This window comes from Apostichopus japonicus, chromosome 11, assembly GCF_037975245.1.
Source record: "Apostichopus japonicus isolate 1M-3 chromosome 11, ASM3797524v1, whole genome shotgun sequence".
NCBI lineage: Eukaryota > Metazoa > Echinodermata > Holothuroidea > Aspidochirotida > Stichopodidae > Apostichopus > Apostichopus japonicus.
The window spans coordinates 21,108,193-21,180,281 of NC_092571.1; the positions used below are offsets into that span (position 1 = coordinate 21,108,193).

Consider the following 72,089-nt stretch of genomic DNA (forward strand, 5'->3'; position numbering starts at 1 on the left):
CAGTGGTATAGAGATTTCTTTATACTGTTACACCTAACCTACACAATACATTCGCCCTTTTAAAGGAATTTCCTCTCCTGCATGGATCATTTGCATATTAATATAAAGTACACCAAAATACGTCATGGCGCTACTGTACATCACTTCTCAACGAGAACCATAGCAAATTCGCTATAAGATGGGTTACAAAGGGAATCTGTGCAAAAAGAATTGAGATCTCAATTCATGGAATTCGGTCGAAGACACACTTGATCCTTTGTTGATATTTTTTTAAGTACCTAATTGTTGTACGAATTGCTGATACTGATGCACACAGGTAGCTAGGTGTGTCGACTGTATGTTGTACCTACGAATAAAGACGCAGTTTACAGCCTAACGAATTGTAGCATTCCGGTTAAACTGATTTCGGTACCTGGAAATGAGGACTGAACTGAAACAGGCTTAGTTTTAAAATTATAGACCTCTTTTACTCTGCCTTTGATTTCTTTGTGCAAATTTCAGGAGAAACTTGAAAATCCAAATATGCTACAAAAACGTGCTCTTCGATGGATAATGGAATACCCCGTCGAGAAGAACATCGGAGGCATTGCTATACACGCAAATTTGGTGAACAGAATTTGCCGTCAAGTCCGTTCCAAAAGATTATACGGGTTTTTCTTGGTTTTAACAGCTCTGTGTTTAGTTTCACTGCAGTGTTCGAAACACAGACACCTTCCTGGGTATGTTGCAGAGGTAAAGACTTCTAGGTAAGTTGCCTACAAACATTAGCCTACATGAAGTAATGCCACTCAACTATACTCTCCTAAATATGTTGGTGTTAGAGATTTTGTATAAAACTCTGATTTTGAATATGAAAATGTCGCTGACATGTTTGACTCTTATAGGCGATATAAGTTATAGAATTTTGGCCAGTGGGGGGGGGGGGGTGATGGGGAGCCCTATCCTACATTTGTTTGTTATCATCAGTTACAACCCCAAAACGAGTTCATTTTTAGATTTTCCAATATCACCCGTAAGTGATGGTTCAAATCTTTTCCGGCTGAACTGAGAAATCTGACTAAGATATTTCCCCTGACTGACGATCGGAGGGTGGGTGGGGGGGGGGAGGGGTGGCCTTCCGCCCTACTGCTAAAGTATGCAAGAAATAACAACATTGATCAATATTTTGACTTTTAAACGTAAAGACTGAGATACAATAGTCGGATAGAAAGTCGTTGATATAGGCGTACGGATCTGATCGTATACAGAACCCGTGATAGATAGAATTTTAAATTTTTAACGGAAAATCGTTGAATCAGGCTTGACTAATTGTTCTTACCTTTAAACTGATTTGCATTTAAACTGATTTGCATTTTATAATGATTTGCATTTAACATAACAAATTTAATAGGATTAAGACCGTTATCAGTTAAATTAAAAAATGATAGATTTACAGTAATCTCATTATCTGACTGCAGAAGGAGAATTGTTTAACATTTTTGCGAAATAAAGCGCCCTCTATTATATTATGAAACTCTCGCGCCTTGATTGAAAATTTTCTAATAATGTGCGTGGTTCTCGCGGCTTACACGGTGGCTCAGTTCTCATGTCTCAGAGGATACAAAAACACCGGCACCATAGCATCCTGCAATGGCTTTTAGGGGTGAATTTGTTATTGACATAAAGTTTCAAAGAAAAGAATATTGTATTGTACATCTCAGAAACGAAAAAGCTACGCAAATGGTAGCCTTTGTTAATCTTTTGTAAACTAAAAACCAAAAGAAGAAATTGCATTTTTTTGGCTTCACAGATTTCTCAATGATGTTGATGATGATGAAGCAAGCATTAATCAGCAACAGAAGGCAATGATTGGTCCAGATTTTGCCAAGATAATTCACGGAGGTAACTCCTTGCCTAATTACTTCCTGACTTCTGGACTAGATGATTCAGTATACAAAAATACTAGCCTCAGTTTTGTACATTATCCTAAAGGAGGTGGAACGACAATCAAAGATTGCGTTCGTAAAATGAACCAAAAATACGGCAAAGCAAAACCGTTCACCGTCTTTGCTAAAAACGCGGGAGAAACGAAAGAGAAGCTGTTAAACGGTGGCTTTGACGATGTAGATTTCTTCATGGGGACTTACGGGTTCAGTCTGTGTGAGTACTTAACACCGAGACGATGTGCATACTTTACCGTATTGAGGGATCCATATGACAGAATGGTATCTCACTATTTCTTCTGTAAATATGGTGGAGGATCGAATGCACCGTGCAACCAACCGATTGAGGAATTTGCACTTTTAGTTCGAAGTGTCTTCTTCCACCAGTTGACTTCCCTTCACAAATGTCAAAAAGGCACCGCACCAGAAGAAGGAGGGGGATGGATGTGTGACAGGGAGCAGTTAGAGGTTGGGAAATTTGTCAATGGAACAGACATTGAGATGGTTCTAAATTACGCAGAGCAACAAATGGAAGAAATGTTTGCAGTGGTTGGTATTCTGGAAGAACTGGACACTACCCTGTTACTCCTGCAAGAAGCTCTGGGTTTACCGTTTCATGATGAATGTCAAAATTATCATTCTAACGCAAAACCCAAAGAAAGTGACGAACGGAAGCAGGAGAGAATTCAAGCGAAGAAATTGTTGATGGAGAATAAAGATGTTGAGAGGGCTCTAGGAGCAGATGTCAGACTATACCAGAGGGCGAAGAAAATATTTGAGAAACAAAAGGAGAGATCTCTGGACTTTAATAGGTCATTTGACAAAAAGTAACATAATTTATGAAATGTCAAAACATTTTACCAAGTTCAGCTGACGCATCTGTCATAACTATAAATGAATACAAAAACAGTGTTCTCAAAGTAATATGATTATACTATCGACGTTACTTATGTTATGTTAAATTTATATTTCTTTTTACATTTTGTTATGTTTATATTTATTTTTACATTATTTAAGTTCAGATGAAGTATTTCTCACTAGTCCAGTTCTTTGTGTCATTATAGTCGAACTAATACATTGACAACAACGCAAGATCCAAACTAGATTGTCGAGGCGAATCCAGCTGGGAAGATTTTCATAAATGGACAATAAATGGACAATAAAAACAATAATATTTTTTTCTATAGAAAATATATGTTGATCAAGGGCAAAGGAGATAATTAGAAACAAACAGAAATTTAAGTCACTTGAGAATAAGAAATTACTTTATAAAGTTTCGAAGAATGTAAACGCATATGATATTGTTTGTTCTGTTTTTCCCCGAATGGTTAGGATAGCGAAAGAATTTTCAACAAAATGAAAATAAAACTAAAATCTTGTCATGTTTCGTATCTCTTTATTAACTTGTTCCCAGTGGATCGACTATTCAATCTTCCATAATTTATCTGCCATATAGAACTCAAGCTCTGCCTCTTTCCACTATATCATCTCCACCCCCCCTCCCCGCCCCTCTCCCCGTCTTTTTTTCAAACACTACTGTATTTTTTCATCTCACTGAATGAGGGTGTGAATGTTTGTGTATAGTTTTCTGGAAGGCTGGGAGAAAGATGTTTGATCCTCATATACCAGAAGAGGTTTTGAAGGAGTTGCTCTCCACCCACAACCTGTTTATTCGTATAGTATATTCGCTAAAAATCATCCTGTAACGAAGTCAAGTTCACAGCAAATATATATACGCACACGAATAGAGGTTACGAATACAGGTTACGAGTAGTGACTGTCCTGTTCCATGTTGCAATTGGTACGTATTGCTCGAAACGGGCGGCGATTTGCTTCTAATATTGGGGGGGGGGGGACATTTGCTTGGGTGCAGGCGCGTAGCAACTTTCATCCCCAAAATTGTTCGCGCGCTTCGTTATATTTTGTATATCTATAAACATAAATATATATATATATATATATATATATATATATATATATATATATATATATATATATATATATATGGTTGCTACAGCCCTTTTCCTTTTTCCTTTTTTATCGGCGGTCCGTCTAGCAAATTCATTCTAAAAACTACTTTCGGTGAAAGTCTGTGACGTTTTTTGGTGATATATTAGTAGCAAATTGTGACACGGTTAGACAGGCGCGGTGCGAGAAGTTTGCCAAGGGAGGGGCGAAGCTTGTAGGCAAACTATCTAAGCGTAGCGCCACCAAAAGTTGGCGCGAAGCGCACAAGAAAATTTTGGCCGAAAATGCCTCCCAGATCGCTGGAAATGGCACTTCCCATGCCTTGTAGGTTGCATCTAAGCATTTTCTATTTTGAAATCACTAGCGATATCATAAAAACATATATATCCCCCACATAAAATATTGGGGGGGGGACATGACCGTCCCCCCATGATCGCCGCCCATGGCTCGAAATGCTATATAACTGAGCATGATAAAACTAATGGAATTGAATTGCTTACATCGAATGATAGGAGGAACTACTCATAACAGTGAAATGACTTTTCTGTGAATGTAGGTGCATAAGGACGCCTGCAGATCATGTAATACTCACTGCCAACACATGCAAGCAATGCCATATCGTAACAATCGCTGCTTCTAGTACTATCTGTACAATCAGACACTCAACACTGGTTTGCATTTATCACCAGCAGTAATTTTATTTAGAGACTCTCATGAAGATGGACCCATCCTGATGCTCTACCAAGTACAAGCCCTGCCACTGCAAAGAGTACAATCCCTGCCAGTCCCCCTTCAAATTCACCCTCCTGAAATTATATATGGGATTGCTATATAGTAATCAGCCTATGGAGCCTTGATGGTATCTAGACAGGGGACTTTGTACTGGGTATATTTTCAAGCACAACTAGTTTTGTGGAAACATGCAGATTATACAACAGGCAATTATATAAGACACATGAGAGGGCATGTTGGCTTAAAAATGGCCAGACAAACATCTAGTTCACCCACTGAAAAGAGAGTGGTTGCCACTCTGACACCACGATGAGGTCAGCTTTGAGGGACTTTTGGTCAGAGAACTTTTTTTTTTTAAGAATGACAACACATTTTTTATAATTTTTTTGGTCACTTTATTCCTCGTCCATATTACATAAAACTTTTTAAAAACACTATGAAGAAACTTGAGGTAGAGCAGTAGGACTGCAAGTCCAGGATTGGCAGAAAAATTGGTCGAACAGTTGAGGTATATGAATACAATAATATATCACCCTATATATGACATTAGTATATATGATATAAATATATATGATATTAATATATATGATATATGATAAATATGTATGATATAAATATATTACCCTATATATGATATAAGTAACAATTTATATATGCTCCCAGCAAAAAAGTGTACCTTAGTCTCACAGCGGTAAACTATGGTTAAATTGGGGGTAAAACATGGTAAATTTGCCACAGTAGCCCTTTAGAATAAAATTATGGTACATACATATTCTACTTTACAGAAACTATATTCTGTAAACCTTTTTAACCGTTATATTGTTGTCATGCTTGTTTTGACTGCAGCATGTTGACCAAATATGTTACATATAAAAGAGTATGCCATAATATACATACGACATCATGACATACAGTATGAGTTGCTTTGTCGTAGGTTTCAACTAGGCCAATTATGATACAATCCACCAATGGGTGAAATATAAGGTAATTTGTGGTGTACTGATTATAATTAAGACAAGTAGGGAAACTGTTGTGCAATTGGGATACGACTCTGGTAACTTTAGGTTAAAACTGTAGTACAATTAAGGTAAAACCATGGTACAATTAAGGTAAAACTAATTGGCACAGCTTTAGGGTAAAATTGTGGTTAATTAGGGTAGAACTATGGTAATGCCATAGTCCACAGAGTAAAATTTGTAAATAGTGAAGATCAAATAGAAAGTGATAAATGGAAACTATGGTACTATGGAAAAAACTGTGGTAAACCTCATCCATAGGACCAAAATACCCGTCAAATTTTGGTATTGTACCACAGATTACCATGGAATAATGGTGGTATTTTGCTGTGGTTAGTGTGAGGTAGTTTTTTCCCTATGCTACACTTCATCTTCAGAGCTTGCATACTGTGTTGAAAGAAGATGAGCATTTTCTGCTCCTATATTTCAGGGCTATAGTAAAATAAAATTGTGGTTAATTAGGGTAGAACTATGGTAATGCCATAGTCCACATAGAGTAAATTTGAGATAAAACCATGGTGAAGATGAAATAGAAAGTGATAAATGGAAACTATGGTACTATGGAAAAAACTGTGGTAAACCTTATCCATAGTGCCAGAATACCCGTCAAATTTTGGTATTGCACCACAGATTACCATGGAAAAGTGGTGGTATTTTGCTGTGGTTAGTGTGAGGTAGTTTTTTCCTAGGCTACACTTCATCTTCAGAGCTTGCATACTGTGTTGAAAGAAGATGAGCATTTTCTGCTCCTATATTTCAGGGCTAGTCTATCATAAAATAATGACTATTAAGTATGAGTTGTGTACACTATAGTATGACATGAGCGTTTGTCACAAACTAAAAGCAATGTACACCATTACGTGTACACGAAGAGCCAATACAAAGTCCTAACATCTGTATTACATAGCGCTGTGTTTTGCCGTAAGTTTATACGATGATTATTGACAAGACTAGGACATTTCCAATCTCGAATTTGGTATCAATGCAAAGAGCATAGTCTAATCTAGCAAATTTTGCCATAAATGTGCATTTTGCTCCTGTAATGAAGTCAAGTTCACAGCAAGTTTAACAGCACTTTTTGGAACCATGAAAAAAGGCGCCAAAAAAAAAAAAAAAAAACCTCCACCTCCCCCTTGCTGTATCAGATCCCCCTTCCATTCAGATCCCCCTTCCATTCTTAAATGTGAACAAGGCTCAGAGAGTCGAGGCCTTCACATCTTTGTCAATCTGTGATGGCGATGAATCCTCCGGAATAAAGGGTGTCTACGGTTTTGCCTCCGTCTCCACGAGAAAGGTCCCGGATATCGCATCTCGTGAGCCAAGCATGGTCCGTTGGGTTCCTTTCCAAAATCCACCAAGAAGCTCCGGTTGAGGGTCATTCCTCCTTTATCTGTGTCGATATCGATTTGTAGCATGACTGAGCCAGTTCTATTTGACAAAAGAAAAGAGAGAGACATAAAACAAAAGGAAGTTGTATGAACGACAGAAAAAGCGTTAAGAAAATAGAACAACACACAGAGATGGATTCAGAGAATTCAGAAAGAGTACCATGTGCTTAAAGCAGGTTCCTAATGATGGACTGAAGTATTTAGTTCTCTTTTTTAAACAGATTTCAAATATCATATGCACCAAAAAACCTGCATGTTTCCCTAGTGTGGCAAAATAAACATTTCATGAGGGAAAGAGTTAACTGCCATGAGTAACTTCCCCAAAACAGCTCAGTTTTAGAAGAATCTTATTCCAATTGGGATCAGATCAGATCAGAAATGTAATTTGTCTATGCACATGCAAGATTTCAGTCTTGATCAAGGCTAAATATATGTCATCATCCAGCCAAATGTATTTCATGTTTTTTAAGTATGTTTTTCTTCCCATTTTTCTATTTCAACGTTCAATAGTTTATAATAGAGATGGGGTTTACAAACTACATTATCGAAAATAATGACGTGCGTCTCAGGGGTCAGACCTGTTGACATTCCACCTTGAAAACAGGAAGAAAAAAAAACAAAGAGGAAGTAAAAGGTATCAGATCCCTGCAGTGGCACTATGACATCACAGATATAAAGATAATTATTATAAAGATTATTATTATATAAAGATTATAAGGAGTGTTAGCTCAGTGGTTAACGCCGGTACCTTCCAATCATAAGGTGGCGAGTTCGAGTCACTCCAAGATTAATGTATGTTGTCCAGTTACAGAGATGTTGACAATTCATAATCATGGACGTTAAATATGAATCTAAGAGACTGACTTCGGTCAGCTTGCGGCTTTGATAAGCCAATGAGGCTTCTTCGCGAGTTCCTGCTTGCAGGAGGATCTAAAATACATACATACATACATATATAATAAAAAAGGCCTATATACCTCATGTACATGACTATTACAGTACGATATCTCCCAAACGGAGCAAGCTTCTTTTCAGCTATTTTAGGGTGGGGGAGAAGGGGGGGTTGGGTGGGGACCTCTGTTGTACAGCTAAAAAAGGATGGTTGGGTCTGTGTCCCATTCAAAAGTGGTTCCAGTGATCTTACTTGATCATATTCGGATAGAATTGTTTGTCCCATGCACTGAAGAGGGATGTCGTAACGTAAAGCCTCTTGCCGTCTAGACTCAGCTGCAACATCTGTGGACCACCGGTCACCTCGCGAGCTTTGACATGCACAGACGGCGGCTGTTCTTGTAGTTCCTCGTCATGGGTGACCTTCACAGGTCCGTCAGCAGTGATTGATCCACCCAGAAATAACTGTGGGGAATCAGAATTGAAGATGACATAAACCAATTCAAGGTTGAATGGTTTTGTTTTGTTTACATACTTGTCATCTATCTCAGTAAAACCAAAGAATTTACATTCACTTCTACCTAAAGCATCCTCCTCTACCTACCCAACCTCCTCTGCTAAAACTTCTCTGACAGAATCCACATCTACCTATCAAATATCCACTCTAAGACTTACCTCTACCTACCCAACCTCCTCTACTAAAACTTCTCTGACAGAATCCACATCTACCTATCAAATATCCACTCTAAACTTACCTCTACCTTCCCAACCTCCTATACTAAAACTTCTCTGACAGAATCCACATCTATCTATCAAATATCCACTCTCAAACTTACCTCTACCTACCCAACCTCCTCTACTAAAACTTCTCTGACAGAATCCACATCTACCTATCAAATATCCACTCTCAAACTTACCTCTACCTACCCAACCTCCTCTACTAAAACTTCTCTGACAGAATCCACATCTACCTATCAAATATCCACTCTAAACTTACCTCTACCTTCCCAACCTCCTCTACTAAAACTTCTCTGACAGAATCCACATCTATCTATCAAATATCCACTCTCAAACTTACCTCTACCTACCCAACCTCCTCTTCTAAACCTTCTCTGACAGAATCCACATCTACCTATCAAATATCCACTCTCAAACTTACCTCTACCTACCCAACCTCCTCTACTAAAACTTCTCTGACAGAATCCACATCTACCTATCAAATATCCACTCTCAAACTTACCTCTACCTACCCAACCTCCTCTACTAAAACTTCTCTGACAGAATCCACATCTATCTATCAAATATCCACTCTCAAACTTACCTCTACCTACCCAACATCCTCTACTAAAACTTCTCTGACAGAATCCACATCTATCTATCAAATATCTACTCTCAAACTTACCTCTACCTACCCAACATCCTCTACTAAAACTTCTCTGACAGAATCCACATCTACCTATCAAGTATCCACTCTAAAACTTACCTCTACCTACCCAACCTCCTCCACTAAAACTTCTCTGACAGAATCCACATCTATCTATCAAGTATCCACTCTCAAACTTACCTCTACCTATCCAACCTCCTCCACTAAAACTTCTCTGACAGAATCCACATCTATCTATCAAATATCCACTCTCAAACTTACCTCTACCTATCCAGCCTCCTCCACTAAAACTTCTCTGACAGAATCCACATCTACCTATCAAGTATCCACTCTCAAACTTACCTCTACCTACCCAGCCTCCTCCACTAAAACTTCTCTGACAGAATCCACATCTACCTATCAAGTATCCACTCTCAAACTTACCTCTACCTACCCAGCCTCCTCCACTAAAACTTCTCTGACAGAATCCACATCTACCTATCAAGTATCCACTCTCAAACTTACCTCTACCTACCCAGCCTCCTCCACTAAAACTTCTCTGACAGAATCCACATCTACCTATCAAGTATCCACTCTCAAACTTACCACTACCTACCCAGCCTCCTCCACTAAAACTTCTCTGACAGAATCCACATCTACCTATCAAGTATCCACTCTCAAACTTACCACTACCTACCCAGCCTCCTCCACTAAAACTTCTCTGACAGAATCCACATCTACCTATCAAATATCCACTCTAAAGCTTACCTCTACCTATCCAACCTCCTCCACTAAAACTTCTCTGACAGAATCCACATCTATCTATCAAATATCCACTCTAAAGCTTACCTCTACCTATCCAACCTCCTCCACTAAAACTTCTCTGACAGAATCCACATCTATCTATCAAATATCCACTCTAAAACTTACCTCTACCTATCCAACCTCCTCTACTTAAAAATCTTCTGACATAATCCACATCTACCTATCAGGTGTCCACTCTAAAGCTTACCTCTACCTACTGTACCCACCCTCCTCTATTAGGACTTCTCTGACAAAATCCAATCTACCGTCTCCTCTTCCCAATCATTTTCTGATATAAATACAATTTAAGACAGTTCTACCTACACTTACTCCTATAACTACCTTAACTTCCTCTACCCGACCATCTCTAATAACTACACATTTACATCCACCTCTACCTTCTTATTCCCTTTTACCAGAGCTTCTCTGAAAAACCCAAAAACTACGAGCAGCTCTTTAATACTACACATCCTCCTTCTCTCTCTGTGTACTGTATACCACTTAAAGGAGCATTCCCAGACATCTCATTTTAGTGGTGAACTTCCTTAACTATAAAGAATCATTGCTAGTCGACGCTTCGCCTCAATTGTAAGATCATTAGCATATCGACAATAAAGTTCTGCGGCCTAATGTCATGTTAGTGTTGTTATTTCTGAGTGCTTGACTCAAGTTTGTACTGAGCTGATATGATGATGGTCGTTAAGAAATTTTTACTATCGTGAAGAACATCATCGAGTTGCATAATTTCTATTATGGAAATACTGAACATAGTGACTTAGTTACTTAGTGGGTTACTTTCATTTGCATAAAAGTTTTATGTGGAGTTATTAAAAGATGATTCATACTTGTCCAACTAGCTTTGGGCTTCTTGTGTCCGACACGTCGTACTGCCTGATGTCTCCGTGAAGCCAGTTACTGAATTAGAGGAAACGGTCGTCCATATAGAGCAAGATGTCCGTGATTATCCCTGAAAAATTAATGACGGAATAATCAGTATCAAACTACGGACGGAACGATCATTCGTGGGCAGTAATCTTTACATCTTTAGGAGTGTTAGCTCAGTGGTTAACGCCGGTGCCTTCCAATCATAAGGTCCCAGTTCGAGTCACTCCAAGATTAATGTATGTTGTCCAGTTACAGAGTTGTTGACAATTCATAATCATGGACGTTAAATATGAATGTAAGAGACTGACTTTGGTCAGCTTGCGGCTTTGATAAGCCAATGAGGCTTCTTTACGAGTTCCTGCTTGCAGGAGGATCTAAAATACATACATACATACATAGTCAGACCGGTTAACCAAAAACAAAACCCCTTTCTAATACTTGAAATACTCATGAGATCAGTGGTGTCCCCCGACGGTCTGTGAGGAACAAGACCGGCAGCTGCGTAAAATAGGCCCTCCCGCCGCGCCTAGGAGGCAGTAATCTGCTTAACACGGAGCAGCCACACACTACATATATGTGCATGTGGGAGACGTGTACGTAAAACATGTACACATGCAGTTTAAAGGTGTACCCTTTCGTGAAAACCAATATAGATATTAAACAAATGACTCGCACACAGAATGTTCTATTTTGTGAAGTATACTGTCATATATAACAAACTTCAAATTTGAGCCTCTAATTTCGTGATCATTTCAGTCTGGTAACCAGCGACAGAGACGCATTCTCCTCACTGAAAGAAAATGCCTACGTCATGCCAAGAACTGCTGAATCATCAAAGATAACTTGATCAGTCTTCAGCACATGAATGTGGCATGTATAATGCAAAGAATAAATATGACATGCAATTTTCTGTTTCTCTGACATACAACAAATAGAGGAAAATTTTGGCTGAAAATGCCTCCCAGATCACTGGAAATGGCACTTCCCAGGACCATGGGTTGGCGTGAAGCGTACAAGAAAATTTTGGCCGAAAATGCCTCCCAGATTGCTGGATATGACACTTCTCATGCCTTGATGTAACATGATGTAACATGAATTTTTTGCATCTAAGCATTTTCTATTTTGAAATTACTAGCGATATTAAAAAAAAAAAAAAATGCTCAAGGGGGGGGGGGGAGTGGTCGCCCCCTTCGCCCCGCCCCTTGGCTACGCGCCTGGATAGCAATTGCAGGAACGAAGGTTTCAGGTAAACACGATTGTACAACAATCAAGGGAAAATGACTGATACAAACAGGATGAAGTAAACTTTGTTAACATTTGTACAGTTGGCAAGATTGATCACTCCTGGGAAACACACAAATGATCAGTGGGAAGAACGCATACAATCTAACAGATTAAAGCTGCTTATTGCAACGATGGGCGATTATCGACAGAATTGGATTTCCACAGCTGCATTCTAAGCATATTCTTTAAAATTCACTGCCACCACTTCTGACAATTTCCAGTTCTATAATGGTTAAAACAAAGTTCTGTACCTGGCATATCCCCTGGTAGAGCCCAGCCATCGACTTTCTTTGGTGGGACCTGAATGACCTTTTCGGCTTCCCATGAACCGTTCTGATAACAAAGGAATGTGAAAGAAGCAAATTTCATAGCAGGAAGGTTTCCAAAATTGTGGTCTGGATACTCACAAAGTTAATTTAATGTGATGATGTTATGTGATTAAACAATCTACTGTGAGATGTCTACTGCTACAATAACACCAGTGCATCAGTGTTACACCTCATTCAAAACTAGGTCAGATAACCGGCATTAGACGTTTCTTTTTGCGCAAGTCTTCACACCCTTTAGGGAAAACACTCAGTCAAAAACCCTCAATTGGTCAGAAATGGATCAAACTGCAGAAGGGGATATTACGATGTGCGACACATTCTCTTCATTGTGTCTCCTTCTCATTTGGTTTCTTTAAAGGGTGTGAAGACTCGCGCAAAAAGAAACGTCTAATGCCGGTAATCTGACCTAGTTTCGAATGAGATGTAACAGAAGTGTTGGACACCACCATGCATCGATCCCAAAAAACACACATACAAAGCTTGCTACCATCGGTAATTAGACACTAGTGTACAGTCAGTACATCTGTGGTCAATACCCACAGCACAGTGTACAAACAATACAGCGATGGACATCTCAGGTCCAGCTAAAGATAACAAAGTATCACGTTCATTACTGTACTGTATGCATTTTGTAGCGACACGAACAAAACGTCACTTGCAAGCAACAAAAAGTTAACTTTTTCAGATGGCCGCACGCGGTTTGGGGCGAGTCTTCAATGCCTTTAATGGAATTTGGAAGTAAAATTAAGTATCATCTCACCGATGCCTTGTAGAATCTGTAAACTGACGAGGCCAGGGTGCATCCGACGAACCCTTCCGATGCTCGTGGATTGTGCAAGAATCTGATTTCCAAGGGGATGCCCCCTTCGTCACCGAGATTAATTTATTGGAGATGTTTATGGCTATCCCAGTCCCAGACGTGCAGGCTCTTTCCGTACAGACCTGAAATGGAAGCCAACAAAAAGTCAATATTTTATCTCACATGTTTTAATTGCCAGCTTTCTAATCTAAGACGTGGGCAAATCCAGAATTCTTTTAGATTTGCTTGAAAGTAGTAAATCACATCCAAATCATGTGGGTGCAGGGGATTTATAGCACTAGATATATGCAGTGTGTTAGTTACCGTCTTATTATGAACACTGCGTTCAACGTTCGGTAACTGTAACAGTTCGGATCAGTTTAAGCGTGCGATTTGTACCGCAACAAATTGACATGTTTTCATCACTATTTGCAGCTCCCTTCATAAAATCTACATCCAGCTGATACATACAGAGTCCCTTTATCATAGTAAATCTTCATGTATATCCTGGATACCTGACCAAGGTATTTAAATGGAAGCGTTTTACAGTTATTTCACCCTTTTTCCACTAGAAAAAACATGTTTTGATTGTCCTCGTCCAACTTGTAAATTAGATTATTAATCTTTTTTATGAAAGTATTGCATTATGACATAAACTGTAAAAGGGTGACATTGTCGTCTGCCTAGTCGCATGTTTTAAAGTAAATCAACGGGTATAGAAGACTGATCAGAAAGTTTATATACAAGAACAGGATTCCTGACCAAGGACATCAGGATCAACAAGTTCTGTTCTCGGAGAACCGAGTTAATTTAATGCAGTCCTATTAAAGTTGACGATGATCGCCCCTTAATATGACTTTATTAGATGACGGTGCCATGTACGGTGACCACTGGCATGACATCAAAAATGGTGGAAACATCGAGGACGGAGTCGAGGATATACAAGAAGACATAGGCTGCAAGCCGTGAAACTGTATTTGAAAAGTTTGTGAGAAACCCTGGGGTTTAATACAAATTTCACGATATCCTACTCGCAGGCTTTAACGAGTCCACGCATAGAGTCAAACCGCTGGCTGTGCGCATAGTCACGTGGTTAATGCATGCATATGCATGATGCAAAATGAATTAGGGTGCAAGTATCAGTTTACTATACAGATCGAAATTATGGCAAGCAGCCAAAAAATATCACCCGTGGGGCTGATATTAACAATGTGCATAGTAGCTGTAGGATTCCTTCCTTTCAGTTTTTCTGTCTCTCTGTCAAATGAGTCTTGAGAGCTCCATGACCCTACCTATAGTCCGATGATGGATTAATCGACGCTGTAAAGTTATTGACTTGGGTGGATTTATAAAATAAAGACGTGACAAGTCTCTGACTTCAACACATATCTCTTTACAAGGAAAACATAAATATAACTAGAACGGAAATAACAAATGAGAGACATCAGGTAGGAATGTGAAGTGAAGGCACACGCCTCGTGTACTGCATATATTTATCAATGGTTGGAGACTTCTGATTGGTCTATTCGAATAACATGTACACGTCACGTTTTAACATAAAGTTATGTAACACATCACATTACAGATGCACTCACCGTTGGCGTAGTCGTTGGGATCGAATGCTTTCAAGAAGGCCTTCGGGGCTCCCAATTCGGTACTGATCAACACTTTATGGTACGGCTGATACCAAAAATCATATCCGAACGGCGGATTGAATCCAGGAGCCTCCCAGTTGCCTTTCACTTTAAAGGTCTCGCCGTCTAGCAATAAAAATCCACCTGGTTGTAAAAGAAAAATATCAATACAAACTATTATAACTTTAACGAGTAATTGAAAACCGTCAAGGGAAATTTGGTACGAGCGATACAAAGACTGCATGATCTTGAGTTGGAGAATGGAAACATTCCCACTACACAGATAGAAAATACTGAGGGTAAGGTTAAACTTGTACCAAACCCACAACAGAACAATAAGGCAACACGTAGTGGCAGAGTGATCAAACCAATCCAGAGATTAGATTTGTAGAAATTGTAAGTTGATATTGCAGAATGGAGATACCTGTGTTGTTATGCACAATGATAATTAATGTTCTTGAGTTTATTGTTGTTAAGGTAACTGATATTTGGAAGTTACATTTAAGGTTATTATTGTATGTTCTAATGAACTACAGTAACAGAATGACTATTTGTGTTTTAAGCAGAAGGTATTTCTTCCCTCATACATTGATTATCAGTACAGAACTGTTGAAATTAAGCTGTTAACTGTTACTACATTGCATTTTATATGTTAGGATGTTACCAAAGATACGATTTGTTTAATAACCGGAAGTGAGTAGGTCTATTTGATATTTGTAATATCAAGGTGGGAGAATGTGAACCACTAAAGTGAAGGTTTGGCATTCCATGATATCTTGTTATTATTGTTTGTTAGAACTATGGACCACTCGGAAACTGCAGGCTGCATAGCAATATGCATGCATGTATACACCTGGGATATAGTAAGTATCATTATTATACGGTAGTACAGGGCACAGTGGAGTCAGTTAATAAAGTCGAAGTCACGAAAACAGAATGTTGTGTTAGTGTCCTATTTATCCGACTCAACTAATTTGAGGAGCGGGTTAGTTAACCGTCCTTAAAAATACATACACGCACGCACGGACACGCAACCATGCACACACAAAAAGTCAGCACAGAGAAATTTGAGGTTGAAGAAGAGTTGAACGGATGAATTAAAGGAGCAATGAGATCACTTAAAATGACTTACTTATTTTGAACAGCTTCAATTAATAAACACTTTAGAGTTTTTTTTTTATAAATCTATAGTTATTGAGCACTTTTATGCACTAGCATACAATACTGGTATACTGGTTACCTGCAAATAAACTGTAGTTGTTGCAAAATAAATCCTTGTGATTTAGAATTTTTCTTGGAAGGAATAGATTTCATAGAAAACAGCTTCCATTGCTGCAGTGTTTTGCCTACATTACTCTAAGTATAATGAAATATTAGAGGAATCGGAAGGAACGTTGAACTGAAATACAGATATGGTTATTTGTGGAAGTGAATACTTGAGAGAAAATTAGTATTCCAATTAGGGGATAAATACGAGGGGAACCGGTCTTAAATTTGATTTGAGACCGATGATGACGTCATCGAGGAGGCTGAGCGGACCGAGGCGATAGCCGAGGTCCGCTGCCCTTCTCGATGACGTCATCAGAGGATGAACCGTTCAAATAAACGTTTACTGGGCCTGAGAATGAGCAGTTTTTGAAGAGGTTCCGAGCCCCATTGTATAATTGTTCGACAGGTTTGGACTTGTAGTAACCGCAGTGTTATTGCGAGTCTGAAAGATCGCTAGGCCTAGTCCCTGGTCAGTCATGTGGTTACTGCTAGAATTAGTAGTAGGTCTAGTGCTTACGTTATTGCTAGGCTTAGCGACAAGGTTTCTTCTGTTATAGTGTCAACATTGGACGCTTTACGCTTCGGTTCTTCGTTGAAGCACCTCGATAAGGTTGCTGACATTGACTCTAGCTCAAAATTAATCCCTAAGTCATTCATGTTACTCGAAGTATTTAGCTGGATGATTTAAGAAGTACGTACAGTGTGTATTGAGACTCGGTTTGTGAAAACATATACAGTACTACTGCTGTAACTAATTGCTAGTAGGCTGTATATACTGTACAGTATTCTTTTGCAATTTGAAACATTTCTTTGCCCATAAACATATTTGCATATACTCATGGCAATGTACACCATGTCTTCATTTCTTTTAATTATGACTTCATGATTAATTGCCACGGCAACAAACCAGTGTTTGTCTAACATTTCGATCCTGAAGCAATTCTCCTCTCTATACACTCGACCAGTCTCGAATTGCATTCGAGACTGGTCCAGTATACAGAAAGTTGGTTTAGTCATTTATGAATTGAAATTATAACCATGCTTTAACCAAAAACCTTCTAAAACCTGCATGCGAATATTTTAAATTAATTTAGTTGTCATTTATACGGATCAGACCCAACTGCTCATTTAAATCAAACTTGATTTTGAACCACTTTGCTTCTATAATATATAATTGACTCCACAATCACTTGTCCTCTAAGTTCATGTAGAGATTGAAAGGAGGTATTGAAACAAAGGATATATACCGATATTAAACCCAAATAGTCCCAGTTGCTATGATCAGCACGGACCCAGGAGCTGAAATGACACCGTACTTAAGACTACACATGATATCCCACGAAGCTGGATCAGATGGTCTGCAAAGGTTTCCATCTCTGATCTACATGTTACCACTTAAAGCAATAGCTCAAAACTGTGAATTTTATAGTAAAAACACTCTGGTTGATGCTAAGTACAACAAGCTCTAAAGGCATTGAAGACTCGCCCCAAACCGCGCTCTGAAAAATTTAACCTTCCATTGCTTGCAAGTGAAGTTTTCTTCTTGTCGCTACAAAATGCAGACAGTAATGAAACGTGATACCTTGTTATCTAATGAAACGTGATACCTTGTTATCTTTTATCTAGACCTCAGATGTCCATCGCTGCTATATACACTGTGTTGTGGGTAATGACTGTAGCTGTATGTATTGACTGTACACTAGTGTCTAATTACCGACGGTAGCAAGCTGTGTGTGTATTTTCTGGGATCGATGGTGGTGTCTAACACTTCTGTTACAAGCATTCCAAACTAGGTCAGATTACTGGCATGAGACATTTCTTTGTGCGCGAGTCTTCAATGCCTTTAACAACACCAACTAAAATCGAATGAAACATCTAGTCTAGTTTAATAGTTTCAGCATTTTATGCGTATCACTGAATGTTTCATTACATATGATTTTCCTTCTGTTGAATGGTCCTAGGTTACTTTTTTGAAAGGAAAAAAAAGCACATCATATTTGACCACAAAATTTGCCACAAATTTAAGTCACTCTTTTTGTTTGTGTGGTCTGATATTACTAATTACCTTAGTGTTTTAGGGATAAACGAGCAACAATACTAATTAACCTGTCCAGTGGCAAAGCAAGGAATTTGCAAAGGGAGGGGCGAAGCTTGTAAGCAAACTATCTAAGCGTAGCGCCACCATGAGCTGGCGCAAAGTTTACAAGAAAATTTTGGACGAAGATACCTCCCAGATCGCTGGAAATGGCACTTCCCAGGCCTTGTTACTTGCATCTTAGCATTTTTTATTTTGAAATTACTAGCGATATCATACAAAAATACAAAAAATATGCTCAAGGAGGGGGAGGCCGCCGCCCCCTTCTCCCCGCCCCTTGGCTACGCGCCTGAACCTGTTTCCAACTCTACATCTGCATTTTTCCTATCTACCTAAACTACTGTACAAGATCGACTGGAAAATTCTATTTAGTACTGTTTCATTAACTTCTAGAAATATTAACTCCCAACAGCTACAGATTCTCAATTAACCTACTACGTTCATTGAGGAAATAATGCCTTTTCTAAGTAGTAATAATAATAATAATAATTTATTCTTATAGCACTTTACATCAAAGAATGATCTCAAAGCATTTCACAAAATTGCATAAAATATTACAACTAAAAATTATTACAGCTTAAAAATAATCCTAATAATCCTAAAAATAATTATTAAAGCAATAAAATTCAGAAATTCATTCATTCATTCATTCATTTATTTGTTTTTTCACATAAATATTACAATGTGAATGGAAGTCTTCTGAAAAGCCTATGCTGGCTTAACAAAACAGAAGACTCCCATGAAGAAAATATAGAAAATAGTGAAAATAATGTTAATAACAATACGTATACGCTTCAATATGTGAATATGCTGCTATGCGACTATGCAGCTAAATCATAATTAATAAGACATGATAATTTCTTTAGTAAGACATTTACTAAATGTGGAGCTTGTTTTCTTAGTTTTTAAAGTTATTGACAGTGAATTCCAAATTTTGGTTGCACTGTTTCTGAGGCTTAACATACCAGTGCGTGTTTTATATGATTTATAATGTGCGTTGCTAGCCGTTCTGGTATTATGATTATGGAAATCTGTGTTGCTATTTATAAAATTTCGAAAACTGATTGGTAATGATCCATTCCAAGCCTTGTATGTAAATGTTGCAATATTAACTTTTATAATGTCATCCAATTTCAATAAATTGAGTTTCTTAAAGAGGGGGCTGGTATGTTCACGCCGTGCTGCGTGAGATATATGACGTATTGCACTCTTTTGAAGTATTTTAAGGTGACTTAAATGAGAAACACTTGTACCAGACCAGATAATCAAGCAGTAATACACAGTAAAAACAATGTGTAAAAGTTAACGGGGTATAAAAGTGAGGGGTAAAGAGTTGTGCAATTTTTACACAACGCTGAGTAAAACATGTATATCAGGCGACACAGACACAGGTGTAATGATTTACAAATGCGTATTGTGTAAAAAAAAGGACCAGTTTGCCCCTTGCTACCGGTAAAACAAAATACCGGTGTAATTTGTTGCACTGCACTGGGTAAAATACATTTATGTTACAACTTTGATGTGTAAACACGCTTTCATACCGGGCGCTGCTTGCAGAACGACAACATGGAAGCCACTAAAAGTTCGATGGTCGTTTCACAATTTCTGGAAAACATCGGCCTAGCGGAACTGAAGCCACAATTAGAAGGTAGGATGGTGTATTTCGGGCATCAGTACTAACCTTTTATGCGGAAAGAATAATATTTCAATAAATCTTGAACTACAATTTCACCGTTGAATACTGAACGAAAACTGTTTTAAACGGCATATACTCGTCGCCTAGGCCTCACTCTTGTTTAACGTTACGACTAAATGTTAGTGCAAGGTCGAACGTTAGGCTAAGCTATTTCTAATAGTAAGCGCCAAGCATACATATATAGCCTTTCGTTCCTCTCTAGATTCTCTTTTCATGCCCATAGAGACTAGGTAGTGCACATAACCATCTTGTTCGTACTAAAGATATTACTCACGTATGAGAGTAACTTAGGTTACGTATAACGTTGGCCAACGTTGAACCATCCTAGCTTTGGCTTATGCTTAAGGCCCAAGCCAATTCTACATTTATATACTGATAGGTCTCCTTAACCAACACTACAAATAGGCAAGCGATACAGCCTAGGCTAACATTACCAGTTGAATATTAGGTTTAAGGCCAGGCAATGACCCATTATGACTAGCATATCCATTAAAATAAGCCTCACTATGATCCTGCAGTAGTCAACCAAGACCCTGGCTCTCATATGTTAGGGCCAAATGGTAACACAAGCTTTGTTAGTTGTGATGAAAATAGTATGCTTTGCAATCATAATGGCGTATGTGTGTGTTTGTGCTGCCAAGCTTGTAAACACAGTATTTCAAGAAGGGAATTTTGGACTTCTCATGTTTGGTGTGTACGTGACCACATTAGGGACAAGAAGCGCACTGATTTTTGGGGAGGTCAATGGTCATTTGGGGTCATCAGAGGTTAAATTGTGAAAACTACTAAACCTGATATCTCAAGAAGGGAAGCTTGGACAGATCTGATATTTGATATGTGGGTGTGTAACATGAAGGTAGCCTACAAGAAGCCTACATTCCAACCAAGACCTTGGTCCATGGTGGCTTAATAAAATAATGATGTTAGTGTTTAACCTTTGAACGCAGTTGACTTTTACCTGAAGAAAATAAGTTATGTTAATGAGTGGGCTAAGCAGTAAGCACATTAATATCTCTGCATTTTTTTTTATTTCACAATAAAATGTTTACATTCTCTGGTTGTTTTTTATGTCTAGAATAATATGTGCTGATTGCAATATCCATGAATGTTCATTTTACGGAAGCAATTTCCTAATATGCAACATGTCCTTTGTCATTACTGTTATTAAGCTTTGTAACAGTGTTATATGGAAAATATTTTCCCTCTAATTTCCACAGCTCACAGGATTGATGATGAAGTATTTGAGTTACTGGATGACGAGAGCATAACACAGATAATCCCCAAACTCGGTCTTCGTTTAAAGTTTAAACATCACTACAACCTAAGGTGCAACTCTCTTTCAGAAGGTAATAATATCATTGTTCAACACAGGTTCGATTCCTTGCTGCACACGGAATAGTATATGTGTTCAGGTCCATGTGCATATGTACGTGTACTGTGTATGCATGAGTGAGTGTGTGATGCTTGGCTTTGTTACGTGATAACTCAACAATGGGTGATCGCCCTTTGTTACTTAAAGATATTATTGTGTATGGTGTTCATCGATCTCATCGTAAATATCAGTTAACGTATTGGGTCAGAGGTCAAAATATTTCAATAACAATGATTCTGCACCCAAAGGTCACATTATATCCAAACTTTGTATGATCTTTTTGGTTATCATGTTTGTCATTGTTATTGTGACATAATTCTGAGTGGTGGGCCTCATTTCAGAAGATGGCATGATATATCATTACCATGCTAGTAGATGGCCCGTAGTAACTTGTAATCAATTGTTTTTGGTGTACATAGCATTGATGTTGTCACAGATTGAGGTCAATATGTAAATGTTGCAATATTACTCAAGTAATGGTTCTGATGCCACAGGCAATCATCAAAGGTATTACTGTACTACAGTATAAATGCCCTGAAATACTGCATTTATGCTCATAGTAATCAGTTCCACTAAATAAAATAGACTGTTAACCCTGGAGCACCTGCATGGTTGTCAAATGGGGTGGGTGCCTCTTCCTCAAAAGGAAATACCATCACAAAAATCAACTAGTAGTAACCATGGGTGAGGGTTGCATGGGGATACCCTCTTTTAAGGGAAATTTCCTGATAGTTTCAGTGCCCCTTTGACTCATACCCCACATAACTCGCCCATTGTCAGAGCCTGGCTATGTTACTGCAATATACTACCAAAATAAGTTGCCCTTAATTTGGCCAGAACTAACATATCATTTCCATGGTACCTCTAGACTTGCATAATTTATTATACCAGGAATCTTCATAGGACTGGAAAAGAAGATATTAAATAATATTTCAAATCCTTTTGGTGTCGAGACAAGTATGACCTGTGTGTTGTAGAAGTTCCCCCTGAAGAAACCTGTTTCTTTTTTACTAGCATTGGTCAGATATGCTTAAAACTACACAACTGGAAGGTTACCTATACATATTTCCCAGATTGTGGTCAATATATATAAATTTTATATAATAACTTGTCTTTTCAGAAAGGTGTAAACTTAGCGCAATACTTGACTCAATTTAATGGACGTACACAGCCATTCGTTTTGATCTTGGGAGGCAACTACTGCCAGCCACAGCAGCTCTTCGTCATCATTGAACGAAAGGCAATGGTGGTAGACACACTTATTGCAGCAATTGACCTCTGCTACAAGGCTTACCAGATTTTAGACCTCTGCTATCCACCTCAGGCTACAGTATGGGGGTATGAACTGCTTTAGACACTCTCATTTATGCTATTCAAGTACCGAATGAACCAGGGTCTATCAGGGCATTCAGGGCATACTATCATTTCAAATCAATTATGTAAGACCACTGTCAGCAACATGGCATTATTTTCGTCATTGTTAACAAGGAATCCGCTCCAGAAGCTCTTCGTCATCATTGAGGAGAAGGCACTGGAAGTGGGCCCGCTCTTTGTATCCATTGGCCTGTGTTATGTAAAGCTAAACAGATGTTAGACCTCTAGCTGCTATTTACTTCAGGTTACAAGGGTATGTAAAACTTTACCCAGTTTAACATATAAGTGATGATTTGAGTCTGTTCCTATATAGATATTTTCTGTTGTTTTCAAAGTTGTGTTGTGTTCTTTCTATTATACGTGATCACTGCGTATAGATAATTTTGCAGGGCTTTAGTTCTCCAGCATGTTTTATTGAACAACTGTGATAACAGATAAGTGATGATTTTACTTTCATTCCATATAGATATTTTTCTGGTGTTTTTAAACTTGTGTTGAGTTCTTTCTATTATATGTTAGATTTTTGTGAAATATCACAGCTTATAGGTGATTTTAAAGGACTTGAGGTCTCCAGTATGGTTTATTCAACAACTGTGAAAGCATATAAGGGATGGTTAAGTTTCTTCAAAGTTCTGTTTTAGTACCTCAACTATATGATACATTGTAACATTTGTCGATGTAAATATGTTAGAATTTTGAGAAATATGACAGCTTAGTAAAGTTGAGTTTCATAGGGTTTTAAGCATCTAGCATGGTTATCCAACATATAGTAATTATACACTTTAAATTAATTCTAAATAATATTGCCCGAATGTTGGAAAACTTTCTGAATAACTCGTTGATGAGGTCAACATTAGGCACAAACAAATTAAAAAAATGTAGATTTTGTTGGCTATATAATTGCTATGTGAGATTGATATCCAGGAAATACCCCAGGAATAAAATATCACAAGGATTTAAAAGTCATGTGTATGTTTCACCTGTTTGATATGTAGCTTAACTCGTCTTTCACCTAAACTTGGGTTGATATTATGCAAGCCCATAGCAAGTGGTGTCAAAAAAGCCCCCTCCCCCCCCCACACACACACCAACCTGATTAGAAAAACAATTAAGAATAAGAAAAGTACATTATGCAATGGCTCCCCTACAAAAAATATTTTAGCCTACTACACAGTAAAAACAATGTGTAAAAGTTAACGGGGTATAAAAGTGAGGGGTAAAGAGTTGTGCAATTTTTACACAACGCTGAGTAAAACATGTATATCAGGCGACACAGATACAGGTGTAATGATTTACAAATGCGTATTGTGTAAAAAAAAGGACCAGTTTGCCCCTTGCTACCGGTAAAACAAAATACCGGTGTAATTTGTTGCACTGCACTGGGTAAAATACATTTATGTTACAACTTTGATGTGTAAACACGCTTTCATACCGCGTCGCTGCTTGCAGAACGACAACATGGAAGCCACTAAAAGTTCGATGGTCGTTTCACAATTTCTGGAAAACATCGGCCTAGCGGAACTGAAACCACAATTCGAAGGTAGGATGGTGTATTTTAGGCATCAGTACTAACCTTTTATGCGGAAAGAATAATATTTCAATAAGTCTTGAACTACAATTTCACCGTTGAATACTGAACGAAAACTGTTTTAAACGGCATATACTCGTCGCCTAGGCCTCACTCTTGTTTAACGTTACGACTAAATGTTAGTGCAAGGTCGAACGTTAGGCTAAGCTATTTCTAATAGTAAGCGCCAAGCATACATATATAGCCTTTCGTTCCTCTCTAGATTCTCTTTTCATGCCCATAGAGACTAGGTAGTGCACATCACCATCTTGTTCGTACTAAAGATATTACTCACGTATGAGAGTAACTTAGGTTACATCTAACGTTGGTCGACGTTGGGCCATCCTAGCTTTGGCTTATGTTTTAGGCCCAAGCCAATTCTACATTTATATACTGATAGGTCTCCTTAACCAACACTACAAATAGGCAAGCGATACAGCCTAGGCTAACAAAACCAGTTGAATATTAGTTTTAAGGCCAGGCAATGACTCATTATGACTAGCATATCCATTAAAATAAGCCTCACTATGATCCTGCAGTAGTCAACCAAGACCCTGGCTCTCATATGTTAGGGCCAAATGGTAAAACAAGCTTTGTTAGTTGTGATGAAAATAGTATGCTTTGCAATCATAATGGCGTATGTGTGTGCTTGTGCTGCCAAGCTTGTAAACACAGTATTTCAAGAAGGGAATTTTGGACTTCTCATGTTTGGTGTGTACGTGACCACATTAGGGACAAGAAGCGCACTGATTTTTGGGGAGGTCAATGGTCATTTGGGGTCACCAGGGGTTAAATTGTGAAAATTACTAAACCTTGATATCTCAAGAAGGGAATCTTGGACAGATCTGATATTTGATATGTGGGTGTGTAACATGAAGTTGGCCTACAAGAAGCCTACATTCCAACTAAGACCTTGGTCCATGGTGGCTTAATAAAATAATGATGTTACTGTTTAACCTTTGAACGCAGTTGACTTTTTACATGAAGAAAATAATTTATGTTAATGAGTGGGCTAAGCAGTAAGCACATTAATATCTCTGCAATTTTTTTTATTTCACAATAAAATGTTTACATTCTCTGGTTGTTTTTTATGTCTAGAATAATATGTGATGATTGCAATATCCATGAATGTTCATTTTACGGAAGCAATTTCCTAATATGCAACATGTCCTTTGTCATTACTGTTATTAAGCTTTGTAACAGTGTTATATAGAAAATATTTTTCCTCTAATTTCCACAGCTCACAGGATTGATGATGAAGTATTTGAGTTACTGGATGACGAGAGCATAACACAGATAATCCCCAAACTCGGTCTTCGTTTAAAGTTTAAACATCACTACAACCTAAGGTGCAACTCTCTTTCAGAAGGTAATAATATCATTGTTCAACACAGGTTCGATTCCTTGCTGCACACGGAATAGTATATGTGTTCAGGTCCATGTGCATATGTACGTGTACTGTGTATGCATGAGTGAGTGTGTGATGCTTGGCTTTGTTACGTGATAACTCAACAATGGGTGATCGCCCTTTATTACTTAAAGATCGTATTGTGTATGGTGTTTATCGATCTCATCGTAAATATCAGTTAACGTATTGGGTCAGAGGTCAAAATATTTCAATAACAATGATTCTGCACCCAAAGGTCACATTATATCCAAACTTTGTATGATCTTTTTGGTTATCATGTTTGTCATTGTTATTGTGACATAATTCTGAGTGGTGGGCCTCATTTCAGAAGATGGCATGATATACCATGCTAGTAGATGGCCCGTAGTAACTTGTAATCAATTGTTTTTGGTGTACATAGCATTAATGTTGTCACAGATTGAGGTCAATTTATAAATGTTGCAATATTACTCAAGTAATGGTTCTGATGCCACAGGCAATCATCAAAGGTATTACTGTACTACAGTATAAATGCCCTGAAATACTGCATTTATGCTCATAGTAATCAGTTCCACTAAATAAAGTTAAATAGACTGTTAACCCTGGAGCACCTGCATGGTTGTCAAACGGGGTGGGTGCGGAATATGCCTCTTCCTCAAAAGGAAATACCATCACAAAAATCAACTAGTAGTAACCATGGGTGAGGGTTGCATGGGGATACCCTCTTTTAAGGGAAATTTCCTGATAGTTTCAGTGCCCCTTTGACTCTACACCCCACATAACTCGCCCATTGTCAGAACCTGGCTATGTTACTGCAATATACTACCAAAATAAGTTGCCCTGATTTGGCCAGAACTAACATATCATTTCCATTGTACCTCTAGACTTGCATAATTTATTATACCAGGAATCTTCATAGGACTGGAAAAGAAGATATTAAATAATATCTCAAATCCTTTTGGTGTCGAGACAAGTATGACCTGTGTGTTGTAGAAGTTCCCCCGAAGAAACCTGTTTCTTTTTTACTAGCATTGGTCAGATATGCTTAAAACCACACAACTGGAAGGTTACCTATACATATTTCCCAGATTGTGGTCAATATATATAAATTTAATATAATAACTTGTCTTTTCAGGAAGGTGTAAACTTAGCGCAATACTTGACTCAATTTGATGGACGTACACAGCCATTCGTTTTGATCTTGGGAGGCAACTACTGCCAGCCACAGCAGCTCTTCGTCATCATTGAGCGAAAGGCAATGGTAGTAGACACACTTATTGCAGCAATTGACCTCTGCTACAAGGCTTACCAGGTTTTAGACCTCTGCTATCCACCTCAGGCTATGGGGTATGGAATGCTTTAGACACTCTCATTTATGATATTAAAGTACCTATTGAACCAGGGTCTATCAGGGCATTCAGGGCATACTATCATTTCAAATCAAGTATGTAAGACCGCTGTCAGCAACATGGCATTATTTTTATCATGGTTAACAAGGAATCCGCTCCAGCAGCTCTTCGTCATCATTGAGGAGAAGGCACTGGAAGTGGGCAGGCTCTTTGTATTCATTGGCCTGTGTTATGTAAAGCTAAACAGATGTTAGACCTCTAGCTGCTATTAACTTCAGGTTACAAGGGTATGTAAAACTTGACACAGTTTAACAAAGATGTGATGATTTTAGTTTGTTCCTATATAGATATTTTCTGGTGTTTTCCAAGTTGTGTTGTGTTCTTTCTATTATATGTTATCATTGCTTACAGGTGATTTTACAGGGCTTTAGTTCTCCAGCATGTTTTATTGAAGAACTGTGCACAACATATAAGCAATGATTTTAGTTTCATCTCACATAAATATTTGTCTGGTGTTTTCAAACTTGTGTTGTATTCTTTCTGTTATACATTATTTTTGTGTGTGAAATATCACTGCTAATAGGTGATTTTACAGGGCTGTAGTTCTCCAGCATGTTTTATTGAACAACTGTGATAACATATAAGTGAGGATTTTACTTTCATTCCATATAGATATTTTTCTGGTGTTTTTAAACTTGTGTTGAGTTCTTTCTATTATATGTTAGATTTTTGTGAAATATCACAGATTATAGGTGATTTTACAGGGCTTGAGGTCTCCAGTATGGTTTATTCAACAACTGTGAAAGCATATATGGGATGGTTAAGTTTTTTGGTAACATTTGTTGATGTGATGTAAAATATGATAGATCTTTTAGAAATATAACAGTTTAGTAAAGTTGAGTTTCATAGGGTTTTAGGCATCTAGCATGGTTATCCAACACATAGTAATTATACACTTTACATTATTTCTACATAATACTGCCTGAACGTTGGAAAACTTTCTGAATAACTCGTTGATGAGGTCAACGTTTAGGCACAAACAACTTGAAAAAATGTAGATTTTGTTGGCTATATAATTGCTATGTGAGATTGATATCCAGGAAATACCCAGGAATAAAATATCAAGGACAAGGACAAGGATTTAAAAGTCATGTGTATGTTTTAACTGCTTGATATGTAGCTAATCTTGTCTTTTACCTAAACTTGAGTTTAAATTATTTGCAAGCCCATAGCCAGTGGGGTCATGAAAAAGCCCCCCTCCCCACATACACACCAACCTGATTATAAAAACAATTAAGAAAAAGAATAGTACATTTCATTATGCAATGGCTCCTCTGCAAATATATTTTAGCCTACTGTGAAAAGAATTATTGACCTATATATGTGGCTGCATTGCTACTAATACTGTAATGGTATTCACTTCTATGATTTTCATGTTCTGTTTTGTGTAAGAGAGAAAATTCATTTTTTTTTGATAAGCTGAAAGTTATTTACAGAAGTCTTAATACATTTTATCACTTCATTTTGATGTTACAAGCAGGGACGTAGCTAAGGCCTGATGATTGGGGGGGTGTAGTGGCTGAAATTCCAACTGGATGGGTTTTGGAGCCAGAAAATTCCGACTGCTGCCTTGTACCCCCCCCCCCTCCCGCACTAACCGTCAACGATACGGTCAGTGTCAGTCAGACACCCCATCTCTCGCGACTGCACTTATGTTCCGAACTTTTTTCGATACATTTGTACCTTATGGGGCAAAGTTTTTGCTTATGTTGATGGCACTTTTAAGCTTCCGTAGATTAGCATTGGTGTTTTAATTGTATACCGTAGAGACAATGTATACCCCAACGACGTAGTTAGGAGTTTGAAAGAGGGAGCACCTTTTGCGATTGATATGGGGGAGGGGTCTAAGGGGAGGGGGTGTCCCCCTCCCCTTTGAGATATTTTTGAAAAATTGAAGGTCCTTAGATGCGATCTGGTGCAATTTGTTGCCAGTTTCATCATTATCATATGATATCATATTATCAGCAGATTTTGTTTCCTGTTTGAATTCTTTTACATGTTCTTTTACATAATATACCAGAAATACATTTGACGAACTTAACTGATGGACAATATAAACTTTCATATTTTTTAAGACAGCCAGATGTGCAGTGGCGTAAAAACAAATATTGTTATCGCCGTGTATTAGCAGTGTAATAACAACAGTTTTTAAACATATTTTTCGACACTGAAAGGGGGGAGCAGTCGCTCCCCTACTCTCCCTGGCTATTTCCCTGTATATCCTGAACTTACTTGAAGCTAGCGAACAGGGTCGACCCACCCAATAGCAAAATTAATACATAAATTATCCGAATTGAAGCTGGCGAACGTTGTATTTTTTTTTTAGAGTATTCAAAATCATACGAAGTTTTGTATGGTGGAGTATAAGGATCGCGAGATACAATTTCTCAATGTGACGAGGAAAACGTGGTAAATATGACTGATTATAGGTCAATTTTGATCGAAAATTTTATGCCACTCACAAATTACAAGAACATATGAAAATAAGAGTGCGACAGTCAGAAAAATTAGAGTGCGACAGTCGGAAATTCCGAATTGAAGCTGGCGACAGTCGGAAATTCCGACAGTCGGAAATTCCGACTGTCGCACTCAAATTTTCCAACTATCGTCATTTTTACCAAGATTGGGGGGGGTGAGACACCCCCCCACACCCCCCCTCTAGCGACGTCCCTGGTTACAAGTGTGTTATTTTCTTGCACTGAGATCATATGCATCCTTGCCAAAGAACCAATGTTTGTCCTCATGTTGGGTCATATATACCAAAGTCTTAAAATTATTGCAACCTTAATTAACACGCAAGCATATGCAAGTATGGAAGTTATATCGAATTGTTCAAAGGGAAATGTTTTTGACACTAGTTTGAAACATTCACAGTATACATAAATTATATTATTTACACAAGTGTGTGTGTAAAAGTAACACCAAAAGGTGTGCTTATATTACACAACTGTTTTGCAAAAAAAAGTAACCCCAATAGGTGTGCTAATATTACACAACTGTTTTGCAAAAAAACTACGCAACTGTGGGTAAAACCAGTGCCCTGCTTGACATGGGTAAAATTTACACAAAATGGGGTACAAAAGGGAACATGGTCATTGTTGTGCAAATTTTACACAATGCTAGTTTGGTAAAATAATTTACACATTGTGTGGTAAAATATTACCCCAACAGTAGGGTAAAACTTTGCCAAAGCATTATTGTGTAAAGTTTACACATCTGCTGACCATGTTCCCATTTTACACCATAAAGGTGTTCCATTTTACCCCATGTTGAGCAATTATTTTTAAGTGTGTACAGATGTGGTGCTATTAAAGTTTGATAAAGCATTCTGAGTATATTCTGGGGGACGAAATGTTTTAGCTTTGCTAAAATTCCTGCACCTCTTGCAACGCTGGTGCAAACTTTTGTAATATGGTCACTCTATGAAAGTTTACTATCAATATTAACCTCTAGAAATTTAGTAGTTGATACTTGTTTAATTACTTTACCGTCCATTATTATGTCATTATTCCAGTTAAGCGTTCTTCTTCCATTAAATACTATATAGTTAGTTTTGTCTGCATTAAGTGATAACTTATTAGCAGCAAACCAGTTAGTAAATTTAGTTAATTCAGTAGAGACAGTATCATGTATTCTATGTACGTTTTCGAACTCGAAGAAAATATTGGTATCATCAGCAAACAAAATAGTCTTGGCAATTTTTGACACCTGGCAAATGTCATTGACATATATTATGAACAACAGTGGTCCTAAAATAGAGCCCTGTGGAACACCACAACGGGTTACAGGGTGTTCGGATTTAGAGTTTTTATATGAAGTATACTGATGTCTATTGGATAAATAGCTGCTCAACCAGTCAAGGGTTGTTCCCCTTACACCATACAAAGATAATTTACTTAGCAAAATGGTATGGTCAATAGTATCAAATGCCTTGGAGAGATCAAGGAACACTCCAATACATATTTTGGCATTATCAAGACTAGTACATATTTTTTCAATAGCATTTGCCAAAGCAAGTTCTGTAGAATGTTTTGGGCGGAAGCCGTATTGATCATTGCACAGGATATTAAACTTGGTTAGAAACTTAAAGATACGATTGTACATAAGCCTTTCAATAATTTTTGAAAAACATGATAATAAAGAAATAGGACGGTAATTTTCATATACATCTTGGTCACCTTTTTTAAAAATTGGTATAACCTTAGCAATCTTTAGTTTATCTGGAAATGTACCAGAAGTAAAAGATAAATTACAAATATAAGTCAATGGTTTGGCGATAAAGTGAATAACATTTCTTATTATATCTGGTTTAAAATCGTCATATCCCGCTGGTTTTCTTGGTTTCAGGCTGGAAATAGCAACTATTGAAAGTTCTTCCTCACTGACAGGATTAATGAACATAGAGTGACTGTTTCTGTTATTATTATGAATAAGATATTCTGTACTACCTTTATTTGTAATATTTCTTGCAAGTGAGGGTCCAATGTTTACAAAATATTTGTTAAAGTAGCTGGCAATGTCATTCTCGTTGCTTATTTCTTGATCACCAGTTTTAAAAGCAGCAGGATATCCACCTTTTTTCGGTTGGTGTGTAGAACTTCGTTAATTGTATTCCAAGTTACACTTATATTATTTCTATTATTTTTGAATTTATCATAGAAATACAATCTGTTAGAAAATCTAATAATATGGTTAAGCTTATTGCGATAATGCTTATACGTAGCCTTGTTAACATCAGTAGGTGCTGTTAAATAACTTTTAAAGAGCTTGTTCTTTCTTTTGATATATGTCAACATTCCAGTTGTAATCCATGGATGTTTCTTTTTACGTCGTTTCCTTTTGCTTACATAACATATTGGAAAACAATTATTATAGGTATAATTAAAGGATTCAAAGAAAGGTGTTTTAAGCAGCATTAACATCAGTTTGGCTTAAAACATCGTTCCAGTTTTTGTTTTCGATTTCATAGTTAAAACGCCTGATTTTATCTGGTTTATAATTTTGCCTGTACATGAAGTTCATTGGTTTGTTATTCTTGGTAGGAATTTGGTTTGATTTGATTTGGTTTATTTTTTTTTTCACGTGCAAATATACAAGGTGAAAGGAAGTCTTCTACAAAGCATACAATAGCTTAACAATGTAGAAGACTCCCTGAAGAAAGAAAAGAGAAGAAAAAATTAAAAATCAAATTAAACGTTTCGACAATAAATCAATTATATGATATTTTAGTTAATATGATTAAGCCATTTACTAAATGTGGAGCTTGTTTTCTTAGTTTTTAAAGTTATTGACAGTGAATTCCAAATTTTGAATTATTGGTAACTTTAAAAAGAGAGATTGTATAATTGAGGATTAGCTTCAGAAAACTACTCAAACCTATTCTGGCTGAGCTCAGGAAATTGGGTATTTCTTGCCTGAGCTACATTGATGATATTTATATCCAGGCTAATACCAAAAGTGCATGTGTTTCTGCAGTGCATACGCCTATTATTCAGTACCTATTAGTTCTTTAAGTCGAAAATTTTTGAGACTTGCGTTCAAAGACAAACTTTATCAGTATACTTGCCTACAAAATGGGATGGCCTCAGCACCTCGCATTTTTACTAAACTACTCAAACCTATTCTGGCTGAGCTCAGGAAATTGGGTATTTCTTGCCTGAGCTACATTGATGATATTTATATCCAGGCTTTTTTTATTTTCAAAGTTTGGAAAGTAAGAATGTTATGTTATCCTTTGTACCAAGTGGTTATGAAATTACCTCAGTTCTTGTTTAAAAAGAAAAAAATGTTTCTGTTGCTCAGCAAGCAAATTAAAAAAGATACAAACTTTGAATTTGTGTTCGTTTGTAATCTTTCTGTTCGTATGCGCTTGAACACTGCTTTGAAATCTCAAGTAGTTCCGTAGTGAAGTGTAATGGGGAAGTAGAATCGTTAAATTAAACGAGACCATAGGTTGAAGTTTGATTGAGATTCTACTGAGACATTACACGAACGAAGGGATTACTTGCCCTCCCATGTAATGCATTCTCATGCAGGATTATTATCACATAATATTCCCTCCCAGAAGTTCGTGGTGTTCAATCGCATATGGTAACTTTAAAAACTGAAGCTAATCCTCAATTATACAATCAATACAATTATACAACAAAACAAATTGACTACGAGAAATACAAAGCTCAAAAATTCTCCGATTACGACTGTACCCATTTTAAAAACCTAGAAGATGAGTCGAACCAACTTTCATTAAGAGAATTACAAGGAACCTTCCTCAGGTCTAAAATTCAGTGGCACGAGGAGGGTGAAAAATCAACAAAGTTTTTCTTTAATCTTGAAAAATCAACGAAAATAATGAAGGTAATGAAACTACTAACTGACCAGAGCTTAATCATCACCGATCAACACGAAATTATGAAAGAACAAGTAAAGTTTTATACAAACCTCTACCAAGCCGGAGAAACCGACAACGAATCGCGGAATCAGATACTTTGTGAACTCAGAAGATTTCTCTCGCCAATGGACGATGAAGCATGTGAAGCAAATATTTCATTAGATGAGTTGAAAGCCGCTCTGTTAGCAATGGAACCGAACAAAAGTCCAGGACTAGATGGACTAACTGCTGAATTTTACAAAGTGTTTTGGCGGGATTTTATCGATATTTTTACTAGACTCATTGAGACATCTTTCCATGACAACGAACTCTGTGAATCCATGAAAATAAGTATACTTACCCTTATACCAAAGAAAGGAGATCTTCGTAGTTTAAATAATTGGAGGCCAATAAGCCTCTCAAATGTCGATTACAAAATGATTGCAAAAGCCTGCCAAACGAATCACAAGTATCAGTAAGAATATTATTTCAGAAGATCAAACGTGTTGTATTCAATCAAGAGATATTTCTAAAAACGTACTTAGTATGCAAAATGTAATTGAGTATGTAAATTCATATAATAAACCAGGTTTTATTCTTAAAATAGACCACTATAAAGCCTTTGACAGAGTTGACCATAAATACCTCTTCGAAGTCGCTGAAAAATTGGGTTTTGGCCCTAAGCTCCTAAAATGGATCAAACTGTTTTTTACCAATATCGAGGGCCGAATCAAGCACAATGGTTATATATCCGATCCCTTCCCTGTCAAAAGGGGAGTTCGGCAGGGCTGCCCACTCTCAGCCATGCTCTATGTTCTCTGTGCCGAACCGTTTCTTGGAGCTATAATTAATTGTCCATATATTCATGGTATTAAATTTTGTGAAGTCGAAGCCAAAATTTTTCAGCACGCGGACGACACTACCTTTTTCGTGTCTAGTATCACAAGTATTTATTCTATTTTTAACATCATTAAATTGTATGAACGTGCTTCTGGCTCTAGTTGTAATATTGATAAAACTGAATTACTTAGCATTGGGTGCAGCCATGTTAATCCCAGCAATTTCGACTTCCCTGTGAGGAAAGATTTCATTACAGTATTAGGTGTTGCTATTGGTAACGATAAAAAATCAATCGAAAAAGAAAATTGGGAGAAAAAAGTTACCTCCTGCCGTAAATTACTAAATACCTTTTTACCTTTTAAATACCTTTTAAATTATCTTTTAAGGGTAAATCTCTCATAATAAATTCGCTCATCGTAACTCGCTTAGTATATTTGACCACTGTTTTACCAGTCCCTGATTGGTTTATCACCACATTACGTCAGAGTGTAGTCGATTTTATCTGGAGAGGTAAAAAACCTTCTATTAAGTATCTTAACTTGCTTTTACCAATCGACAGAGGGGGATTCAGTTTGAGCGACATTGAATTAACAAGCGATGCTCTTAGAATTAAATTTTGTAGTCAGATATTAAGCAATAACATTAATATTAAATTACAAAAATTAATGTTGTATTTTTTTAATATGTATGAAGATATGAGCCTTGGGCGTGGTATCTTTCAAATTACTCCTAACCGCAAGTCTGTTCATAAGCTAAGCCCGTATTACACATGTGAACTCATGTTAGCATGGGATCGGCTAATTCAAGGCCGTTTCTGGCCACCAGAGACAAGAGAAGACATCCTCAATCAACCTATCTTTAGTAATACCCTGATTGTTGACAATGATAGTCAAACACTTTTTAATCGTCACTTAATTAAAGGTGGTATCGTTTCTGTAAGTGTTCTGATGTATGAGATTACACCCACTTCTCTGCCAGCCAAGGCCGTGCATGAGTGCATTGAGCTTGCTAATCCTGATAATCCCCTTACAGTAACCGATGTTCAGAATTATTTTGATTTGATTTGATTTATTTGTTTTTCACGTGTAAATTTACAGTGTGAAGGAAGTCTTCCAAAAAGCGTACAACAGCTTAACAAAATTATATCGATGTCATTCTCCACGCCTTCCCCTCTGACTGGTTAGGTGATATATTTTCTTCTGATGCAATTGTATCTACGCAAATTGACTATAATCCTACTGTAAAATTTCAAAATGGCAAAAACATTATAGATGCCTCCTCAGTTTCGTGCAGAATAGCTTCACGCCTTTTGCGTGACAATCTTAACACATCGCCCAAGGGCGAAGAATACTGGAAGCAGCATTTTCCCAGTCTTGATTTTTCTAATAGATGGAGTAACATATATCGTTCTCCAAAGTGTTTCTTTGACGCCGATATCGACTTCAAAGTATTACATAATATTCTTTACACTAACGACAAATTGTACAAGTTTGGATTAACCGGTTCTCCTTACTGCACCTTTTGCAAAACCACGCACGAAAGTACTATTCATCTTTTTATTGAGTGTTCTGAAGTCGAAAATGTATGGCACTTTTTGGTTAATAAGTTGCATACTTTACAACCGGTAGTTAATTTTGATGAATGGAAGGGGTTGTCCCTTCTGGGTCATTTTTGGCCGTAAAAACAACTGTATTGTAGGAATTTTGTGTGACTTCATCTTCAATATATATAAGTGTACAATTTGGAATTGCAGAATATCCCGCCTCAATAATAACTATCTTTGTAATATTGAAAAAGTTTTTCACAATGTACTCAAGAAGAAAATTCGGTTACTTTTTGATGTGTACTATCACAAAAACAATACCTCACGGTTTTTTAATATATTTACACAGAACGATATTGTGCTCTCTAAGAAAGAATCGAACAGCTATACTTACTATCTGGATAGAGGTTAATTTGTATACAATACGTGTTGACGTAATCAGGGTCTGGTCTTTTGACTTTGCTTTAGACATTGTTGTCTTTTGTATATAATTTCTTATGTCTGTGGTGTTTAGTATTTTAGTTTTCTCTTAACCTAAACATGAGTAAATGTTAAGGTAATTATTAATTAATGTTCTAGTTGAATCAAATCATACTTAAGTTTTAATTCTGTAAAAATTACCCTTGAAAATAATATTGTCAATGGGTGAGCCAGTGGGCTCATCTCCCAATAAAAGAGGAAAAAAATGGCGTGGCTCACTGTACGAGCTGATGATCGGGACTCTCTTTTGCATCCGTGGTTCGAACCCCGGTGATTACGTCTTTTGCCGAACTTTTACAGCAAGTGCCTACACGGGGAGCTGTAAGTATTAGTTAATCCACCTGATATCTCAGTCCATACAGTGGCGCGATAGCTTGGCGCACTGTGCGAGCTGATGATCGAGACTCTCTTTTGCATCCGTGGTTTGAACCCCGGGTGATGACGTCTTTTACAGCAAGTGCCTACACGGGGAGCTGTAAGTATTAGTTAATCCACCTAACATCTCAGTCCATACAGTGGCGCGATAGCTTGGCGCACTGTGCGAGCTGATGATCGAGACTCTCTTTTGCATCCGTGGTTCGAACCCCGGGTGATGATGTCTTTTACAGCAAGTGCCTACACGGGGAGCTGTAAGTATTAGTTAATCCACCTAACATCTCAGTCCATACAGTGGCGCGATGGCTTGGCGCACTGTGCGAGCTGATGATCGAGACTCTCTTTTGCATCCGTGGTTCGAACCCCGGGTGATGACGTCTTTTACAGCAAGTGCCTACAAGAGGAGCTGTAAGTATTAGTTAATCAACCTAACATCTCAGTCCATACAGTGGCGCGATGGCTTGGCGCACTGTGCGAGCTGATGATCGAGACTCTCTTTTGCATCCGTGGTTCGAACCCCGGGTGATGACGTCTTTTGCCGATCTTTTACAGCAAGTGCCTACACGGCGAGCTGTAAGTATTAGTTAATCCACCTAATATCTCAGTCCATACAGTGGCGCGATGGCTTGGCGCACTGTGCGAGCTGATGATCGAGACTCTCTTTTGCATCCGTGGTTCGAACCCCGGGTGATGACGTCTTTTACAGCAAGTGCCTACACGGGGAGCTGTAAGTATTAGTTAATCCACCTAATATCTCAGTCCATACAGTGGCGCGATGGCTTGGCGCACTGTGCGAGCTGATGATCGAGACTCTCTTTTGCATCCGTGGTTCGAACCCCGGGTGATGACGTCTTTTACAGCAAGTGCCTACACGGGGAGCTGTAAGTATTAGTTAATCCACCTAACATCTCAGTCCATACAGTGGCACGATGGCTTGGCGCACTGTGCGAGCTGATGATCGAGACTCTCTTTTGCATCCGTGGTTCGAACCCCGGGTGATGACGTCTTTTACAGCAAGTGCCTACACGGGGAGCTGTAAGTATTAGTTAATCCACCTAATATCTCAGTCCATACAGTGGCGCGATGGCTTGGCGCACTGTGCGAGCTGATGATCGAGACTCTCTTTTGCATCCGTGGTTCGAACCCCGGGTGATGACGTCTTTTACAGCAAGTGCCTACACGGGGAGCTGTAAGTATTAGTTAATCCACCTAACATCTCAGTCCATACAGTGGCGCGATGGCTTGGCGCACTGTGCGAGCTGATGATCGAGACTCTCTTTTGCATCCGTGGTTCGAACCCCGGGTGATGACGTCTTTTGCCGATCTTTTACAGCAAGTGCCTACACGGGGAGCTGTAAGTATTAGTTAATCCACCTAATATCTCAGTCCATACAGTGGCGCGATGGCTTGGCGCACTGTGCGAGCTGATGATCGAGACTCTCTTTTGCATCCGTGGTTCGAACCCCGGGTGATGACGTCTTTTGCCGATCTTTTACAGCAAGTGCTTACACGGGGAGCTGTAAGTACTAGTTAATCCACCTAATATCTCAGTCCATACAGTGGCGCGATGGCTTGGCGCACTGTGCGAGCTGATGATCGAGACTCTCTTTTGCATCCGTGGTTCGAACCCCGGGTGATGACGTCTTTTACAGCAAGTGCCTACACGGGGAGCTGTAAGTATTAGTTAATCCACCTAATATCTCAGTCCATACAGTGGCGCGATGGCTTGGCGCACTGTGCGAGCTGATGATCGAGACTCTCTTTTGCATCCGTGGTTCGAACCCCGGGTGATGACGTCTTTTGCCGATCTTTTACAGCAAGTGCCTACACGGGGAGCTGTAAGTATTAGTTAATCCACCTAATATCTCAGTCCATACAGTGGCGCGATGGCTTGGCGCACTGTGCGAGCTGATGATCGAGACTCTCTTTTGCATCCGTGGTTCGAACCCCGGGTGATGACGTCTTTTACAGCAAGTGCCTACACGGGGAGCTGTAAGTATTAGTTAATCCACCTAACATCTCAGTCCATACAGTGGCGCGATGGCTTGGCGCACTGTGCGAGCTGATGATCGAGACTCTCTTTTGCATCCGTGGTTCGAACCCCGGGTGATGACGTCTTTTACAGCAAGTGCCTACACGGGGAGCTGTAAGTATTAGTTAATCCACCTAACATCTCAGTCCATACAGTGGCGCGATGGCTTGGCGCACTGTGCGAGCTGATGATCGAGACTCTCTTTTGCATCCGTGGTTCGAACCCCGGGTGATGACGTCTTTTGCCGATCTTTTACAGCAAGTGCCTACACGGGGAGCTGTAAGTATTAGTTAATCCACCTAATATCTCAGTCCATACAGTGGCGCGATGGCTTGGCGCACTGTGCGAGCTGATGATCGAGACTCTCTTTTGCATCCGTGGTTCGAACCCCGGGTGATGACGTCTTTTACAGCAAGTGCCTACACGGGGAGCTGTAAGTATTAGTTAATCCACCTAATATCTCAGTCCATACAGTGGCGCGATGGCTTGGCGCACTGTGCGAGCTGATGATCGAGACTCTCTTTTGCATCCGTGGTTCGAACCCCGGGTGATGACGTCTTTTACAGCAAGTGCCTACACGGGGAGCTGTAAGTATTAGTTAATCCACCTAACATCTCAGTCCATACAGTGGCGCGATGGCTTGGCGCACTGTGCGAGCTGATGATCGAGACTCTCTTTTGCATCCGTGGTTCGAACCCCGGGTGATGACGTCTTTTGCCGATCTTTTACAGCAAGTGCCTACACGGGGAGCTGTAAGTATTAGTTAATCCACCTAATATCTCAGTCCATACAGTGGCGCGATGGCTTGGCGCACTGTGCGAGCTGATGATCGAGACTCTCTTTTGCATCCGTGGTTCGAACCCCGGGTGATGACGTCTTTTACAGCAAGTGCCTACACGGGGAGCTGTAAGTATTAGTTAATCCACCTAATATCTCAGTCCATACAGTGGCGCGATGGCTTGGCGCACTGTGCGAGCTGATGATCGAGACTCTCTTTTGCATCCGTGGTTCGAACCCCGGGTGATGACGTCTTTTGCCGATCTTTTACAGCAAGTGCCTACACGGGGAGCTGTAAGTATTAGTTAATCCACCTAATATCTCAGTCCATACAGTGGCGCGATGGCTTGGCGCACTGTGCGAGCTGATGATCGAGACTCTCTTTTGCATCCGTGGTTCGAACCCCGGGTGATGACGTCTTTTGCCGATCTTTTACAGCAAGTGCCTACACGGGGAGCTGTAAGTATTAGTTAATCCACCTAATATCTCAGTCCATACAGTGGCGCGATGGCTTGGCGCACTGTGCGAGCTGATGATCGAGACTCTCTTTTGCATCCGTGGTTCGAACCCCGGGTGATGACGTCTTTTACAGCAAGTGCCTACACGGGGAGCTGTAAGTATTAGTTAATCCACCTAATATCTCAGTCCATACAGTGGCGCGATGGCTTGGCGCACTGTGCGAGCTGATGATCGAGACTCTCTTTTGCATCCGTGGTTCGAACCCCGGGTGATGACGTCTTTTGCCGATCTTTTACAGCAAGTGCCTACACGGGGAGCTGTAAGTATTAGTTAATCCACCTAATATCTCAGTCCATACAGTGGCGCGATGGCTTGGCGCACTGTGCGAGCTGATGATCGAGACTCTCTTTTGCATCCGTGGTTCGAACCCCGGGTGATGACGTCTTTTACAGCAAGTGCCTACACGGGGAGCTGTAAGTATTAGTTAATCCACCTAACATCTCAGTCCATACAGTGGCGCGATGGCTTGGCGCACTGTGCGAGCTGATGATCGAGACTCTCTTTTGCATCCGTGGTTCGAACCCCGGGTGATGACGTCTTTTGCCGATCTTTTACAGCAAGTGCCTACACGGGGAGCTGTAAGTATTAGTTAATCCACCTAATATCTCAGTCCATACAGTGGCGCGATGGCTTGGCGCACTGTGCGAGCTGATGATCGAGACTCTCTTTTGCATCCGTGGTTCGAACCCCGGGTGATGACGTCTTTTACAGCAAGTGCTTACACGGGGAGCTGTAAGTATTAGTTAATCCACCTAATATCTCAGTCCATACAGTGGCGCGATGGCTTGGCGCACTGTGCGAGCTGATGATCGAGACTCTCTTTTGCATCCGTGGTTCGAACCCCGGGTGATGACGTCTTTTGCCGATCTTTTACAGCAAGTGCCTACACGGGGAGCTGTAAGTATTAGTTAATCCACCTAATATCTCAGTCCATACAGTGGCGCGATGGCTTGGCGCACTGTGCGAGCTGATGATCGAGACTCTCTTTTGCATCCGTGGTTCGAACCCCGGGTGATGACGTCTTTTGCCGATCTTTTACAGCAAGTGCCTACACGGGGAGCTGTAAGTATTAGTTAATCCACCTAATATCTCAGTCCATACAGTGGCGCGATGGCTTGGCGCACTGTGCGAGCTGATGATCGAGACTCTCTTTTGCATCCGTGGTTCGAACCCCGGGTGATGACGTCTTTTACAGCAAGTGCCTACACGGGGAGCTGTAAGTATTAGTTAATCCACCTAATATCTCAGTCCATACAGTGGCGCGATGGCTTGGCGCACTGTGCGAGCTGATGATCGAGACTCTCTTTTGCATCCGTGGTTCGAACCCCGGGTGATGACGTCTTTTGCCGATCTTTTACAGCAAGTGCCTACACGGGGAGCTGTAAGTATTAGTTAATCCACCTAATATCTCAGTCCATACAGTGGCGCGATGGCTTGGCGCACTGTGCGAGCTGATGATCGAGACTCTCTTTTGCATCCGTGGTTCGAACCCCGGGTGATGACGTCTTTTGCCGATCTTTTACAGCAAGTGCCTACACGGGGAGCTGTAAGTATTAGTTAATCCACCTAATATCTCAGTCCATACAGTGGCGCGATGGCTTGGCGCACTGTGCGAGCTGATGATCGAGACTCTCTTTTGCATCCGTGGTTCGAACCCCGGGTGATGACGTCTTTTGCCGATCTTTTACAGCAAGTGCCTACACGGGGAGCTGTAAGTATTAGTTAATCCACCTAATATCTCAGTCCATACAGTGGCGCGATGGCTTGGCGCACTGTGCGAGCTGATGATCGAGACTCTCTTTTGCATCCGTGGTTCGAACCCCGGGTGATGACGTCTTTTGCCGATCTTTTACAGCAAGTGCCTACACGGGGAGCTGTAAGTATTAGTTAATCCACCTAATATCTCAGTCCATACAGTGGCGCGATGGCTTGGCGCACTGTGCGAGCTGATGATCGAGACTCTCTTTTGCATCCGTGGTTCGAACCCCGGGTGATGACGTCTTTTGCCGATCTTTTACAGCAAGTGCCTACACGGGGAGCTGTAAGTATTAGTTAATCCACCTAATATCTCAGTCCATACAGTGGCGCGATGGCTTGGCGCACTGTGCGAGCTGATGATCGAGACTCTCTTTTGCATCCGTGGTTCGAACCCCGGGTGATGACGTCTTTTGCCGATCTTTTACAGCAAGTGCCTACACGGGGAGCTGTAAGTATTAGTTAATCCACCTAATATCTCAGTCCATACAGTGGCGCGATGGCTTGGCGCACTGTGCGAGCTGATGATCGAGACTCTCTTTTGCATCCGTGGTTCGAACCCCGGGTGATGACGTCTTTTACAGCAAGTGCCTACACGGGGAGCTGTAAGTATTAGTTAATCCACCTAATATCTCAGTCCATACAGTGGCGCGATGGCTTGGCGCACTGTGCGAGCTGATGATCGAGACTCTCTTTTGCATCCGTGGTTCGAACCCCGGGTGATGACGTCTTTTGCCGATCTTTTACAGCAAGTGCCTACACGGGGAGCTGTAAGTATTAGTTAATCCACCTAATATCTCAGTCCATACAGTGGCGCGATGGCTTGGCGCACTGTGCGAGCTGATGATCGAGATTCTCTTTTGCATCCGTGGTTCGAACCCCGGGTGATGACGTCTTTTGCCGATCTTTTACAGCAAGTGCCTACACGGGGAGCTGTAAGTATTAGTTAATCCACCTAATATGTCAGTCCATACAGTGGCGCGGTGGCTTGGCGCACTGTGCGAGCTGATGATCGAGACTCTCTTTTGCATCCGTGGTTCGAACCCCGGGTGATGACGTCTTTTGCCGATCTTTTACAGCAAGTGCCTACACGGTGAGCTGTAAGTATTAGTTAATCCACCTAATATCTCAGTCCATACAGTGGCGCGATGGCTTGGCGCACTGTGCGAGCTGATGATCGAGACTCTCTTTTGCATCCGTGGTTCGAACCCCGGGTGATGACGTCTTTTACAGCAAGTGCCTACACGGGGAGCTGTAAGTATTAGTTAATCCACCTAATATCTCAGTCCATACAGTGGCGCGATGGCTTGGCGCACTGTGCGAGCTGATGATCGAGACTCTCTTTTGCATCCGTGGTTCGAACCCCGGGTGATGACGTCTTTTGCCGATCTTTTACAGCAAGTGCCTACACGGGGAGCTGTAAGTATTAGTTAATCCACCTAATATCTCAGTCCATACAGTGGCGCGATGGCTTGGCGCACTGTGCGAGCTGATGATCGAGACTCTCTTTTGCATCCGTGGTTCGAACCCCGGGTGATGACGTCTTTTACAGCAAGTGCCTACACGGGGAGCTGTAAGTATTAGTTAATCCACCTAACATCTCAGTCCATACAGTGGCGCGATGGCTTGGCGCACTGTGCGAGCTGATGATCGAGACTCTCTTTTGCATCCGTGGTTCGAACCCCGGGTGATGACGTCTTTTGCCGATCTTTTACAGCAAGTGCCTACACGGGGAGCTGTAAGTATTAGTTAATCCACCTAATATCTCAGTCCATACAGTGGCGCGATGGCTTGGCGCACTGTGCGAGCTGATGATCGAGACTCTCTTTTGCATCCGTGGTTCGAACCCCGGGTGATGACGTCTTTTACAGCAAGTGCTTACACGGGGAGCTGTAAGTATTAGTTAATCCACCTAATATCTCAGTCCATACAGTGGCGCGATGGCTTGGCGCACTGTGCGAGCTGATGATCGAGACTCTCTTTTGCATCCGTGGTTCGAACCCCGGGTGATGACGTCTTTTGCCGATCTTTTACAGCAAGTGCCTACACGGGGAGCTGTAAGTATTAGTTAATCCACCTAATATCTCAGTCCATACAGTGGCGCGATGGCTTGGCGCACTGTGCGAGCTGATGATCGAGACTCTCTTTTGCATCCGTGGTTCGAACCCCGGGTGATGACGTCTTTTGCCGATCTTTTACAGCAAGTGCCTACACGGGGAGCTGTAAGTATTAGTTAATCCACCTAATATCTCAGTCCATACAGTGGCGCGATGGCTTGGCGCACTGTGCGAGCTGATGATCGAGACTCTCTTTTGCATCCGTGGTTCGAACCCCGGGTGATGACGTCTTTTACAGCAAGTGCCTACACGGGGAGCTGTAAGTATTAGTTAATCCACCTAATATCTCAGTCCATACAGTGGCGCGATGGCTTGGCGCACTGTGCGAGCTGATGATCGAGACTCTCTTTTGCATCCGTGGTTCGAACCCCGGGTGATGACGTCTTTTGCCGATCTTTTACAGCAAGTGCCTACACGGGGAGCTGTAAGTATTAGTTAATCCACCTAATATCTCAGTCCATACAGTGGCGCGATGGCTTGGCGCACTGTGCGAGCTGATGATCGAGACTCTCTTTTGCATCCGTGGTTCGAACCCCGGGTGATGACGTCTTTTGCCGATCTTTTACAGCAAGTGCCTACACGGGGAGCTGTAAGTATTAGTTAATCCACCTAATATCTCAGTCCATACAGTGGCGCGATGGCTTGGCGCACTGTGCGAGCTGATGATCGAGACTCTCTTTTGCATCCGTGGTTCGAACCCCGGGTGATGACGTCTTTTGCCGATCTTTTACAGCAAGTGCCTACACGGGGAGCTGTAAGTATTAGTTAATCCACCTAATATCTCAGTCCATACAGTGGCGCGATGGCTTGGCGCACTGTGCGAGCTGATGATCGAGACTCTCTTTTGCATCCGTGGTTCGAACCCCGGGTGATGACGTCTTTTGCCGATCTTTTACAGCAAGTGCCTACACGGGGAGCTGTAAGTATTAGTTAATCCACCTAATATCTCAGTCCATACAGTGGCGCGATGGCTTGGCGCACTGTGCGAGCTGATGATCGAGACTCTCTTTTGCATCCGTGGTTCGAACCCCGGGTGATGACGTCTTTTGCCGATCTTTTACAGCAAGTGCCTACACGGGGAGCTGTAAGTATTAGTTAATCCACCTAATATCTCAGTCCATACAGTGGCGCGATGGCTTGGCGCACTGTGCGAGCTGATGATCGAGACTCTCTTTTGCATCCGTGGTTCGAACCCCGGGTGATGACGTCTTTTGCCGATCTTTTACAGCAAGTGCCTACACGGGGAGCTGTAAGTATTAGTTAATCCACCTAATATCTCAGTCCATACAGTGGCGCGATGGCTTGGCGCACTGTGCGAGCTGATGATCGAGACTCTCTTTTGCATCCGTGGTTCGAACCCCGGGTGATGACGTCTTTTGCCGATCTTTTACAGCAAGTGCCTACACGGGGAGCTGTAAGTATTAGTTAATCCACCTAATATCTCAGTCCATACAGTGGCGCGATGGCTTGGCGCACTGTGCGAGCTGATGATCGAGACTCTCTTTTGCATCCGTGGTTCGAACCCCGGGTGATGACGTCTTTTACAGCAAGTGCCTACACGGGGAGCTGTAAGTATTAGTTAATCCACCTAATATCTCAGTCCATACAGTGGCGCGATGGCTTGGCGCACTGTGCGAGCTGATGATCGAGACTCTCTTTTGCATCCGTGGTTCGAACCCCGGGTGATGACGTCTTTTGCCGATCTTTTACAGCAAGTGCCTACACGGGGAGCTGTAAGTATTAGTTAATCCACCTAATATCTCAGTCCATACAGTGGCGCGATGGCTTGGCGCACTGTGCGAGCTGATGATCGAGATTCTCTTTTGCATCCGTGGTTCGAACCCCGGGTGATGACGTCTTTTGCCGATCTTTTACAGCAAGTGCCTACACGGGGAGCTGTAAGTATTAGTTAATCCACCTAATATGTCAGTCCATACAGTGGCGCGGTGGCTTGGCGCACTGTGCGAGCTGATGATCGAGACTCTCTTTTGCATCCGTGGTTCGAACCCCGGGTGATGACGTCTTTTGCCGATCTTTTACAGCAAGTGCCTACACGGTGAGCTGTAAGTATTAGTTAATCCACCTAATATCTCAGTCCATACAGTGGCGCGATGGCTTGGCGCACTGTGCGAGCTGATGATCGAGACTCTCTTTTGCATCCGTGGTTCGAACCCCGGGTGATGACGTCTTTTACAGCAAGTGCCTACACGGGGAGCTGTAAGTATTAGTTAATCCACCTAATATCTCAGTCCATACAGTGGCGCGATGGCTTGGCGCACTGTGCGAGCTGATGATCGAGACTCTCTTTTGCATCCGTGGTTCGAACCCCGGGTGATGACGTCTTTTGCCGATCTTTTACAGCAAGTGCCTACACGGGGAGCTGTAAGTATTAGTTAATCCACCTAATATCTCAGTCCATACAGTGGCGCGATGGCTTGGCGCACTGTGCGAGCTGATGATCGAGATTCTCTTTTGCATCCGTGGTTCGAACCCCGGGTGATGACGTCTTTTGCCGATCTTTTACAGCAAGTGCCTACACGGGGAGCTGTAAGTATTAGTTAATTCACCTAATATCTCAGTCCATACAGTGGCGCGATGGCTTGGCGCACTGTGCGAGCTGATGATCGAGACTCTCTTTTGCATCCGTGGTTCGAACCCCGGGTGATGACGTCTTTTGCCGATCTTTTACAGCAAGTGCCTACACGGGGAGCTGTAAGTATTAGTTAATCCACCTAATATCTCAGTCCATACAGTGGCGCGATGGCTTGGCGCACTGTGCGAGCTGATGATCGAGACTCTCTTTTGCATCCGTGGTTCGAACCCCGGGTGATGACGTCTTTTGCCGATCTTTTACAGCAAGTGCCTACACGGGGAGCTGTAAGTATTAGTTAATCCACCTAATATCTCAGTCCATACAGTGGCGCGATGGCTTGGCGCACTGTGCGAGCTGATGATCGAGACTATCTTTTGCATCCGTGGTTCGAACCCCGGGTGATGACGTCTTTTACAGCAAGTGCCTACACGGGGAGCTGTAAGTATTAGTTAATCCACCTAATATCTCAGTCCATACAGTGGCGCGATGGCTTGGCGCACTGTGCGAGCTGATGATCGAGACTCTCTTTTGCATCCGTGGTTCGAACCCCGGGTGATGACGTCTTTTGCCGATCTTTTACAGCAAGTGCCTACACGGGGAGCTGTAAGTATTAGTTAATCCACCTAATATGTCAGTCCATACAGTGGCGCGATGGCTTGGCGCACTGTGCGAGCTGATGATCGAGACTCTCTTTTGCATCCGTGGTTCGAACCCCGGGTGATGACGTCTTTTGCCGATCTTTTACAGCAAGTGCCTACACGGGGAGCTGTAAGTATTAGTTAATCCACCTAATATCTCAGTCCATACAGTGGCGCGATGGCTTGGCGCACTGTGCGAGCTGATGATCGAGACTCTCTTTTGCATCCGTGGTTCGAACCCCGGGTGATGACGTCTTTTACAGCAAGTGCCTACACGGGGAGCTGTAAGTATTAGTTAATCCACCTAATATCTCAGTCCATACAGTGGCGCGATGGCTTGGCGCACTGTGCGAGCTGATGATCGAGACTCTCTTTTGCATCCGTGGTTCGAACCCCGGGTGATGACGTCTTTTGCCGATCTTTTACAGCAAGTGCCTACACGGGGAGCTGTAAGTATTAGTTAATCCACCTAATATCTCAGTCCACACAGGGGCGCGATGGCTTGGCGCACTGTGCGAGCTGATGATCGAGATTCTCTTTTGCATCCGTGGTTCGAACCCCGGGTGATGACGTCTTTTGCCGATCTTTTACAGCAAGTGCCTACACGGGGAGCTGTAAGTATTAGTTAATTCACCTAATATCTCAGTCCATACAGTGGCGCGATGGCTTGGCGCACTGTGCGAGCTGATGATCGAGACTCTCTTTTGCATCCGTGGTTCGAACCCCGGGTGATGACGTCTTTTACAGCAAGTGCCTACACGGGGAGCTGTAAGTATTAGTTAATCCACCTAACATCTCAGTCCATACAGTGGCGCGATGGCTTGGCGCACTGTGCGAGCTGATGATCGAGACTCTCTTTTGCATCCGTGGTTCGAACCCCGGGTGATGACGTCTTTTGCCGATCTTTTACAGCAAGTGCCTACACGGGGAGCTGTAAGTATTAGTTAATCCACCTAATATCTCAGTCCATACAGTGGCGCGATGGCTTGGCGCACTGTGCGAGCTGATGATCGAGACTCTCTTTTGCATCCGTGGTTCGAACCCCGGGTGATGACGTCTTTTACAGCAAGTGCCTACACGGGGAGCTGTAAGTATTAGTTAATCCACCTAATATCTCAGTCCATACAGTGGCGCGATGGCTTGGCGCACTGTGCGAGCTGATGATCGAGACTCTCTTTTGCATCCGTGGTTCGAACCCCGGGTGATGACGTCTTTTACAGCAAGTGCCTACACGGGGAGCTGTAAGTATTAGTTAATCCACCTAACATCTCAGTCCATACAGTGGCGCGATGGCTTGGCGCACTGTGCGAGCTGATGATCGAGACTCTTTTGCATCCGTGGTTCGAACCCCGGGTGATGACGTCTTTTGCCGATCTTTTACAGCAAGTGCCTACACGGGGAGCTGTAAGTATTAGTTAATCCACCTAATATCTCAGTCCATACAGTGGCGCGATGGCTTGGCGCACTGTGCGAGCAGATGATCGAGACTCTCTTTTGCATCCGTGGTTCGAACCCCGGGTGATGACGTCTTTTGCCGATCTTTTACAGCAAGTGCCTACACGGGGAGCTGTAAGTATTAGTTAATCCACCTAATATCTCAGTCCATACAGTAACGCGATGGCTTGGCGCACTGTGCGAGCTGATGATCGAGACTCTCTTTTGCATCCGTGGTTCGAACCCCGGGTGATGACGTCTTTTGCCGATCTTTTACAGCAAGTGCCTACACGGGGAGCTGTAAGTATTAGTTAATCCACCTAATATCTCAGTCCATACAGTTGCGCGATGGCTTGGCGCACTGTGCGAGCTGATGATCGAGACTCTCTTTTGCATCCGTGGTTCGAACCCCGGGTGATGACGTCTTTTACAGCAAGTGCCTACACGGGGAGCTGTAAGTATTAGTTAATTCACCTAATATCTCAGTCCATACAGTGGCGCGATGGCTTGGCGCACTGTGCGAGCTGATGATCGAGACTCTCTTTTGCATCCGTGGTTCGAACCCCGGGTGATGACGTCTTTTACAGCAAGTGCCTACACGGGGAGCTGTAAGTATTAGTTAATCCACCTAACATCTCAGTCCATACAGTGGCACGATGGCTTGGCGCACTGTGCGAGCTGATGATCGAGACTCTCTTTTGCATCCGTGGTTCGAACCCCGGGTGATGACGTCTTTTACAGCAAGTGCCTACACGGGGAGCTGTAAGTATTAGTTAATCCACCTAATATCTCAGTCCATACAGTGGCGCGATGGCTTGGCGCACTGTGCGAGCTGATGATCGAGACTCTCTTTTGCATCCGTGGTTCGAACCCCGGGTGATGACGTCTTTTGCCGATCTTTTACAGCAAGTGCCTACACGGGGAGCTGTAAGTATTAGTTAATCCACCTAATATCTCAGTCCATACAGTGGCGCGATGGCTTGGCGCACTGTGCGAGCTGATGATCGAGACTCTCTTTTGCATCCGTGGTTCGAACCCCGGGTGATGACGTCTTTTACAGCAAGTGCCTACACGGGGAGCTGTAAGTATTAGTTAATCCACCTAACATCTCAGTCCATACAGTGGCGCGATGGCTTGGCGCACTGTGCGAGCTGATGATCGAGACTCTCTTTTGCATCCGTGGTTCAAACCCCGGGTGATGACGTCTTTTGCCGATCTTTTACAGCAAGTGCCTACACGGGGAGCTGTAAGTATTAGTTAATCCACCTAATATCTCAGTCCATACAGTGGCGCGATGGCTTGGCGCACTGTGCGAGCTGATGATCGAGACTCTCTTTTGCATCCGTGGTTCGAACCCCGGGTGATGACGTCTTTTACAGCAAGTACCTACACGGGGAGCTGTAAGTATTAGTTAATCCACCTAATATCTCAGTCCATACAGTGGCGCGATGGCTTGGCGCACTGTGCGAGCTGATGATCGAGACTCTCTTTTGCATCCGTGGTTCGAACCCCGGGTGATGACGTCTTTTGCCGATCTTTTACAGCAAGTGCCTACACGGGGAGCTGTAAGTATTAGTTAATCCACCTAATATCTCAGTCCATACAGTGGCGCGATGGCTTGGCGCACTGTGCGAGCTGATGATCGAGACTCTCTTTTGCATCCGTGGTTCGAACCCCGGGTGATGACGTCTTTTGCCGATCTTTTACAGCAAGTGCCTACACGGGGAGCTGTAAGTATTAGTTAATCCACCTAATATCTCAGTCCATACAGTGGCGCGATGGCTTGGCGCACTGTGCGAGCTGATGATCGAGACTCTCTTTTGCATCCGTGGTTCGAACCCCGGGTGATGACGTCTTTTGCCGATCTTTTACAGCAAGTGCCTACACGGGGAGCTGTAAGTATTAGTTAATCCACCTAATATCTCAGTCCATACAGTGGCGCGATGGCTTGGCGCACTGTGCGAGCTGATGATCGAGACTCTCTTTTGCATCCGTGGTTCGAACCCCGGGTGATGACGTCTTTTGCCGATCTTTTACAGCAAGTGCCTACACGGGGAGCTGTAAGTATTAGTTAATCCACCTAATATCTCAGTCCATACAGTGGCGCGATGGCTTGGCGCACTGTGCGAGCTGATGATCGAGACTCTCTTTTGCATCCGTGGTTCGAACCCCGGGTGATGACGTCTTTTGCCGATCTTTTACAGCAAGTGCCTACACGGGGAGCTGTAAGTATTAGTTAATCCACCTAATATCTCAGTCCATACAGTGGCGCGATGGCTTGGCGCACTGTGCGAGCTGATGATCGAGACTCTCTTTTGCATCCGTGGTTCGAACCCCGGGTGATGACGTCTTTTACAGCAAGTGCCTACACGGGGAGCTGTAAGTATTAGTTAATCCACCTAATATCTCAGTCCATACAGTGGCGCGATGGCTTGGCGCACTGTGCGAGCTGATGATCGAGACTCTCTTTTGCATCCGTGGTTCGAACCCCGGGTGATGACGTCTTTTGCCGATCTTTTACAGCAAGTGCCTACACGGGGAGCTGTAAGTATTAGTTAATCCACCTAATATCTCAGTCCATACAGTGGCGCGATGGCTTGGCGCACTGTGCGAGCTGATGATCGAGACTCTCTTTTGCATCCGTGGTTCGAACCCCAGGTGATGACGTCTTTTACAGCAAGTGCCTACACGGGGAGCTGTAAGTATTAGTTAATCCACCTAACATCTCAGTCCATACAGTGGCGCGATGGCTTGGCGCACTGTGCGAGCTGATGATCGAGACTCTCTTTTGCATCCGTGGTTCGAACCCCGGGTGATGACGTCTTTTGCCGATCTTTTACAGCAAGTGCCTACACGGGGAGCTGTAAGTATTAGTTAATCCACCTAATATCTCAGTCCATACAGTGGCGCGATGGCTTGGCGCACTGTGCGAGCTGATGATCGAGACTCTCTTTTGCATCCGTGGTTCGAACCCCGGGTGATGACGTCTTTTACAGCAAGTGCCTACACGGGGAGCTGTAAGTATTAGTTAATCCACCTAATATCTCAGTCCATACAGTGGCGCGATGGCTTGGCGCACTGTGCGAGCTGATGATCGAGACTCTCTTTTGCATCCGTGGTTCGAACCCCGGGTGATGACGTCTTTTGCCGATCTTTTACAGCAAGTGCCTACACGGGGAGCTGTAAGTATTAGTTAATCCACCTAATATCTCAGTCCATACAGTGGCGCGATGGCTTGGCGCACTGTGCGAGCTGATGATCGAGACTCTCTTTTGCATCCGTGGTTCGAACCCCGGGTGATGACGTCTTTTGCCGATCTTTTACAGCAAGTGCCTACACGGGGAGCTGTAAGTATTAGTTAATCCACCTAATATCTCAGTCCATACAGTGGCGCGATGGCTTGGCGCACTGTGCGAGCTGATGATCGAGACTCTCTTTTGCATCCGTGGTTCGAACCACGGGTGATGACGTCTTTTGCCGATCTTTTACAGCAAGTGCCTACACGGGGAGCTGTAAGTATTAGTTAATCCACCTAATATCTCAGTCCATACAGTGGCGCGATGGCTTGGCGCACTGTGCGAGCTGATGATCGAGACTCTCTTTTGCATCCGTGGTTCGAACCCCGGGTGATGACGTCTTTTGCCGATCTTTTACAGCAAGTGCCTACACGGGGAGCTGTAAGTATTAGTTAATCCACCTAATATCTCAGTCCATACAGTGGCGCGATGGCTTGGCGCACTGTGCGAGCTGATGATCGAGACTCTCTTTTGCATCCGTGGTTCGAACCCCGGGTGATGACGTCTTTTGCCGATCTTTTACAGCAAGTGCCTACACGGGGAGCTGTAAGTATTAGTTAATCCACCTAATATCTCAGTCCATACAGTGGCGCGATGGCTTGGCGCACTGTGCGAGCTGATGATCGAGACTCTCTTTTGCATCCGTGGTTCGAACCCCGGGTGATGACGTCTTTTGCCGATCTTTTACAGCAAGTGCCTACACGGGGAGCTGTAAGTATTAGTTAATCCACCTAATATCTCAGTCCATACAGTGGCGCGATGGCTTGGCGCACTGTGCGAGCTGATGATCGAGACTCTCTTTTGCATCCGTGGTTCGAACCCCGGGTGATGACGTCTTTTGCCGATCTTTTACAGCAAGTGCCTACACGGGGAGCTGTAAGTATTAGTTAATCCACCTAATATCTCAGTCCATACAGTGGCGCGATGGCTTGGCGCACTGTGCGAGCTGATGATCGAGACTCTCTTTTGCATCCGTGGTTCGAACCCCGGGTGATGACGTCTTTTGCCGATCTTTTACAGCAAGTGCCTACACGGGGAGCTGTAAGTATTAGTTAATCCACCTAATATCTCAGTCCATACAGTGGCGCGATGGCTTGGCGCACTGTGCGAGCTGATGATCGAGACTCTCTTTTGCATCCGTGGTTCGAACCCCGGGTGATGACGTCTTTTGCCGATCTTTTACAGCAAGTGCCTACACGGGGAGCTGTAAGTATTAGTTAATCCACCTAATATCTCAGTCCATACAGTGGCGCGATGGCTTGGCGCACTGTGCGAGCTGATGATCGAGACTCTCTTTTGCATCCGTGGTTCGAACCCCGGGTGATGACGTCTTTTGCCGATCTTTTACAGCAAGTGCCTACACGGGGAGCTGTAAGTATTAGTTAATCCACCTAATATCTCAGTCCATACAGTGGCGCGATGGCTTGGCGCACTGTGCGAGCTGATGATCGAGACTCTCTTTTGCATCCGTGGTTCGAACCCCGGGTGATGACGTCTTTTACAGCAAGTGCCTACACGGGGAGCTGTAAGTATTAGTTAATCCACCTAACATCTCAGTCCATACAGTGGCGCGATGGCTTGGCGCACTGTGCGAGCTGATGATCGAGACTATCTTTTGCATCCGTGGTTCGAACCCCGGGTGATGACGTCTTTTGCCGATCTTTTACAGCAAGTGCCTACACGGGGAGCTGTAAGTATTAGTTAATCCACCTAACATCTCAGTCCATACAGTGGCGCGATGGCTTGGCGCACTGTGCGAGCTGATGATCGAGACTCTCTTTTGCATCCGTGGTTCGAACCCCGGGTGATGACGTCTTTTGTGGATCTTTTACAGCAAGTGCCTACACGGGGAGCTGTAAGTATTAGTTAATCCACCTAATATCTCAGTCCATACAGTGGCGCGATGGCTTGGCGCACTGTGCGAGCTGATGATCGAGACTCTCTTTTGCATCCGTGGTTCGAACCCCGGGTGATGACGTCTTTTGCCGATCTTTTACAGCAAGTGCCTACACGGGGAGCTGTAAGTATTAGTTAATCCACCTAATATCTCAGTCCATACAGTGGCGCGATGGCTTGGCGCACTGTGCGAGCTGATGATCGAGACTCTCTTTTGCATCCGTGGTTCGAACCCCGGGTGATGTCGTCTTTTGCCGATCTTTTACAGCAAGTGCCTACACGGGGAGCTGTAAGTATTAGTTAATCCACCTAATATCTCAGTCCATACAGTGGCGCGATGGCTTGGCGCACTGTGCGAGCTGATGATCGAGACTCTCTTTTGCATCCGTGGTTCGAACCCCGGGTGATGACGTCTTTTACAGCAAGTGCCTACACGGGGAGCTGTAAGTATTAGTTAATCCACCTAACATCTCAGTCCATACAGTGGCGCGATGGCTTGGCGCACTGTGCGAGCTGATGATCGAGACTCTCTTTTGCATCCGTGGTTCGAACCCCGGGTGATGACGTCTTTTGCCGATCTTTTACAGCAAGTGCCTACACGGGGAGCTGTAAGTATTAGTTAATCCACCTAATATCTCAGTCCATACAGTGGCGCGATGGCTTGGCGCACTGTGCGAGCTGATGATCGAGACTCTCTTTTGCATCCGTGGTTCGAACCCCGGGTGATGACGTCTTTTGCCGATCTTTTACAGCAAGTGCCTACACGGGGAGCTGTAAGTATTAGTTAATCCACCTAATATCTCAGTCCATACAGTGGCGCGATGGCTTGGCGCACTGTGCGAGCTGATGATCGAGACTCTCTTTTGCATCCGTGGTTCGAACCCCGGGTGATGACGTCTTTTACAGCAAGTGCCTACACGGGGAGCTGTAAGTATTAGTTAATCCACCTAATATCTCAGTCCATACAGTGGCGCGATGGCTTGGCGCACTGTGCGAGCTGATGATCGAGACTCTCTTTTGCATCCGTGGTTCGAACCTCGGGTGATGACGTCTTTTGCCGATCTTTTACAGCAAGTGCCTACACGGGGAGCTGTAAGTATTAGTTAATCCACCTAATATCTCAGTCCATACAGTGGCGCGATGGCTTGGCGCACTGTGCGAGCTGATGATCGAGACTCTCTTTTGCATCCGTGGTTCGAACCCCGGGTGATGACGTCTTTTGCCGATCTTTTACAGCAAGTGCCTACACGGGGAGCTGTAAGTATTAGTTAATCCACCTAACATCTCAGTCCATACAGTGGCGCGATGGCTTGGCGCACTGTGCGAGCTGATGATCGAGACTCTCTTTTGCATCCGTGGTTCGAACCCCGGGTGATGACGTCTTTTGCCGATCTTTTACAGCAAGTGCCTACACGGGGAGCTGTAAGTATTAGTTAATCCACCTAATATCTCAGTCCATACAGTGGCGCGATGGCTTGGCGCACTGTGCGAGCTGATGATCGAGACTCTCTTTTGCATCCGTGGTTCGAACCCCGGGTGATGACGTCTTTTACAGCAAGTGCCTACACGGGGAGCTGTAAGTATTAGTTAATCCACCTAATATCTCAGTCCATACAGTGGCGCGATGGCTTGGCGCACTGTGCGAGCTGATGATCGAGACTCTCTTTTGCATCCGTGGTTCGAACCCCGGGTGATGACGTCTTTTGCCGATCTTTTACAGCAAGTGCCTACACGGGGAGCTGTAAGTATTAGTTAATCCACCTAATATCTCAGTCCATACAGTGGCGCGATGGCTTGGCGCACTGTGCGAGCTGATGATCGAGACTCTCTTTTGCATCCGTGGTTCGAACCCCGGGTGATGACGTCTTTTGCCGATCTTTTACAGCAAGTGCCTACACGGGGAGCTGTAAGTATTAGTTAATCCACCTAATATCTCAGTCCATACAGTGGCGCGATGGCTTGGCGCACTGTGCGAGCTGATGATCGAGACTCTCTTTTGCATCCGTGGTTCGAACCCCGGGTGATGACGTCTTTTGCCGATCTTTTACAGCAAGTGCCTACACGGGGAGCTGTAAGTATTAGTTAATCCACCTAATATCTCAGTCCATACAGTGGCGCGATGGCTTGGCGCACTGTGCGAGCTGATGATCGAGACTCTCTTTTGCATCCGTGGTTCGAACCCCGGGTGATGACGTCTTTTGCCGATCTTTTACAGCAAGTGCCTACACGGGGAGCTGTAAGTATTAGTTAATCCACCTAATATCTCAGTCCATACAGTGGCGCGATGGCTTGGCGCACTGTGCGAGCTGATGATCGAGACTCTCTTTTGCATCCGTGGTTCGAACCCCGGGTGATGACGTCTTTTACAGCAAGTGCCTACACGGGGAGCTGTAAGTATTAGTTAATCCACCTAACATCTCAGTCCATACAGTGGCGCGATGGCTTGGCGCACTGTGCGAGCTGATGATCGAGACTCTCTTTTGCATCCGTGGTTCGAACCCCGGGTGATGACGTCTTTTGCCGATCTTTTACAGCAAGTGCCTACACGGGGAGCTGTAAGTATTAGTTAATCCACCTAATATCTCAGTCCATACAGTGGCGCGATGGCTTGGCGCACTGTGCGAGCTGATGATCGAGACTCTCTTTTGCATCCGTGGTTCGAACCCCGGGTGATGACGTCTTTTACAGCAAGTGCCTACACGGGGAGCTGTAAGTATTAGTTAATCCACCTAACATCTCAGTCCGTACAGTGGCGCGATGGCTTGGCGCACTGTGCGAGCTGATGATCGAGACTCTCTTTTGCATCCGTGGTTCGAACCCCGGGTGATGACGTCTTTTGCCGATCTTTTACAGCAAGTGCCTACACGGGGAGCTGTAAGTATTAGTTAATCCACCTAATATCTCAGTCCATACAGTGGCGCGATGGCTTGGCGCACTGTGCGAGCTGATGATCGAGACTCTCTTTTGCATCCGTGGTTCGAACCCCGGGTGATGACGTCTTTTACAGCAAGTGCCTACACGGGGAGCTGTAAGTATTAGTTAATCCACCTAATATCTCAGTCCATACAGTGGCGCGATGGCTTGGCGCACTGTGCGAGCTGATGATCGAGACTCTCTTTTGCATCCGTGGTTCGAACCCCGGGTGATGACGTCTTTTGCCGATCTTTTACAGCAAGTGCCTACACGGGGAGCTGTAAGTATTAGTTAATCCACCTAATATCTCAGTCCATACAGTGGCGCGATGGCTTGGCGCACTGTGCGAGCTGATGATCGAGACTCTCTTTTGCATCCGTGGTTCGAACCCCGGGTGATGACGTCTTTTACAGCAAGTGCCTACACGGGGAGCTGTAAGTATTAGTTAATCCACCTAACATCTCAGTCCATACAGTGGCGCGATGGCTTGGCGCACTGTGCGAGCTGATGATCGAGACTCTCTTTTGCATCCGTGGTTCGAACCCCGGGTGATGACGTCTTTTGCCGATCTTTTACAGCAAGTGCCTACACGGGGAGCTGTAAGTATTAGTTAATCCACCTAATATCTCAGTCCATACAGTGGCGCGATGGCTTGGCGCACTGTGCGAGCTGATGATCGAGACTCTCTTTTGCATCCGTGGTTCGAACCCCGGGTGATGACGTCTTTTACAGCAAGTGCCTACACGGGGAGCTGTAAGTATTAGTTAATCCACCTAATATCTCAGTCCATACAGTGGCGCGATGGCTTGGCGCACTGTGCGAGCTGATGATCGAGACTCTCTTTTGCATCCGTGGTTCGAACCCCGGGTGATGACGTCTTTTGCCGATCTTTTACAGCAAGTGCCTACACGGGGAGCTGTAAGTATTAGTTAATCCACCTAATATCTCAGTCCATACAGTGGCGCGATGGCTTGGCGCACTGTGCGAGCTGATGATCGAGACTCTCTTTTGCATCCGTGGTTCGAACCCCGGGTGATGACGTCTTTTGCCGATCTTTTACAGCAAGTGCCTACACGGGGAGCTGTAAGTATTAGTTAATCCACCTAACATCTCAGTCCATACAGTGGCGCGATGGCTTGGCGCACTGTGCGAGCTGATGATCGAGACTCTCTTTTGCATCCGTGGTTCGAACCCCGGGTGATGACGTCTTTTGCCGATCTTTTACAGCAAGTGCCTACACGGGGAGCTGTAAGTATTAGTTAATCCACCTAATATCTCAGTCCATACAGTGGCGCGATGGCTTGGCGCACTGTGCGAGCTGATGATCGAGACTCTCTTTTGCATCCGTGGTTCGAACCCCGGGTGATGACGTCTTTTACCGATCTTTTACAGCAAGTGCCTACACGGGGAGCTGTAAGTATTAGTTAATCCACCTAATATCTCAGTCCATACAGTGGCGCGATGGCTTGGCGCACTGTGCGAGCTGATGATCGAGACTCTCTTTTGCATCCGTGGTTCGAACCCCGGGTGATGACGTCTTTTACCGATCTTTTACAGCAAGTGCCTACACGGGGAGCTGTAAGTATTAGTTAATCCACCTAATATCTCAGTCCATACAGTGGCGCGATGGCTTGGCGCACTGTGCGAGCTGATGATCGAGACTCTCTTTTGCATCCGTGGTTCGAACCCCGGGTGATGACGTCTTTTGCCGATCTTTTACAGCAAGTGCCTACACGGGGAGCTGTAAGTATTAGTTAATCCACCTAATATCTCAGTCCATACAGTGGCGCGATGGCTTGGCGCACTGTGCGAGCTGATGATCGAGACTCTCTTTTGCATCCGTGGTTCGAACCCCGGGTGATGACGTCTTTTACAGCAAGTGCCTACACGGGGAGCTGTAAGTATTAGTTAATCCACCTAACATCTCAGTCCATACAGTGGCGCGATGGCTTGGCGCACTGTGCGAGCTGATGATCGAGACTCTCTTTTGCATCCGTGGTTCGAACCCCGGGTGATGACGTCTTTTGCCGATCTTTTACAGCAAGTGCCTACACGGGGAGCTGTAAGTATTAGTTAATCCACCTAATATCTCAGTCCATACAGTGGCGCGATGGCTTGGCGCACTGTGCGAGCTGATGATCGAGACTCTCTTTTGCATCCGTGGTTCGAACCCCGGGTGATGACGTCTTTTACAGCAAGTGCCTACACGGGGAGCTGTAAGTATTAGTTAATCCACCTAATATCTCAGTCCATACAGTGGCGCGATGGCTTGGCGCACTGTGCGAGCTGATGATCGAGACTCTCTTTTGCATCCGTGGTTCGAACCCCGGGTGATGACGTCTTTTGCCGATCTTTTACAGCAAGTGCCTACACGGGGAGCTGTAAGTATTAGTTAATCCACCTAATATCTCAGTCCATACAGTGGCGCGATGGCTTGGCGCACTGTGCGAGCTGATGATCGAGACTCTCTTTTGCATCCGTGGTTCGAACCCCGGGTGATGACGTCTTTTGCCGATCTTTTACAGCAAGTGCCTACACGGGGAGCTGTAAGTATTAGTTAATCCACCTAATATCTCAGTCCATACAGTGGCGCGATGGCTTGGCGCACTGTGCGAGCTGATGATCGAGACTCTCTTTTGCATCCGTGGTTCGAACCCCGGGTGATGACGTCTTTTGCCGATCTTTTACAGCAAGTGCCTACACGGGGAGCTGTAAGTATTAGTTAATCCACCTAATATCTCAGTCCATACAGTGGCGCGATGGCTTGGCGCACTGTGCGAGCTGATGATCGAGACTCTCTTTTGCATCCGTGGTTCGAACCCCGGGTGATGACGTCTTTTGCCGATCTTTTACAGCAAGTGCCTACACGGGGAGCTGTAAGTATTAGTTAATCCACCTAATATCTCAGTCCATACAGTGGCGCGATGGCTTGGCGCACTGTGCGAGCTGATGATCGAGACTCTCTTTTGCATCCGTGGTTCGAACCCCGGGTGATGACGTCTTTTGCCGATCTTTTACAGCAAGTGCCTACACGGGGAGCTGTAAGTATTAGTTAATCCACCTAATATCTCAGTCCATACAGTGGCGCGATGGCTTGGCGCACTGTGCGAGCTGATGATCGAGACTCTCTTTTGCATCCGTGGTTCGAACCCCGGGTGATGACGTCTTTTGCCGATCTTTTACAGCAAGTGCCTACACGGGGAGCTGTAAGTATTAGTTAATCCACCTAATATCTCAGTCCATACAGTGGCGCGATGGCTTGGCGCACTGTGCGAGCTGATGATCGAGTCTCTCTTTTGCATCCGTGGTTCGAACCCCGGGTGATGACGTCTTTTGCCGATCTTTTACAGCAAGTGCCTACACGGGGAGCTGTAAGTATTAGTTAATCCACCTAATATCTCAGTCCATACAGTGGCGCGATGGCTTGGCGCACTGTGCGAGCTGATGATCGAGACTCTCTTTTGCATCCGTGGTTCGAACCCCGGGTGATGACGTCTTTTGCCGATCTTTTACAGCAAGTGCCTACACGGGGAGCTGTAAGTATTAGTTAATCCACCTAATATCTCAGTCCATACAGTGGCGCGATGGCTTGGCGCACTGTGCGAGCTGATGATCGAGACTCTCTTTTGCATCCGTGGTTCGAACCCCGGGTGATGACGTCTTTTGCCGATCTTTTACAGCAAGTGCCTACACGGGGAGCTGTAAGTATTAGTTAATCCACCTAATATCTCAGTCCATACAGTGGCGCGATGGCTTGGCGCACTGTGCGAGCTGATGATCGAGACTCTCTTTTGCATCCGTGGTTCGAACCCCGGGTGATGACGTCTTTTACAGCAAGTGCCTACACGGGGAGCTGTAAGTATTAGTTAATCCACCTAACATCTCAGTCCATACAGTGGCGCGATGGCTTGGCGCACTGTGCGAGCTGATGATCGAGACTCTCTTTTGCATCCGTGGTTCGAACCCCGGGTGATGACGTCTTTTGCCGATCTTTTACAGCAAGTGCCTACACGGGGAGCTGTAAGTATTAGTTAATCCACCTAATATCTCAGTCCATACAGTGGCGCGATGGCTTGGCGCACTGTGCGAGCTGATGATCGAGACTCTCTTTTGCATCCGTGGTTCGAACCCCGGGTGATGACGTCTTTTACAGCAAGTGCCTACACGGGGAGCTGTAAGTATTAGTTAATCCACCTAATATCTCAGTCCATACAGTGGCGCGATGGCTTGGCGCACTGTGCGAGCTGATGATCGAGACTCTCTTTTGCATCCGTGGTTCGAACCCCGGGTGATGACGTCTTTTGCCGATCTTTTACAGCAAGTGCCTACACGGGGAGCTGTAAGTATTAGTTAATCCACCTAATATCTCAGTCCATACAGTGGCGCGATGGCTTGGCGCACTGTGCGAGCTGATGATCGAGACTCTCTTTTGCATCCGTGGTTCGAACCCCGGGTGATGACGTCTTTTACAGCAAGTGCTTACACGGGGAGCTGTAAGTATTAGTTAATCCACCTAACATCTCAGTCCATACAGTGGCGCGATGGCTTGGCGCACTGTGCGAGCTGATGATCGAGACTCTCTTTTGCATCCGTGGTTCGAACCCCGGGTGATGACGTCTTTTGCCGATCTTTTACAGCAAGTGCCTACACGGGGAGCTGTAAGTATTAGTTAATCCACCTAATATCTCAGTCCATACAGTGGCGCGATGGCTTGGCGCACTGTGCGAGCTGATGATCGAGACTCTCTTTTGCATCCGTGGTTCGAACCCCGGGTGATGACGTCTTTTACAGCAAGTGCCTACACGGGGAGCTGTAAGTATTAGTTAATCCACCTAACATCTCAGTCCATACAGTGGCGCGATGGCTTGGCGCACTGTGCGAGCTGATGATCGAGACTCTCTTTTGCATCCGTGGTTCGAACCCCGGGTGATGACGTCTTTTGCCGATCTTTTACAGCAAGTGCCTACACGGGGAGCTGTAAGTATTAGTTAATCCACCTAATATCTCAGTCCATACAGTGGCGCGATGGCTTGGCGCACTGTGCGAGCTGATGATCGAGACTCTCTTTTGCATCCGTGGTTCGAACCCCGGGTGATGACGTCTTTTACAGCAAGTGCCTACACGGGGAGCTGTAAGTATTAGTTAATCCACCTAATATCTCAGTCCATACAGTGGCGCGATGGCTTGGCGCACTGTGCGAGCTGATGATCGAGACTCTCTTTTGCATCCGTGGTTCGAACCCCGGGTGATGACGTCTTTTGCCGATCTTTTACAGCAAGTGCCTACACGGGGAGCTGTAAGTATTAGTTAATCCACCTAATATCTCAGTCCATAGTGTGGCGCGATGGCTTGGCGCACTGTGCGAGCTGATGATCGAGACTCTCTTTTGCATCCGTGGTTCGAACCCCGGGTGATGACGTCTTTTACCGATCTTTTACAGCAAGTGCCTACACGGGGAGCTGTAAGTATTAGTTAATCCACCTAATATCTCAGTCCATACAGTGGCGCGATGGCTTGGCGCACTGTGCGAGCTGATGATCGAGACTCTCTTTTGCATCCGTGGTTCGAACCCCGGGTGATGACGTCTTTTGCCGATCTTTTACAGCAAGTGCCTACACGGGGAGCTGTTAGTATTAGTTAATCCACCTAATATCTCAGTCCATACAGTGGCGCGATGGCTTGGCGCACTGTGCGAGCTGATGATCGAGACTCTCTTTTGCATCCGTGGTTCGAACCCCGGGTGATGACGTCTTTTACCGATCTTTTACAGCAAGTGCCTACACGGGGAGCTGTAAGTATTAGTTAATCCACCTAATATCTCAGTCCATACAGTGGCGCGATGGCTTGGCGCACTGTGCGAGCTGATGATCGAGACTCTCTTTTGCATCCGTGGTTCGAACCCCGGGTGATGACGTCTTTTGCCGATCTTTTACAGCAAGTGCCTACACGGGGAGCTGTAAGTATTAGTTAATCCACCTAATATCTCAGTCCATACAGTGGCGCGATGGCTTGGCGCACTGTGCGAGCTGATGATCGAGACTCTCTTTTGCATCTGTGGTTCGAACCCCGGGTGATGACGTCTTTTACCGATCTTTTACAGCAAGTGCCTACACGGGGAGCTGTAAGTATTAGTTAATCCACCTAATATCTCAGTCCATACAGTGGCGCGATGGCTTGGCGCACTGTGCGAGCTGATGATCGAGACTCTCTTTTGCATCCGTGGTTCGAACCCTGGGTGATGACGTCTTTTACAGCAAGTGCCTACACGGGGAGCTGTAAGTATTAGTTAATCCACCTAACATCTCAGTCCATACAGTGGCGCGATGGCTTGGCGCACTGTGCGAGCTGATGATCGAGACTCTCTTTTGCATCCGTGGTTCGAACCCCGGGTGATGACGTCTTTTACAGCAAGTGCCTACACGGGGAGCTGTAAGTATTAGTTAATCCACCTAATATCTCAGTCCATACAGTGGCGCGATGGCTTGGCGCACTGTGCGAGCTGATGATCGAGACTCTCTTTTGCATCCGTGGTTCGAACCCCGGGTGATGACGTCTTTTGCCGATCTTTTACAGCAAGTGCCTACACGGGGAGCTGTAAGTATTAGTTAATCCACCTAATATCTCAGTCCATACAGTGGCGCGATGGCTTGGCGCACTGTGCGAGCTGATGATCGAGACTCTCTTTTGCATCCGTGGTTCGAACCCCGGGTGATGACGTCTTTTACAGCAAGTGCTTACACGGGGAGCTGTAAGTATTAGTTAATCCACCTAACATCTCAGTCCATACAGTGGCGCGATGGCTTGGCGCACTGTGCGAGCTGATGATCGAGACTCTCTTTTGCATCCGTGGTTCGAACCCCGGGTGATGACGTCTTTTGCCGATCTTTTACAGCAAGTGCCTACACGGGGAGCTGTAAGTATTAGTTAATCCACCTAATATCTCAGTCCATACAGTGGCGCGATGGCTTGGCGCACTGTGCGAGCTGATGATCGAGACTCTCTTTTGCATCCGTGGTTCGAACCCCGGGTGATGACGTCTTTTACAGCAAGTGCCTACACGGGGAGCTGTAAGTATTAGTTAATCCACCTAACATCTCAGTCCATACAGTGGCGCGATGGCTTGGCGCACTGTGCGAGCTGATGATCGAGACTCTCTTTTGCATCCGTGGTTCGAACCCCGGGTGATGACGTCTTTTGCCGATCTTTTACAGCAAGTGCCTACACGGGGAGCTGTAAGTATTAGTTAATCCACCTAATATCTCAGTCCATACAGTGGCGCGATGGCTTGGCGCACTGTGCGAGCTGATGATCGAGACTCTCTTTTGCATCCGTGGTTCGAACCCCGGGTGATGACGTCTTTTACAGCAAGTGCCTACACGGGGAGCTGTAAGTATTAGTTAATCCACCTAATATCTCAGTCCATACAGTGGCGCGATGGCTTGGCGCACTGTGCGAGCTGATGATCGAGACTCTCTTTTGCATCCGTGGTTCGAACCCCGGGTGATGACGTCTTTTGCCGATCTTTTACAGCAAGTGCCTACACGGGGAGCTGTAAGTATTAGTTAATCCACCTAATATCTCAGTCCATAGTGTGGCGCGATGGCTTGGCGCACTGTGCGAGCTGATGATCGAGACTCTCTTTTGCATCCGTGGTTCGAACCCCGGGTGATGACGTCTTTTACCGATCTTTTACAGCAAGTGCCTACACGGGGAGCTGTAAGTATTAGTTAATCCACCTAATATCTCAGTCCATACAGTGGCGCGATGGCTTGGCGCACTGTGCGAGCTGATGATCGAGACTCTCTTTTGCATCCGTGGTTCGAACCCCGGGTGATGACGTCTTTTGCCGATCTTTTACAGCAAGTGCCTACACGGGGAGCTGTTAGTATTAGTTAATCCACCTAATATCTCAGTCCATACAGTGGCGCGATGGCTTGGCGCACTGTGCGAGCTGATGATCGAGACTCTCTTTTGCATCCGTGGTTCGAACCCCGGGTGATGACGTCTTTTACCGATCTTTTACAGCAAGTGCCTACACGGGGAGCTGTAAGTATTAGTTAATCCACCTAATATCTCAGTCCATACAGTGGCGCGATGGCTTGGCGCACTGTGCGAGCTGATGATCGAGACTCTCTTTTGCATCCGTGGTTCGAACCCCGGGTGATGACGTCTTTTGCCGATCTTTTACAGCAAGTGCCTACACGGGGAGCTGTAAGTATTAGTTAATCCACCTAATATCTCAGTCCATACAGTGGCGCGATGGCTTGGCGCACTGTGCGAGCTGATGATCGAGACTCTCTTTTGCATCTGTGGTTCGAACCCCGGGTGATGACGTCTTTTACCGATCTTTTACAGCAAGTGCCTACACGGGGAGCTGTAAGTATTAGTTAATCCACCTAATATCTCAGTCCATACAGTGGCGCGATGGCTTGGCGCACTGTGCGAGCTGATGATCGAGACTCTCTTTTGCATCCGTGGTTCGAACCCTGGGTGATGACGTCTTTTACAGCAAGTGCCTACACGGGGAGCTGTAAGTATTAGTTAATCCACCTAACATCTCAGTCCATACAGTGGCGCGATGGCTTGGCGCACTGTGCGAGCTGATGATCGAGACTCTCTTTTGCATCCGTGGTTCGAACCCCGGGTGATGACGTCTTTTGCCGATCTTTTACAGCAAGTGCCTACACGGGGAGCTGTAAGTATTAGTTAATCCACCTAATATCTCAGTCCATACAGTGGCGCGATGGCTTGGCGCACTGTGCGAGCTGATGATCGAGACTCTCTTTTGCATCCGTGGTTCGAACCCCGGGTGATGACGTCTTTTACAGCAAGTGCCTACACGGGGAGCTGTAAGTATTAGTTAATCCACCTAATATCTCAGTCCATACAGTGGCGCGATGGCTTGGCGCACTGTGCGAGCTGATGATCGAGACTCTCTTTTGCATCCGTGGTTCGAACCCCGGGTGATGACGTCTTTTGCCGATCTTTTACAGCAAGTGCCTACACGGGGAGCTGTAAGTATTAGTTAATCCACCTAATATCTCAGTCCATACAGTGGCGCGATGGCTTGGCGCACTGTGCGAGCTGATGATCGAGACTCTCTTTTGCATCCGTGGTTCGAACCCCGGGTGATGACGTCTTTTGCCGATCTTTTACAGCAAGTGCCTACACGGGGAGCTGTAAGTATTAGTTAATCCACCTAATATCTCAGTCCATACAGTGGCGCGATGGCTTGGCGCACTGTGCGAGCTGATGATCGAGACTCTCTTTTGCATCCGTGGTTCGAACCCCGGGTGATGACGTCTTTTGCCGATCTTTTACAGCAAGTGCCTACACGGGGAGCTGTAAGTATTAGTTAATCCACCTAATATCTCAGTCCATACAGTGGCGCGATGGCTTGGCGCACTGTGCGAGCTGATGATCGAGACTCTCTTTTGCATCCGTGGTTCGAACCCCGGGTGATGACGTCTTTTGCCGATCTTTTACAGCAAGTGCCTACACGGGGAGCTGTAAGTATTAGTTAATCCACCTAATATCTCAGTCCATACAGTGGCGCGATGGCTTGGCGCACTGTGCGAGCTGATGATCGAGACTCTCTTTTGCATCCGTGGTTCGAACCCCGGGTGATGACGTCTTTTGCCGATCTTTTACAGCAAGTGCCTACACGGGGAGCTGTAAGTATTAGTTAATCCACCTAATATCTCAGTCCATACAGTGGCGCGATGGCTTGGCGCACTGTGCGAGCTGATGATCGAGACTCTCTTTTGCATCCGTGGTTCGAACCCCGGGTGATGACGTCTTTTACAGCAAGTGCCTACACGGGGAGCTGTAAGTATTAGTTAATCCACCTAATATCTCAGTCCATACAGTGGCGCGATGGCTTGGCGCACTGTGCGAGCTGATGATCGAGACTCTCTTTTGCATCCGTGGTTCGAACCCCGGGTGATGACGTCTTTTGCCGATCTTTTACAGCAAGTGCCTACACGGGGAGCTGTAAGTATTAGTTAATCCACCTAATATCTCAGTCCATACAGTGGCGCGATGGCTTGGCGCACTGTGCGAGCTGATGATCGAGACTCTCTTTTGCATCCGTGGTTCGAACCCCGGGTGATGACGTCTTTTGCCGATCTTTTACAGCAAGTGCCTACACGGGGAGCTGTAAGTATTAGTTAATCCACCTAATATCTCAGTCCATACAGTGGCGCGATGGCTTGGCGCACTGTGCGAGCTGATGATCGAGACTCTCTTTTGCATCCGTGGTTCGAACCCCGGGTGATGACGTCTTTTGCCGATCTTTTACAGCAAGTGCCTACACGGGGAGCTGTAAGTATTAGTTAATCCACCTAATATCTCAGTCCATACAGTGGCGCGATGGCTTGGCGCACTGTGCGAGCTGATGATCGAGACTCTCTTTTGCATCCGTGGTTCGAACCCCGGGTGATGACGTCTTTTACAGCAAGTGCCTACACGGGGAGCTGTAAGTATTAGTTAATCCACCTAACATCTCAGTCCATACAGTGGCGCGATGGCTTGGCGCACTGTGCGAGCTGATGATCGAGACTCTCTTTTGCATCCGTGGTTCGAACCCCGGGTGATGACGTCTTTTGCCGATCTTTTACAGCAAGTGCCTACACGGGGAGCTGTAAGTATTAGTTAATCCACCTAATATCTCAGTCCATACAGTGGCGCGATGGCTTGGCGCACTGTGCGAGCTGATGATCGAGACTCTCTTTTGCATCCGTGGTTCGAACCCCGGGTGATGACGTCTTTTGCCGATCTTTTACAGCAAGTGCCTACACGGGGAGCTGTAAGTATTAGTTAATCCACCTAATATCTCAGTCCATACAGTGGCGCGATGGCTTGGCGCACTGTGCGAGCAGATGATCGAGACTCTCTTTTGCATCCGTGGTTCGAACCCCGGGTGATGACGTCTTTTGCCGATCTTTTACAGCAAGTGCCTACACGGGGAGCTGTAAGTATTAGTTAATCCACCTAATATCTCAGTCCATACAGTGGCGCGATGGCTTGGCGCACTGTGCGAGCTGATGATCGAGACTCTCTTTTGCATCCGTGGTTCGAACCCCGGGTGGTGACGTCTTTTACAGCAAGTGCCTACACGGGGAGCTGTAAGTATTAGTTAATCCACCTAACATCTCAGTCCATACAGTGGCGCGATGGCTTGGCGCACTGTGCGAGCTGATGATCGAGACTCTCTTTTGCATCCGTGGTTCGAACCCCGGGTGATGACGTCTTTTGCCGATCTTTTACAGCAAGTGCCTACACGGGGAGCTGTAAGTATTAGTTAATCCACCTAATATCTCAGTCCATACAGTGGCGCGATGGCTTGGCGCACTGTGCGAGCTGATGATCGAGACTCTCTTTTGCATCCGTGGTTCGAACCCCGGGTGATGACGTCTTTTACAGCAAGTGCCTACACGGGGAGCTGTAAGTATTAGTTAATCCACCTAATATCTCAGTCCATACAGTGGCGCGATGGCTTGGCGCACTGTGCGAGCTGATGATCGAGACTCTCTTTTGCATCCGTGGTTCGAACCCCGGGTGATGACGTCTTTTGCCGATCTTTTACAGCAAGTGCCTACACGGGGAGCTGTAAGTATTAGTTAATCCACCTAATATCTCAGTCCATACAGTGGCGCGATGGCTTGGCGCACTGTGCGAGCTGATGATCGAGACTCTCTTTTGCATCCGTGGTTCGAACCCCGGGTGATGACGTCTTTTACAGCAAGTGCCTACACGGGGAGCTGTAAGTATTAGTTAATCCACCTAACATCTCAGTCCATACAGTGGCGCGATGGCTTGGCGCACTGTGCGAGCTGATGATCGAGACTCTCTTTTGCATCCGTGGTTCGAACCCCGGGTGATGACGTCTTTTGCCGATCTTTTACAGCAAGTGCCTACACGGGGAGCTGTAAGTATTAGTTAATCCACCTAACATCTCAGTCCATACAGTGGCGCGATGGCTTGGCGCACTGTGCGAGCTGATGATCGAGACTCTCTTTTGCATCCGTGGTTCGAACCCCGGGTGATGACGTCTTTTGCCGATCTTTTACAGCAAGTGCCTACACGGGGAGCTGTAAGTATTAGTTAATCCACCTAATATCTCAGTCCATACAGTGGCGCGATGGCTTGGCGCACTGTGCGAGCTGATGATCGAGACTCTCTTTTGCATCCGTGGTTCGAACCCCGGGTGATGACGTCTTTTGCCGATCTTTTACAGCAAGTGCCTACACGGGGAGCTGTAAGTATTAGTTAATCCACCTAATATCTCAGTCCATACAGTGGCGCGATGGCTTGGCGCACTGTGCGAGCTGATGATCGAGACTCTCTTTTGCATCCGTGGTTCGAACCCCGGGTGATGACGTCTTTTGCCGATCTTTTACAGCAAGTGCCTACACGGGGAGCTGTAAGTATTAGTTAATCCACCTAATATCTCAGTCCATACAGTGGCGCGATGGCTTGGCGCACTGTGCGAGCTGATGATCGAGACTCTCTTTTGCATCCGTGGTTCGAACCCCGGGTGATGACGTCTTTTGCCGATCTTTTACAGCAAGTGCCTACACGGGGAGCTGTAAGTATTAGTTAATCCACCTAATATCTCAGTCCATACAGTGGCGCGATGGCTTGGCGCACTGTGCGAGCTGATGATCGAGACTCTCTTTTGCATCCGTGGTTCGAACCCCGGGTGATGACGTCTTTTGCCGATCTTTTACAGCAAGTGCCTACACGGGGAGCTGTAAGTATTAGTTAATCCACCTAATATCTCAGTCCATACAGTGGCGCGATGGCTTGGCGCACTGTGCGAGCTGATGATCGAGACTCTCTTTTGCATCCGTGGTTCGAACCCCGGGTGATGACGTCTTTTGCCGATCTTTTACAGCAAGTGCCTACACGGGGAGCTGTAAGTATTAGTTAATCCACCTAATATCTCAGTCCATACAGTGGCGCGATGGCTTGGCGCACTGTGCGAGCTGATGATCGAGACTCTCTTTTGCATCCGTGGTTCGAACCCCGGGTGATGACGTCTTTTGCCGATCTTTTACAGCAAGTGCCTACACGGGGAGCTGTAAGTATTAGTTAATCCACCTAATATCTCAGTCCATACAGTGGCGCGATGGCTTGGCGCACTGTGCGAGCTGATGATCGAGACTCTCTTTTGCATCCGTGGTTCGAACCCCGGGTGATGACGTCTTTTGCCGATCTTTTACAGCAAGTGCCTACACGGGGAGCTGTAAGTATTAGTTAATCCACCTAATATCTCAGTCCATACAGTGGCGCGATGGCTTGGCGCACTGTGCGAGCTGATGATCGAGACTCTCTTTTGCATCCGTGGTTCGAACCCCGGGTGATGACGTCTTTTACAGCAAGTGCCTACACGGGGAGCTGTAAGTATTAGTTAATCCACCTAACATCTCAGTCCATACAGTGGCGCGATGGCTTGGCGCACTGTGCGAGCTGATGATCGAGACTCTCTTTTGCATCCGTGGTTCGAACACCGGGTGATGACGTCTTTTGCCGATCTTTTACAGCAAGTGCCTACACGGGGAGCTGTAAGTATTAGTTAATCCACCTAATATCTCAGTCCATACAGTGGCGCGATGGCTTGGCGCACTGTGCGAGCTGATGATCGAGACTCTCTTTTGCATCCGTGGTTCGAACCCCGGGTGATGACGTCTTTTGCCGATCTTTTACAGCAAGTGCCTACACGGGGAGCTGTAAGTATTAGTTAATCCACCTAATATCTCAGTCCATACAGTGGCGCGATGGCTTGGCGCACTGTGCGAGCTGATGATCGAGACTCTCTTTTGCATCCGTGGTTCGAACCCCGGGTGATGACGTCTTTTGCCGATCTTTTACAGCAAGTGCCTACACGGGGAGCTGTAAGTATTAGTTAATCCACCTAATATCTCAGTCCATACAGTGGCGCGATGGCTTGGCGCACTGTGCGAGCTGATGATCGAGACTCTCTTTTGCATCCGTGGTTCGAACCCCGGGTGATGACGTCTTTTACAGCAAGTGCCTACACGGGGAGCTGTAAGTATTAGTTAATCCACCTAACATCTCAGTCCATACAGTGGCGCGATGGCTTGGCGCACTGTGCGAGCTGATGATCGAGACTCTCTTTTGCATCCGTGGTTCGAACCCCGGGTGATGACGTCTTTTGCCGATCTTTTACAGCAAGTGCCTACACGGGGAGCTGTAAGTATTAGTTAATCCACCTAATATCTCAGTCCATACAGTGGCGCGATGGCTTGGCGCACTGTGCGAGCTGATGATCGAGACTCTCTTTTGCATCCGTGGTTCGAACCCCGGGTGATGACGTCTTTTGCCGATCTTTTACAGCAAGTGCCTACACGGGGAGCTGTAAGTATTATTTAATCCACCTAATATCTCAGTCCATACAGTGGCGCGATGGCTTGGCGCACTGTGCGAGCTGATGATCGAGACTCTCTTTTGCATCCGTGGTTCGAACCCCGGGTGATGACGTCTTTTACAGCAAGTGCCTACACGGGGAGCTGTAAGTATTAGTTAATCCACCTAACATCTCAGTCCATACAGTGGCGCGATGGCTTGGCGCACTGTGCGAGCTGATGATCGAGACTCTCTTTTGCATCCGTGGTTCGAACCCCGGGTGATGACGTCTTTTGCCGATCTTTTACAGCAAGTGCCTACACGGGGAGCTGTAAGTATTAGTTAATCCACCTAATATCTCAGTCCATACAGTGGCGCGATGGCTTGGCGCACTGTGCGAGCTGATGATCGAGACTCTCTTTTGCATCCGTGGTTCGAACCCCGGGTGATGACGTCTTTTACAGCAAGTGCCTACACGGGGAGCTGTAAGTATTAGTTAATCCACCTAATATCTCAGTCCATACAGTGGCGCGATGGCTTGGCGCACTGTGCGAGCTGATGATCGAGACTCTCTTTTGCATCCGTGGTTCGAACCCCGGGTGATGACGTCTTTTGCCGATCTTTTACAGCAAGTGCCTACACGGGGAGCTGTAAGTATTAGTTAATCCACCTAATATCTCAGTCCATACAGTGGCGCGATGGCTTGGCGCACTGTGCGAGCTGATGATCGAGACTCTCTTTTGCATCCGTGGTTCGAACCCCGGGTGATGACGTCTTTTGCCGATCTTTTACAGCAAGTGCCTACACGGGGAGCTGTAAGTATTAGTTAATCCACCTAATATCTCAGTCCATACAGTGGCGCGATGGCTTGGCGCACTGTGCGAGCTGATGATCGAGACTCTCTTTTGCATCCGTGGTTCGAACCCCGGGTGATGACGTCTTTTGCCGATCTTTTACAGC

General features: G+C 44.1%; 3 protein-coding genes across 4 annotated transcripts; 2 read left to right on the forward strand and 1 right to left on the reverse strand.

The window, feature by feature from the left end:
- Window positions 1-211: 211 nt before the first annotated feature.
- LOC139975932 (uncharacterized) lies at window positions 212-3,302 on the forward strand. Its single transcript, XM_071984227.1, has 2 exons — window positions 212-746; window positions 1,790-3,302. The coding sequence occupies exons 1-2, from the start codon at window positions 523-525 to the stop codon at window positions 2,751-2,753; spliced, it is 1,188 nt and encodes a 395-aa protein (XP_071840328.1). The 5' UTR covers window positions 212-522; the 3' UTR covers window positions 2,754-3,302.
- A 3,547-nt stretch (window positions 3,303-6,849) lies between these two features.
- LOC139976408 (methanethiol oxidase-like) lies at window positions 6,850-16,941 on the reverse strand. The gene is given in 7 exon segments (XM_071985119.1): window positions 6,850-7,066; window positions 8,171-8,382; window positions 10,930-11,051; window positions 12,505-12,586; window positions 13,343-13,524; window positions 14,977-15,159; window positions 16,863-16,941. Coding segments are annotated over 7 exon segments (1,077 nt in total).
- Window positions 16,942-19,658: 2,717 nt separating this feature from the next.
- On the forward strand, window positions 19,659-28,646 carry LOC139975622 (uncharacterized). 2 transcript variants are annotated; one of them, XM_071983679.1, is made up of 4 exons: window positions 19,659-20,027; window positions 21,293-21,421; window positions 25,629-25,757; window positions 26,911-28,646. In XM_071983679.1, exons 1-4 carry the CDS (start codon window positions 19,946-19,948, stop codon window positions 26,946-26,948), a joined length of 378 nt encoding a protein of 125 aa, XP_071839780.1. In that variant the 5' UTR covers window positions 19,659-19,945; the 3' UTR covers window positions 26,949-28,646. The 2 variants fall into 2 exon arrangements, 1 of the variants encoding a protein (XP_071839780.1); XR_011795812.1 differs by lacking the exons at window positions 19,659-20,027; window positions 21,293-21,421 and adding an exon at window positions 24,003-24,361.
- The last annotated feature ends 43,443 nt before the right edge of the window (window positions 28,647-72,089 follow it).

What these genes read in the sequence shown, in the direction of transcription:
- LOC139975932 (XM_071984227.1), top strand. Translation starts at nt 523, where the DNA reads ATGCTACAAAAACGTGCTCTTCGATGGATAATGGAATACCCCGTCGAG. An exon ending in GCAGAGGTAAAGACTTCTAG is followed by an intron (nt 747 to 1,789) that starts GTAAGTTGCCTA and finishes TTGGCTTCACAG; the next exon opens with ATTTCTCAATGATGTTGATG.
- LOC139975622 (XM_071983679.1), top strand. Translation starts at nt 19,946, where the DNA reads ATGGAAGCCACTAAAAGTTCGATGGTCGTTTCACAATTTCTGGAAAAC. An exon ending in GTGCAACTCTCTTTCAGAAG is followed by an intron (nt 21,422 to 25,628) that starts GTAATAATATCA and finishes TAATTTCCACAG; the next exon opens with CTCACAGGATTGATGATGAA. An exon ending in GTGCAACTCTCTTTCAGAAG is followed by an intron (nt 25,758 to 26,910) that starts GTAATAATATCA and finishes TTGTCTTTTCAG; the next exon opens with GAAGGTGTAAACTTAGCGCA.